Source organism: Lepidochelys kempii, chromosome 7, assembly GCF_965140265.1.
Source record: "Lepidochelys kempii isolate rLepKem1 chromosome 7, rLepKem1.hap2, whole genome shotgun sequence".
Lineage (NCBI taxonomy): Eukaryota > Metazoa > Chordata > Testudines > Cheloniidae > Lepidochelys > Lepidochelys kempii.
This window is the reverse complement of record NC_133262.1, coordinates 37,314,120-37,386,122: the sequence shown is the minus strand read 5'-3', so window position 1 is coordinate 37,386,122 and position 72,003 is coordinate 37,314,120. Positions and strand designations below refer to the sequence as shown.

At 43.0% G+C, this 72,003-nt stretch overlaps 1 protein-coding gene across 3 annotated transcripts; it reads right to left on the bottom strand.

Moving 5' to 3' along the window:
- Window positions 1-11,456: 11,456 nt before the first annotated feature.
- Window positions 11,457-39,998, bottom strand: RAB43 (RAB43, member RAS oncogene family). Of its 3 annotated transcripts, XR_012159865.1 has the most exons (4): window positions 39,673-39,998; window positions 24,482-24,665; window positions 22,091-23,314; window positions 15,781-15,841 (listed from the first exon to the last, which is right to left on the bottom strand). XR_012159865.1 is itself a non-coding variant. In XM_073352227.1 (3 exons), the coding sequence occupies exons 1-3, from the start codon at window positions 39,889-39,891 to the stop codon at window positions 23,061-23,063; spliced, it is 657 nt and encodes a 218-aa protein (XP_073208328.1). In that variant the 5' UTR covers window positions 39,892-39,998; the 3' UTR covers window positions 11,457-23,060. The 3 variants fall into 3 exon arrangements, 2 of the variants coding, with proteins under 2 accessions (XP_073208328.1, XP_073208329.1); XM_073352227.1 differs by having other exon boundaries at window positions 11,457-23,314; XM_073352228.1 differs by having other exon boundaries at window positions 11,457-23,314; window positions 24,482-24,659.
- Window positions 39,999-72,003: the final 32,005 nt, after the last annotated feature.

Here is a 72,003-nt window from a genome sequence, read left to right as displayed (position 1 = left end):
ACACTTTGCTGTGGGGAGCCCGGGCCATGCTGCTGGCTCAGCCCAGCTGACACTCACCTTGGGGACCTGCTGGCTGCTTCCCAGGAGCCGCCCCAGGTAAGCACTGCCAGGACCCACGCCTGCACTCCCTACCCCCACCTTCAGCTGAGGAGGAGAGCAGCGGGAAAGGTGGGGCCGGCCAGGAGCAATGGGGTACACTGGTCCGCCTGGCCCTGTGCTACCAGCATGCCCCGTCCTGTTGGGGGTGGGCCCATGCTGCGCCACACAGCTCCCCTGCCCAGCACCCACTGGATCCACTATGCCCTGCACCCCCTGAACTCACTATGCCCAGAGCCCCCCCACATTTCCACCACAAATGCACACTGCTGTGCACACCACCACCCCTGCCCAGTGTTCCCCCACACCACAGCTGCCCAGCACCCCACACAGAACCCCCCACTCGCTAGTTTCCCAATACACACAGATTTCTCCTCCCTCCCTCCCAGTGCCCTTCCCCACAACTAAACAATGCCCCACACAGATCTTCCCCACTGCCCAGCACCCCCCAACAGGTCCCCACTGCCTAGCACCCCAAAACACACAAACCTCCCCCACTGCCCAGCGCCCTCCACACCCTCACAGCCCAGCACCCCACACACACCTCCCAGACACTCACTCCATCATACCCTGCCCCCTTCCCTGGCCACACTCACCAGCCTTGCTGGGAGGTCTCTGGCTCCTAGGGTCAGAGCGGCGAGGGGGGTCTCCAGACTCTCCATGTGCTGCGCCTGCCACAAGTGCGAACTCTGTGGCTCCCATTGGCTGGGAAAAGGGCCAATGGGAGCTGCTGGAGCCGCAGAGCCCCCTACCCTAAGAGCCAGAGGGACCTGCCGGGGGGCGTGGTGGGGAGTCCTGGCGGTGCTTACCTGGGGCAGCTCCCAGGAAGCATCCGGCAGGTCCCTCTGGCTCCTAGGGTTGGGTCGGTGAGGGGGGTGGGTGGAAGGCTCTCTGCCCGCTGCTGGTGCCTGCAAGCCCCGCCCCCGCAACTCTGATTGGGCAGGAGGGAGCCAGTGCAGCACACGGAGACCCCCTCCACCTCTGTGCATAGGGGCCGCCCACACTGCAGGCCCCTGCTGGTGGGTGGGTGCTGGGAGCTGCCCCAGGAAGCGATGCCAGCCCTGGGACTTTGGTGCGCGCGGTGACTCATGGTGAGTAGTCCCCGATATTGGGACAAAGGGCGTCCCAACCGATGTGCGGTCGGGACATGGGACAAATGTTTTAAAATTATACCTGCATCTGGTCACCCTAGGTATTTACTTTTCTTTTTTAAAAGCACAAAACTGATCGTCAGAGTTGCAGAGATTAAGCAAACCTTTGTCAATAACTTGATGAGTTTAGAAACATACGACAAGTGTTGCTAAAGCTGAATACATCACATATTGTTGCCTAGGAGAGCTACCTCTCACTGGGCCAGAGAGTTTATTTAGCGTCTGTTTTGTATGGCACCAGACTTATTATCTACTAGGGGGCAATAGAGGAAAGCTATTGTCAATCCCTCCAGTGTGCTATTCTGGTGCTTTTTCTGGCCTGCCTTGCCTTGCAGAGGCATGGTTGGTTTGGCTTTTACAGTAGGATAATATACAGTACTGGATTTGGTTTTTTTGTTCCAATAGTAGAATATGGAAGGAGAATGAGCATCATGCTGGCTTGTGGGATAGTGAAGAGAGGGCCATAAACAAGTATGATGAGCAGATTTTCAGCGCAACAGACAGTGAGAGTTTGTTTTTGTAATTAAAAAAAGGGGCAGCGGACAAGGGAGAATGAATGAAAGTAGCAAAAAGGAAAATAATACAGACTTAAAGGTAAATGAGCTACATATAGAAAGGAAAATGGTCTTGCTTATCCTTAGAAAATGATTGGGTTTTTTTGGAACAAGCCCTAGACTTTAATTCATTATGGAGTCACTCTAGCAGCTCTGTAGTTAAGGTTGCATTTTTAATTTAAAACAGGGTCCTCTTAATTAAACATGAAAATGCCCCATCATTGTCAAACACTGACTATTTCAATATGAAAGGGTGATTGTTGTACAGATGAGGAGCTTCTGGCCGTAGCTGGGTATTAGAGTAAGCAGGTGCAAGGCATGTGTGATTGATGTGGATGTTAATTTTGCTTTAACTGGTAATTTTTTTGAATATATAGCATTTCGTTAATAGGAAATGCACTTGAGCAACCTTATCTCTAAAGGTAACAAACTTTTTTGTGCGAGTAGATGAAAGATGATCATTCTCTATTAAATTCTGCAGCTTTTTAGAATAATTTCTATAGTACCCTTTTGGTTTCATCTCGATGTAAGCAGTGTCAGGATGAGCTCCACCCTGACATCTGGTGGTGAGGTGTGGCAAGTTGTGGAAAAGAACTTCAGGGGCCGATCTCATTTGCATAGGCACACCCACCCCGCCTAGAATGAGGCCATAGCTGCCCAAATGGTCACTTTGGTTGCTGTGGGATCCCCAGTGTCTCTGTTACTGGGGCAGGAAGAATAAATTGTTGTTACACTGATTATGGGAACTGTGCTTGGAACTGTACTTGGCCTTTTGTTATGATGGAAGGACTCACCATCAACTAAGTAGCACTCGCTAGGCAAGGGTCATGGATTTTAAAACTCTGTGAAGGGAGAGAGGCTGGGGACAAGTATTAATACTTGGTGGCATGGGCCCTTTGGTGAGGGCCTTACATGCTAATTGCACTTCCTCCTCTCTCCACTGTGGAATATCAGAGCTAATTTTGATTCCATTAGGAGTCTAGTTACAGGCTGCTGAGCTCACTTTGGGCTAATAGTGCACCAGCACTGAGGCTCCCCTCCTACAAGCTGAATTCACCAAAGAGCTGAACTGACTAAGAGCTGAAATCACTGAGCGTTGTGTTAAGTAGTGGGGGAGCCTGAAGATATATTGTGGAGCAGTTTGCGGGATGGCTGGAGTGTCTTGTGGACAGGCTGGTGGAGCAGTTCGTAGGACGGCGGGAGCTGCTGGTGGGACGCGGAGCAGTTTGTGGACCGGCTGGTGGAGCAGTTCGTGGGACGGCGGAAGCTGCTTGTGGGCTGCGGAGCTGAGCGAAGGAATTCGTGGGGCGGCTGGCAGAGCGGAGTGGAGCGGAGGCCTATGGAGCTGTGGGGCGGTCAGCTTCAGATCATGTAAGGTGCCTTTTACCCCCGTCCCATCTCCACCCAGGTTGGGAGGTAAAGCTCCACAGATAAACTTTCCAACTCTGGGGCTGCCCTGACCAGGGACAGAGACTTTTGGGTCATTGGACTTTTGGGACTTTGGGTGATTTGGATGCTGGACTCAAGAACCAAAGGGAAAGGGGCATGCCCCAATTTGCTTGGGGTGGGTTTTTTGCTCATGGGTTGTGTTATGAATCCTGTTGGTGGTGTTTCCCCAACATAATGCCACATTGTTTCTCTCTGTTATTAAAAGGCTTTTTGCTACACTCAGACTAGGTGCTTGCGAGAGGGGAAGTATTGCCTCTTGGAGGCGCCCAGCGGGGGTGGTATATATTTGTCCCAGGTCACTGGGTGGGGGCTCGAGCCGGTTTGCATTGTGTTATTGGAATGGATCCCCTAGATATTGAACCCGGCCCTTGTTGCTGCCAACTCTGACGGGCAGAAGGGTTACATCTATGAAATCCAATAAGCCCTTTAAGAAAAGCAACCTTGGGGTTTTTTTGTTTTTTGTTTACCTTCTTCAGAACTAATCCAGAACTAATCTGCATTTAGAGCTAGACCCGCTTCTGATGCAATCTTAAATCTGATGATCTGCCCCCTAATTAACATAATTCCACTCCTGGGAAGGACCATTTTTAGAAAAGGTCTGTCCTCCATTTTGTATTTGCTTCAGACAAACTTTGTGCTTGAGAGAGAGAATGGCTGGTAGGAAGTAGATGTTAAACAAAATGAGAGAGTGAAGAGGGAAAAAGAAGTGAAAATGCTGTGATACAGAAGGCACATGTTTGCTCACTCTCTGATTGGATGGCAAAAGTATTAATATGCAAAACTTATACTCCATGCATTTCTTTGTGGTAGACAGCACTTCACACTTCTCTGCCTTAATGGGTTAAACTTCCAACCCTGGTAAATAATGTTAAGGATTAAAAAAAAACAAAAACCCAAAATCAAGAAATTGTTTTAAAAGGGTAATGGGGCTTCAACTACTATTTTTAGTCTCCTCTGTAAGTGTCCCATCTTTTCTTGGTTGAAATTCAAATAATGTTAAGTTGCTGATAGTACCTGGGAGTTTGTGGTTTGAATTTCTTTGTATTCTGTTTGTTTTTTAAGGAATGAGAAAACTTGCATTCAAGTACATGAGAGCTGAGCCAAAATTTTAATGGTGGTTTGAAGCCATTGCAGAATGTTAGGTAAATACACAGACTTTTAGATTTCAGAGTAGCGGCCGTGAACAGGAGTACTTGTGGCACCTTAGAGACTAACACATTTATTGGCGCATACAGCCCATGAAAGCGTATGCTCTAATAAATGTGTTAGACTTTTAGATGTGTTTACTTCCCACTTTTGAACGGGTTTGCTGTAGTTTGGGATAGACACATCTAGATGATGCCAGCTTGGTGCATGAGAGCTATTTAAAATTAAAAAAGGCCGAGAATTGTTCAGGTTTGTTGTGTCCTGAAAAATGAGCAGCTACGGTATGGAAATAATACTAGGAATGCTGCTGCTGTGCAGCATGGAAGAGACATGCTCTTGAAAAACCCTTATGCCTTTTTTTTCACCAGTCAAATGATCTGCAAAGAGCCTAGAATTGAGCTATACAGTTATTTCTTCCATAATGGATTTTTGGAGGTTGTATAAGTGATACTGTTGCTAATTTGTCAGGTAGGAACTTCTGAAAACTTGTGTTTCAAAGTGACACATGGTCTCTGGAAAATGAAAAACAATCATTCATAAAGGTGCTCTATTTAAATGAGACTTTAGTCTCGTAATGTAAATCCAACTCTTGTTCCACAAAGACTAACTGTACAGATGAGTTATTTAAAAAAAAAAAAAGGAACCCAAGGACTGTAGTGTATCCAATTCCAGTAAGCAGTATGTTTATATACAATGACTTCACGACCTCACAGACCAAACTTGTAGTAGCTAGCTTCCCTCTTGTGCATGCGTTTTTATTTCTGTGGCATGTGCAAATGACGTTTAAATTATAGTAATTAGACAGCAAATGTAGGCAAACACTTGTGGACAGAGCTTTGGCTCATGTGTAAGCTTGACCCTACATTCACCCTGTTTGTGGAAAGGGTTAACTAAGTTAGTGCTGACTCTCTGCTGTGGCTGGCTCCTTAACCCACCTGGCTTAAAGGAAGTGGAAGGCTTTGGGCAGATGGAGCTGGGCCAGTGGGAGGAGTCAGAGATGGGGTTAATGCAGAACTGTTTGGTCTGGAGGGCCCCAGAGCAGGATTAGCTTGTGGGCGGGGGAGGCCTGTCTGGAGTGTTTCCTGTGGAGTTGTGTGCTGAGAGTCCCCAAGCACCCTGAGGGGGTGTGACTTTGTTTGTGGGAAGTCACTTGGTGATCAGATCAGAACTGGTGGAGGCAGGGGTTGGCTGTGTTTGAGACTCTGGTATTTTGTGAATAAACAGACCCCAGGCAGAGTGACTTTGGTTAAGACATGAACTTGAAGGTGAGCTTGGAGTGAGTGGGTATATGATGGGATGTCCACCCCACACAGGCAGATCAGACTAAATCAGGGCAATTAACCTGATAGGCTGCATCTGGGGGACAGGCAGGGACTTAGGCGCCGACTTCTTCTGGCGCTGGTGGGTGCTCGACCCCTCTCCCCCGGTCCTGCCCCGACTCCACCCCTGCCCTGCCCCCTCCCGCCCCAACTCCACCCTCTCCCTGCCCCTATTCGACTCCTTCCCCAAATCCCTGCCCCGGTCCTGCCTCTTCCTCACCTCCTCCTCTGAGGGCGCCACGTTCCTGCTCCTACCCCCTCCCTCCCAGACCTTGCTACAGCTGTTTGGCAGCGGCAAGCACTGGGAGGGAGGGAGGAGCGGAGACCTGGCGAGCTCGGGAGGAGAAGGTGGTGAGGTGAGGCGGGAGGGGGCGGGGCGGGGAGCTTGGCTGCCGGTGGGTGCAGAGCACCCACTAATTTTTCCCTGTGGGTGCTCCAGCCCCAGAGCACCCACGGAGTTGGCGCCTATGGCCAAGGACTGAAAGGCTAGTGGATGATGAAATCCAGCTGGGTAGAAACAGGCTGAGCTTGTATAAAGCCAGCAAGCTGAGAACAGGAGAGGACTACAGGGGAAGTAGTCTGCAGTCTCCCCTATGAGAAAGGACTTTGAGCTGGTAAACCCGGGGCAGAGCAGAAGATAGAACAGAGAGGTAGGAAGGAGTCCAGAGAAATAACGTCAGGGTCTGGGTGCATGCAGACCATAGCTACTAGACGTAGGGCCCCTGGACTGGAAGCTGGAGTATGGGTGGGCCTGGGTTCCCCTACCGGCCATTGGGAAAGTGGCATAGGACCTGGCCTTGGATTGGAAGACTTGTCTGGAGCAGTATGAGGACAGCTGATTCAGTGGGACTTTGATATCCTTGAGGAGGAGAATTACATAGTGATCTGGATAGAGGGCGGAGTCATGAAAGGGAGAACTGTGAGTCCTGGAGAGCGAGAGGGGGCGTGATCTGAGCAACCTGTGGAAGGCAGGCATCAGACTTGAGTGGAGCTAATCCCCAGACATGGCCACAAGGAGGCGCCCCAGTGGTGAGTGAACCCTGTGACAGTAGGAAATGGGGCCTTAGTTACCCCATATACCAATGTCTTGTACCTGCAGTATTTAATTAAAAATACAGAAGAACCCCATTTATCCAATCTAATTGGGACCAGGGCCAGACTGGAGGTTTTGATTATCTTGATAAACCAGAGAATGGGGAAATGAGATGCTGCAGCACCGTCTAGTGACCACAGGAGGGATCCCCCACTTCAGGCTCTGGAGTCCTGATTGTTCGGTAAATGCGGAGAACCGATTAAGTAAGGGTTGGATAAACGGAGTTCTACTGTACAATGAACATAGCCTCCTAGTGTTATTGGTCTTTCCCTGATTCTTTAGCGGAATGGCTGAGGCTTACAATAGAAGGTTACACTTTCCGTTTCATGTCCCTTAATGTAGAGCTCAAAAGAGAGGGCAGAAGAAAAACTAGGCTGGCTGAATGACAGAAAACATTAGGGGAAAAGTGATCTCTTAGACAGGAGAATGGTCTCCCCAGGGAAGTAGGGGAAGCCTAAGTGCTTGAGGAATTTTGAACTTTAGGTGAAGTCTAGACAATATCTGGAGTATGGTGTGGTGAGTGGAGTGAGAATGGGCAAGAAAATCTACCAGACTCCCTCATTTCTATGTGGGGGGAAGCAAAGGGAGGCCACAAAGTTCTCTAAAGCCAATGATTCATATATAAAAGGAGCTTTTTGACTCATGTTCATGAAAGCCTCCTGTGGAAACTGCGAGAGAACTGATGGGGGGACAAAGCTCAGGGTGGCTGAATTCCCCAAAGTTACAGAAACAGCTTTTCGACCTACAAACTTTCATAGTTAAGTTCTGCTCTGGGGCTGCTAGTTGATAGAGCCCAGGACACATGAAATTTGATATTTTGCTTGCTAGATAAATGATCCAAGACAACATCATGGTCAGAGCTAAAGAAAATGAATTACCGAGACAACTTTAGAGGTTTCAGCTCTGGCACTTACCAACCACAAAAGCTGTTTAGTGCAGTTGTGTTAACTGTAAACATATTCAGCCACCCTTACCCATAAAACCAGTGTTCTGCCACCATTGAGACTATCCAGAAAGGCTGAGATGGATGAATAGTGATTTGGAGCTTTGAGAAGAGAGAACTGATCAAGAGCTGGTTTCTAACATGAATAACAAAAAGGAGGGATTTAGGAGCCAGGGTGTCTGTGCCAGGACTACTTACGTAGGCAGTGTTGGTGTGGATAACTTAATTAAAATATGTAATAAATGGAATGTTTCACTAATGTTTAGATGCTTTACTGATAGGAACTACAGATGAAATACTTTTACAGTGAAGGCGATGTGGCAAGACGCTTCTGTTGACTGTTGGTGGTATGGTTAGGCAAACTATTGAGGAATATGATGACTCCAGCCTATCAACATACCTGAGGTGGAGGTCAGATCTGTGCACATTTCTTGTGCATGCACCCCCTACCCCCAGTGCCTGATCTTTTTGCCTTTGTATCATCATATCTGTAAACAGTTTTGGAAATTCTAAACTTAAGTTAAGGAGTACTTGTGGCACCTTAGAGACTAACCAATTTATTTGAGGATAAGCTTTCGTGAGCTACAGCTTACTTCATCGGATGCATACTGTGGCATGCAGTTGATAGATTTCCACTCCATACGGCTAAATGCAGTGCCTTGCATAATGACAGGTTTCAGAGTAACAGCCGTGTTAGTCTGTATTCGCAAAAAGAAAAGGAGTACTTGTGGCACCTTAGAGACTAACCAATTTATTTGAGCATAAGCTTTTGTGAGCTACAGTGAAGCTACACTTCATCAAAGTGAGCTGTAGCTCATGAAAGCTTATGCTCAAATAAATTGGTTAGTCTCTAAGGTGCCACAAGTACTCCTTTTCTTTTTGCGAATACAGACTAACATGGCTGTTACTCTGAAACCTAAACTTAAGTTAGTGTCTTGGGAAAACCTACATGCCATGGGGTTGCTGCAGGAGAGGTGTAAGTCTTATTGCTTGCAATGTTGTTATAAACAACATGCATTTGAACAGTTCTTTCTTTTTAATCCTAAATTACACTTGTACAGTTTCAGTAGGCCGCCTTATTCAAGTTAGTCTCATGCAATGTGGAAGCATTGGGTAAACAGTGTGTGTGTGTGTGTGTGGCCGCCTTATTCAAGTTAGTCTCATGCAATGTGGAAGCATTGGGTAAACAGTGTGTGTGTGTGTGTGTGTGTGAAGGACACCAGGAAGCATGGAAGGAATTTTGATTATGTTTGTGTCTCCTCTTTTCCCAGGATTCCGTGAAGGACCCAAAAAGGCCAGTGTCTCAGGAGCAGGAATGTTATTGATTTAAATTTTCATGTTTGTGGGAAATGATGGGGGAGGGGGTCAGATAATGTGGGGATTAGACAATAATTATTCTGACAGTAGACGCTGAAGCTCTATAACCATTAAAATACACAGTCAAGTCACACGTCAAAATATACAAAGTAAATATCATTCAATCAAACTCTAAGTTCTCAAGCAGCATTTTTCTAGCTTTGCCTCTCTGCACATTTTGATTATTATCAATGGAAATATTTTTTGTTGGTTTGTGTGTGTGTGATGAAATCAATGTTTACTGACATTTACCGTTTAAAAAAAAAAAATCTAAACCTTCCAAGCCTATAGATAATGGTTCTAGTCTTTTCTGCTTGGATTTTCAAGGCTGCACAACATTTGTATGAAGTGCATTCTGTGAAAATCTGGCTAACCATCACATGCTGTATCAGCATCTGATGTCAGAGTCAGAGGATAGTAGTTGTTTTTCACATGCTGTCATACACTTTGAAATGTGTTTCCCAAAGAGATCTGGGAGGTAGGATGCCATACTAGCCCAGTTACACAGATGCAGGTGTCTCCTTCTACACAGAAGAACTACTAGGTCAGTGGTTCTCAAACTTCTGTACTGGTGACCCCTTTCACATAGCAAGCCTCTGAGTGCGACCCCCTCTTATAAATTTTAAAATATTTTTTTATATATGTAACACCATTATAAATGCTGAAGGCAAAGCGGGGTTTGGGGTGGAGGCTGACAGTTCGCGCCCCCCCATATAATAACCTCACGACCCCCGAGAGGTCCCAACCCCCCGTTTGAGAACTCCTGTACTAGATGCTGGTTTCAGTCTCTAAGGTGCCACAAGTACTCCTTTTCTTTTTGCAAATACAGACTAACACGGCTGTTACTCTGAAGCTTGACAGTCATGATACAAACTTGGTACAAATCTGACATACAGGCTTTTCCCTTGTTGGTGTGCTGTGAAATTGTAGAATTGCCTGTGAGGGTCAGCTAACATGGTTCTATAGCCAACCTAGAGAACTGACCTAGAGGTGTCAAGATTGTGTTACAAGAATTCCAGTCTTGCCTGTGTAGAGGTGAGACCTAATGGTGTTTTACCCATTACGGCCTCATATTACAGCTGTGGACTTCACAAGTTGTTGTTGAACATATGTATCCTCTGGTATTTATTTTGATTCTCTTACACATTTGCAGATACTACCTTGTAGGCTTGTAATCATAATATATTAAAACTTGATCAAATCTCTCAAAGGTTTGAAACACTTCACTGCTACGTGCCATAGTTATGTTACAGTTGCGTGTGGTATCAAAGAATTCTCCAGAGCATCATGCACACTAATGGCAAAGAATAAATAATTGCATCCAAACCACTGTTTAAAAAAAAAAAAAGGGTATGGTTGAAAAGTCAAGATGTCGCTTATAAGGAAGGAAGTCTGTTCAGGAAGCATTTGAAAGTGGGAGCTTGGCATCCATATTAAGGGTGGAAAACTAGAATGTGTTCAGACTTGGTTTCCTATCCCTATGGGAAGTTCCTATGGTCTTATAGTGCCCAGAAGGCAGTGTTGACGTTGACTTTGTAACTGTTGTCCTGATCCTGAGAGATGCTCAGTACCATACTGAAAAACAGAATTATTAGTGTATTTTACAATAGTCTCAAATACTGCAGCAGTAGCACTAGAAGAGACATTTTACTGTAGGATAATTGCAGTGCTCTCTTAAAAGGGCATGTGCTACTCCCACTGAAGTAATGGGGAAATGATTGTGCTAGGTGCCTCCCAGTATTAGCCTGCTAGTTTGCAAAGGTAGTATTAGTTGTTAAAACTGCTTTAGCTTTCTCCTAGTGCCAGTTGTGCTAAACTGTGCATCTGAGTCAGAGAGAGTGGGGGAAGGGACTTGCTCTAAATAATTTAATTAGCTGACTGAGCTGAGATCAGATTCTGTGTGGTGGTTCCTCCTCCACCACCCCCAAAGTCTCCTTCTGGAGAAAGTAAACTCCCAACTATGATCTTCAAAGTTCTAGCTAGCTAGGAGTATCAGTGCATTAACTGTAAACCTCAGAGAGGCACTCTACGAAGTACAAATTTCCAGTATGTAAGTGTCCACCTATAGTTTCTCATCTTGAGCCTCTAGGGATAATGGTCAGTAGGAACCCTCTATGTTAGCCATCTTCACTTGAATTCGGACAGAAGCACAAGTGAGTGTAGGGATGCAGTTAATACTTTCATGTGAAGTGTATGCAAATTCCATTCCTGCACAAATGGAAGATCATACACAGCATCAGCAAACAAGTGAAAGATAGTGTACATATTTTCTTAAATTACTGGATTTAAGCTTCCAAAAATTGTTACATTTGTGGTGGGGTGTGTATTAAATGACAACACAAATACTAATTCCCAAATGCATATTTTAATGAAATTTGTTTAACGATACACAGTACCATGTATCCACCATAGGAATTTACCCCAAAAAAGCAGGTTTCATATTTTTAAAAATAAACTTATTTTTATTATAAATTCATAAATAGATGAATGTAAAATATTAAAAATCACTATAGTATGCAAGCTTGCTCCCTTATCTCCACATTCCAAACAATCTGGTCAATATCATAAGAAAGCGTAAATGCAAAATTGTTATCAGAGAGAGAAATGTGAGGCTTGTATCTCTTCATGGAAACATAGACAACTAGCAAGCGATCTGTCATAGTAAATGAAGACTACTTTGTAACACTGGAGTTCTCCAAACCTTTAAGTAATTTTGGAATGCAGTGAGTGAATTCAATATGAATTAGAGCTTTTTGCCCCTAACCAAATGTGTAAGCCAGAGTCTTTTGAATGCTGTGGATCCTGGGCCACTGGATTTTCTAACCATCAGTCATCAAGTGAGACACTATTACAAAAGAGGGAAAAAGCACTGAGCACAATTAGGATCTCAAAAGTCTCAGCATTTATCAGTGTAGATTTACAAAATAACAATCTTCCTCTTCTTCAAATATTACAAATAAGCAATCCACCTTTTCTTCATTATAGGCTGAATTCACAACTTTGCTCCACCTCACCCATAAAATATGACAAGTGGGCCAGAGTCTGATCTCAGTTGCTGGAGTTATACTTGGTTTTTACACTGGTGTAATCACGAGTCATACAGGGCTTTGAATTGGCACATTTGTCATTCAATTTGTGATTTTCACTCTATTCCACTTACAATTTTACTGAGCAGTTATGATGTTCAATCCTCTAGGAAGGGGGTCTTAAACAACTGATGTTATTTTGTCAGCATTATTCTCCTCAGTGTATCAGTCCTTGCTGTTAAAGCAACAAATATTATTTTATCAAGTATGAACTGCCTCCCATATTTAAAATCTTTCCAATTTTTTAAAATATTCATTTACTTAGTAAAAAATACTTATTTATACACAAGGGGTTGAAATAAAAATGGGCTGGAAATGAATAATACAAAATACCAGACACCCTTGTCTTCTGAGCTCTGCTTTTCATCTTAAGATGCGCAATGTCTTTTAATAGAATCACGTTCTGTTAGTGCAAACCTTTCCTAACACAAGTCATTTTGTACTGAACTCTTAGGTCCAGACTTTTACATGCAGATAGGCACCTAGTGGAATTTTCAAAAGTGCTTAACAGCCTGACTCCTACTGAAAATCCCACTACATTCCTATTTCAGTTTTAGGCATCAGCACACCTTAAAAAGAAAACTGGCCTTTATAGCCTTACCTTAAAAAAAAAAAAAAAATCAATCAAAAATGGTCTTCAAATTGCAAGTACAAGTTTGCATGCCCCTGTTTTTCAATGCACAATTTTTTCACACCCATGTTCTTTCAACTTTGGATGCCCAAAATCGCACCCACTATGTCCTCAGAGGAATGCATACCATCTGAGAACATCAAGTGAATCTGAGAATCAAAGGGCAGAATTTCCTACTTAAAGCAAGAAAAGAAGCAACATCTCATGGCCTCTTAGTCTATTGCAGAAAAATGACACTGACCTTCACCTACTCAGGAGCAGACTGAAATTGCTGCTGTCTGATAATTTACTGTAAGGAGATTGGCTTTTTGGAGTGTAATTATTAATTATGGAAGTGATTCTTGTCTAAGTATTCCTGCATAAATACATGTTTGGGTGCATCAAACAGATGTAACTAAGGGGAGAAATACACACTTTTCTAACCTTAACTCTCATACATAGTTTTTCTCTGGGGACTTGGGGTTTTTTAAAACAGAAAGGGGAGGTGTTATTTTGCATTATCAATTGTCAGAACTGGCATTACATATGTATACACTTTTGCAATTTTGGGTGGGGTTGGGGTCTCCAGGGGCCATGGTCATTAAAGCAATAATTCACCAGGTAAAAGGGGGTGGATGGGTCTCTTCCCACACTACCACAACACTTGTTTATGGCCCACTGGACACAGCTTCCCACCATCGTGAGAGCTGTAGGATTTTGTCCTTTGATAGCTGAATGTGTGTAGTCTAATGTTGGAAATAACTTGACTGAGCTGCAATGCTTTAAAGGTGACTTGAAAAGACTTTTTTAAATAAAATGGATTGCACCCTTTGTTCCCTATAATATATAAAGGAAGCTTCAAAGACTGCCTTAAAATATTTTAATTTTTTATATCAGGAATATCAAGTCTGATCTCCCCTGGTTTTGCTGGAGCTTGTTTGGGGGAAGGGGCCTGTGGATATTAGGCTCTCTCACCTCATAACTGAAGGGGCTAGGGATGTTAAATATTTAACACTACATTTGGAGTTAAAGAGATGTCAACAAATGCCAAACTTCAAAACAGGCCCTTTCCTAATTATTCATTTTATAAGCTCTTGTCATATCCTAATTCCACTACTTCTCCAGCACTCCATGGAGTTCCAGGGTAGACAATGCCTGCATTTCTAATGTAAAAAAAAGCAAGCAGGAAAAAACAGTAACTGAATGTGTGAGGTGTTTAATCCTCAAGAAAAGAATTTTCCTCCAATTTTGTGTTTAAATCTGTTTAGATGTAGTTATTTAACAGTCCAAAGAAAAATCCCCTCGCATCTGAATGCTGTGATGTCATCATGCTGGTTTGCATTCCAGTGTCCACAAAAATCTAAGAGGAAAAACAAGGCAGCAGTTTTGGGCAAGGACTGTGTGTGTACATGTACATACACCACCTAGCATAAGGAGTGACAAATACAAATTATTTGAATTTCTAATGTACAAATTTCTGGAGGGTAGGGATAGGATACAGAGGGACCTAGACAAATTAATCTGATGAGGTTCAACAAGGACAAGTGCAGAGTCCTGCACTTAGGATGGAAGAATCCCATGCACCGCTACAGTCTAGGGACCGACCTGTTAGGCAGCAGTTCTACAGAAAAGGACCTGGGGGTTACAGTGGATGAGAAGCTGGATATGAGTCAACAGTGTGCCCTTGTTGGCAAGAAGGCCAATGGCATTTTGGGTGTATAAGTAGGGGCATTGCCAGCAGATCGAGGGACATGATCGTTCCCCTCTATTCAACATTGGTGAGGCCTCATCTGGAGTACTGTGTCCAGTTTGGGCCCCACACTACAAGAAGGATGTGGAAAAATTGGAAAATGGCCAGCGGAGGGCAACAAAAATGATTAAGGGACTGGAACACATGGCTTATGAGGAGAGACTGAGGGAACTGGGATTGTTGAGTCTGTGGAAGAGGAGAATGAGGGGGGATTTGATAGCTGCTTTCAACTACCTGAAAGGGGGTTCCAAAGAGGATAGATCGAGACTGTTCTCAGTGGTAGCAGATGACAGAACAAGGAGTAATGGTCTCAAGTTGCAGTGGGGGAGGTTTAGGTTGGATATTAGGAAAAACTTTTTCACTAGGAGGGTGGTGAAGCACTGGAATGGGTTACCTAGGGAGGTGGTGGAATCTCCTTCCTTAGAAGTTTTTAAGGTCAGGCTTGACAAAGTCCTGGCTGGGATGATTTAGTTGGGGATTGGTCCTGCTTTGAGCAGGGGGTTGGACTAGATGACCTCCTGAGGTCCCTTCCAACCCTGATATTCTATGAAAACAGAAATGTTCCCTTCTTAAAAAACAAAACCAACTTTGAAGAGGGCACAAACCTATTTTTACCCTTTGCTAGTCCCCTTAAAAGAAATAATCTCCTATCCTGATCCTAGTTCCCAAGTATGCACTGGTCATTCTCATTTTACCATTAAAGACAGCATTTATGTGGATATGAAGTTTCCTATCCATTTTTTTGTGTAGTTAATATTTTTGAGTAAATTCAAAAGAAAATCCATTGATCTGATAAACAGAGGGATCCAGTTCCAGGAAGAAGTTAAGGATTGGCTATCCTAAAGCAGTGCTTAATTTGTACTAGGGCTTGCCAGGGTTGGGCCCCGGCACCTCTAGGCCTGGCAGTTCATAGCTACAGCACCCCTGGGGTTGGTGTGTCAGGTATGAAAGTAAAAAAATTGCTTGAGCCCTGGCACCTCTTTCATTACAAATTAAGCACTCTCCTAAAATACTAATAGACCCTGTATCTGAATGCTTGAATCACTCTTTGCGTCTACCACCTCAAAGGATTCCAAAACTTATTCCAGCTTTGGTGTAAGCATGCAGGTGTAACATTATTACCCCAATAACAAATAAGAGCTAGGGTTGCCAATTTTAGTTGGACATATTCGTGGAGGTTTCATCACATGATGTGAGCTTCAATTAAAGATTAATCTTTAATTCCTGGAGACTCCAGGACAATCCTGACGGTTCATCTGAAAGCTGTTCCTCAACAGAATGGTCAGCACTAAAATGAAACACGGAAAAATCTAAAATTAGCTAAGGTTTCCAAAGGCCTACAAATCACTTGAGTGCATGGGAAAGAATTGTAAGGTCTGATTGGTCAATGACACACTTCAAGCCACCTTTTTCCTTCCAATTATTACATGTAGTGCCTGAATGTTTTCCCCTCTCTCTACTTCTAATGCGTGCCTGTGCACAGACCTGCCTGCTTTCAACTTTATCTCTGACATTATTTCAGTTATATAAAAATCTCCTTTTGACATAAAGGAAAAGATGCTTATGTCAGGAAGGACACAATGGAAGTAGGTTCAGTTTCAAACATTATTCTCTCCCGACCATTTCACCTCTAGACTTGGTGCAAAATGACCTGACTATACTGTCCTTCAGGGCATGCTGCAAGATCTCCCCCACCCCCATTTTTTTGGTCACATTTGGGGGTGGGGGTGGAATATACAGAGAACCGGGGAGTCCAGGATAAAATGGAGTATTTGTTTGCTCTTTGACTCTGGTAGGATTTTGTTAAGGGATGAGGACCGACCGGAGTCTGTATCAGTTCTGTTTTTTATTGAAACTAAATTAAATAAAATGGAGCCAGAATTCAAAAGCTCAATGGCTTTACATGGAGGGATCTGTAAGACTCAACTCCCAGTTATTTTGAGCAGATATTCAACCCTAGTCATTTACACCTGTGAAAAGTCAGTGTAAAATGCTACCTTTCTCTGACCTGATAGGGTCTTGTATTCACTTTGCACTGGTGCAAATGGCTGCATAAGATTTAGTTCTGCCAGGGAAGATCTTCAAAGGCACAAAGAGGAGTTTGGGGGCTTAACTGCTCTTTGTGATGTTGAAATCTGCCCTCAAAGTACATTACAAAGTGGTCAATTAAATCCTGGTGATGCTGTGACTGTGCAGGCCAAAGGGACTGCCCATGCACTCTGAACTGAATACAATACCAACAGGGGGAAATACTGGCCAGGGCAACACTTGTGCCAGTCCTGCAACAAACAAAGTGTCTTGGGATGGCTAGTGTGCAGCCAGCAAACACAGGATGGACCAAAGGGACCTATGTGTACTGTCTAATTTGAAAGATAGTGTGCCAAGATACATTAGCTAGAATCTTCCAGTAGCTTCATATTGTTACCAGTAAGTTTGTAAGGTTTTCTAGGGGAAAGATGCATGAGGGTAACCACAGGCTAAATATCTCCTTGCAACAGATAGCTGTCAATTTAGAGTGTGCACAGTACAATCGTACTTCACAAGGTCTGTAGGAAATGGACAGTAACAAACAATGTAAAACTGGTGCTGGAAAAGAAGCTTTACTTCCCTCCTGCCCCGCAACCTATTTACAGACAGCTGCTAATCAACTTCACAATGGCTTTCAATGTGCAGTGGTGAAACAATAGCCAAATCTCTCTTGCCTTTGTTACTCAGCCCTGGTCTACACTACAAACTTATATTGGTATAACTGTGTCGCTCAGGGGTGTGGAAAATCCACTCACCTGAGCGATGCAGTTATACCAACCTAAACCCCAGTGTAGACAGCGCTCAGGGAGGTGGCACATCTTCATTAAGCGCTACAACAGGCAGCTGCACTGATGTAGATGTGCCCACTGCAGTGCTCTAAGTGTAGACAAGGCCTCATGCCCCATAGAAGCAATGGCTTAGTCCCAGGGCTATGGTTGAGGAGTACCCAGAGCCAGCTCAGAACGGGGCTGGGCCTTTGTGCTCCCAAAGCTGAAACAGTTGTATGCTGGTCAGCCCTGCAGTGCATCTGAGCAGCCTAAAGGCCCAATCTAAGGACTAGTCAGGTCTGGAATAACTTAGAGCCCTGGAACATTGCCAGAGTGCATTATCACTTTTGCTCTGCCCCTTTCCCCACCTGTGCCTTCTACACTATGGCTGTGAGGGGAAGGTCCTCCACTATAGACTGCCTGTGTGACTTCGGGCAAGTCACTTAGGCCCTGTCTACACTACTACAACCTAAGTTACGCTACTCCAGCTACGTGAATAATGTAAGTGGAGTTGATGTAGCATAGGTCGATTTACTGCAGTATCAATGGAAAACGCTCTACCGTTGATTTACCTTACTCTTCTCGTTCCAGTGGAGTACCAGAGTTGACTGGAGAGCACTCTGTGGGCAATTTAGCAGGTCTTCAGTAGACCCGCTAAAACGACCCCCGCTGCATCGATCGCATCTATCCCCGGTAAGTGTAGACATAGCCTTAGTCTCTCTGTGCCTGTGAATTGGGATAACACCACCTCTCTACCTCACAGGGGTGTTGTGAGTATAAATCCATCGAAGACTGAGAGACATTGAGATGCTATGGTAATGGAAGCCATATAAGTACCTTAGATTTTCCATGAGAACTAAAAAAAAAATCATTTTAACTCTGTCTAGATTTGTCTACATCTGGTTTGTGTGTCTGTTTATCTACCTCAGTCTTGAGCCTTGTTAATGTCCTGAATGAGTCTACAGAGAACAGGACTAACAGGTGCTAAACTATACCTTCCAATCTTGGAAGATATCAGACAGTCACTTTCCCTTTTATTTTCCAGCTCTCAAAGAATGGTTTGTTCTCAATGAGTTTTCCTCCATTGTACAGGCTGATCTGTTAAAGTACACCTGAACTCTGGGAGGCACAGTGGTTGAAGCTAAATAACTTCAACTACTCAGTAATTTATTAGCCAATAAATGCTCTTTAAATTTTAGACTTACATTATGCAAATCTGCTTGTGTGTATTACCTTAATTTTACTTTAGACGTGTGTGTGTAGTTGAGAATACCACTACAGAGTCACTGGGAATCAATACCAGATGGCAAGAGACAATCAAATGGCCAGTCAGATACCATTTTCAACTATAACATTAAATAATGGAACAATACATGGTAGGAGATAATCAAAAACTGCTTTTCAATATTGTTTAAGAATAGTGCTGCTTGAACAATTTGTCAGCACTACACAACAATAAAACCTACTGTTTTAGTAAATCTGATCTTATGCAGTCTTGTTGATAGCATACCATTATAGAACTCCAGAGGCAATGAAAAAACTGAAGTAAAGCCAAAGCTCTTGTGAAACTCCATGAAGTGGAGGGTCAGCTGGGTCAGATCCTGTTTGAGGTTAACAAACACTGCAGAATGTGACATGACCTTGACTGTAGTAAAACTGATACCATAATTAGGGGATTTTTTTCTCCAGTGTTCAGTTTTTTAGTTTGTTTTACAAAACAAATTATTATCAGGGTTCTATGCTAATACACATTCATTTGAAAATGACACAATTATAAATATTTGCACAAATTCTGCCCATCAAAATGGACTGCATCAGCAACAGGAGGTGAATTTAAAAGTTAGTTCTATCCAAACCAAAACAGGGAAGAGCACCATTCACACAAAGAGAACAAAATTCTGTAAGAATTCTCATTTCACCGTTTGCCATTGAATTTCACCTTGTAAGCTGTTTGGGGCAAGGACCAATACCCCTTTTTTTACACTCTACTGTACTTAGCACACTTCGGGTACTGCCAAAAGCAAACGATAAATACTATAAAAGTAATGGTAGGCTAAGATGATCTGCCTAAAGCAATTAATGCACTACCCAACAGTGTAATGGCTATATATTGTTTTGCTAATGTTCAACTGCCAGCAAACAGGGCTCTTAGCAAATATTTATGCCTTAAACTGTGTTAGTATGCTACTGAGCCACTCATTTGATGTACATCATTGCAGGTTCCTAACCTGAGATTTCCAAGAAATAGTTTTGTGCCTATAAATGTAGGGCCAAATCCTGCTCACCCTCCTCTAGTGCAATTCTCCTTTTGGTTTCAATGGGATTACTGAAAATAAAGCAAGCAGGATTTAGCTCCTACTGCTTAGATTGCATAGCTATGGATATGACATCGATCAAAGGCTAGCTAAACAGTAAAGTTTATAAAAGGGATTATTGAAAAAGATATAAATTCTGTTTTCATGGTTAAATATATTTCAGTACAAAGAACCATGCATCTAGGAGGACTGTACCATTACTATCACACGCAGGTGATATGTATGGTATACGCTGCTGGGGTAGTTGAAACAGTGTATTATGAACCTAAATGCTGTACAGTTGACTGATATGTGGCAAACTGATTTGGATAAATGAGGTTCCTCTCTCCATTTCTTTATTCCCTGACATTTTGCTAGGTAGGACATGCAAACTTGTATTATGGGGGTGTTGTGTTTTTTTAAGTGAGAAGACATCGCTGCTCTAAAACTAAAGGACTATAGCTTTACAGGAAAATCTGAGAAGCTAAAGCATATCCTTCATTTGAAGGCCCAGTAAACAAACAACTGGTACTGTGTTTTATAGTAACTTCTGACTGAAACAGACTAAGCTCTGCAGGTGGATTCTTAAACTTCAACCCTGCAGTTGAAACAGCAGGTGAACTATGGCAAAGGATTAAGAAAAAAATAAAGTGCTTGATTTATTTCTATTCGGTTGCTAAACTTAGGTCAACATTAAAGAAACTCGCATGCTTATATTCTTTAACATGATGGGCTCAAATCTGCCTCCATTTATAGTGAGTGGCAAAACTTTCGCTGAATGCAATGGGAATAGGGTCCAGGTCCTTTCTGGCTCTTGAGATATATAGCTCATCCAGGCCTAGAATGCATTATCTAAGCTACAGAAGATTAGCTGTGATCTAAGTAGTTTCAATATTCTTGTTTTTACATGCACATGAATTTTTATTAGCATGGTTTTAAGAATGTAACTTGGCACCAGTCCTGCAAATAATGGGACTGTGGATTGATGTAAAGGTCCATGTGTTGGCACACCAAATTGTTGGATTTGGGCTTATAGATGTACACTAAAACTTATGATGACAAGACACAAGTATTCTCTGCTTTAAGACCTTGTCAGCTTTTCTACTGTAAGCACTTCAGAAATGGACAGAATAACTCTACCCAGCCTATTCAGGCTGATCAACAAACAGGAGAGGTTCTTAAATATATTTGCTATGGAACCGTTTCACTAGAAAAAAGATTTCAAGACTGAATTTTAGTTTTTAATCAGACCTCTTTTCTAGATTAAACTGACTTTTAACCCCTCTTTGGGGATGGAGTAGGGGGTTTGCTGTTTAGTAACCAATACTAAGTTAGTTGGCTAGAGTTTTGGAAAAACTTCATCTCCAGTGTTTAGTTACTTCTGGGCACTCAGTGCCTCTTATCTTTGGATGTAGGAGACCCTAGAGTATCCTGGAAAACTGCCCTATTTAAAACCAAAAACTATATTTGTGCCTCACCCTGCATTTCCATATAAAATAGAAATGTGAAAACTAAACTAACTAAATGTTTTAAGGCCCCTTTATTCTTACAACTATAAAATCTGAAGTCAAGTTTATCTTAAATTACAAGCAAACAGTCTACAAAACATACATCATTTTTTAGTCAACTACTTCAGTAGAAAATAGTTCAACATTTTCTGCAGGAAAATGATTTTTCTGATGAATCAACATTTAAAACAGGGTCAATGATATTAGCCCTTTCCTAGTTTCTTGGCTTTCATTCTATGTGTGGAATGGCCATAAACTGTATTCCTGGTAATAATAATCCAAATACACCCTATCCTTTTAGGTTAAGACTTTCAAAAACAACTACTGATTTATTTTTTTTTAAATAGGTGCAGCAACCTGAAACACCTTAAGGGGACCTGATTTTTGAGGACGTGTATTCTGAAAATCAGGCTCTTTTAAAATATCTTGAGTCAGGCACCCAAAATCACTATTCTGAAAACCTTGGTTTTAAACTGTAGATTTAAAAAATCCAGCTTCTGTTCCTTTTGTAAATCCCTGTTTGTAAGGTGCTTGAGAGGGTAAATCCAGGGATAGTTGATGGCATCAGCACTTTCTAACTGCAGACACAACATAAGCTCATAATAAAGAGCTACATCTTTAAGCCAACTACTTAGCTGGGTTATTAAAATCAATTTTAGTTAATATTGCAGACTTTTGGTCAACAGTAAAAAGATTTTTCTTGCTGAAGATCTGCAAGAAATGAAAAGCAACCGGCAACTTGTGATTGTGAGAGAGGGAATCAGAAAGATCTCAATATGTTCCTATAGCCAAGAAATCATGTTTCATACAATCCTCAGCTAATCTGAAGTTCATTGTCCCATCAAATGCCCAGGCTGTAGTTAAAGAATGGGACAGTCACAGTCACTTGTGCAATGAAACCTCTGGCAACAAAAATTAATCACATGTGATTGGAACTAACTTTGTATGTGACCAGTTAGACATACTACAGCATTCCAAAGTCAGTCATGGCTAGCGAAGTCTTTCAAGGCTTCTCCAGTTCTTATTTCCAGTGGTGCTGTTCTTGAGTTATGGAATGAAATGAATAAAGCTGAGGGTAAAAACTCCATGACACCAAGTAGGAAAAGGAACTATTCACTGTGCAAATAAGTAACAAAATAATCAAAGCCCTCCTTCTCCAAGAGTGAATTTAAGAAACATTAAATGTATTGACTCATCTTGCTAAACAAGCAGGCAATCGGTATTGCTCAGGCTTATTTCACTATTTGAATGATGATTTTTTAAAAATCAGTGAGACAGCCCACTTAAGCTTGTACCAACAGTATTTAGCGGTCCATGTGCCACATTTCATTTTCAAGGAGAGAGCTTCCATGGTGGTACAGTGTTCTTGGACAGAGGATTGCTGCTTGGTCCTGTGTTCAAAACATTCAAGTTTTTGATACTTGAAACACCTTTGCCAGTCACTGTCTAACCTGTCTGGTGTATGTGGTCATTGGTGGAATGCTGAGAATTTAAAAAGACCCTATCAAGGGACTGACCTACAGGCAGAAATAGTTACACCTTTGCCAGCTATCCCATACGGAAGGGTTTAGGACTTCAGGTATGTGGTGGTTTCTTTTGTAGTTACCTTCCCTGCCCTCCAACAAACAGATCCATGCTGCTTCCCTCAGATTCATAACTTACTGAGAAGGTTGCAGCAAAGAAAATAATGGGGGCAAATTCAGAGTAAATGTCAAGGAAGGTTGAATTTTCAGGTCTAAACCTCAAAGTCCCTTTTTAAAAGTAAAAGACAAAATCTTGATTGCATTGGTGTCTAACATCTACAAAAATGCTGGTCTCTCAGGAGGAGGATACAGCTACTGTGCTCCCCAGCCTGAGGGGGAAACATCCCTCTAAATTCCAGTACAGTCAGGGATACCACCTAGCTTGTATCAGCAACCGCATGGCCCCCAGCCTTCTACTATGTCTTTGCTGTCAAGTTTGATGCTGTCTGTGTTTTTCTCATTGAACATGGGGCCTCCATGCCTTATCATGAGCTCCGTTGCCATCTTCACAAAAGCTTCCTCCACATTGCTGGAGTCTTTCGCAGATGTTTCTATGGCACAAATGATATCGTAGTGTTCAGCCAGATTCTGAGCCTCCTCCAGCTGAACCTCTCGAAGGTCACTTAAGTCAGACTTGTTTCCTGGCAGAAGAAAGTGGAATTGTTTACAGATTAACTTTTTTATAATTACTGATGTCTGTGCAAATGTTCAGGAGGGGGCGTGAAGGAGAAGAGATAGTAGCAGGAACCATGGGAGTGGGGCAGGAGTTCAGCAGCAAGAGCCTTTGGTGAAGCAGGGAAAATGGGCTGGCGGTCAAAGCCAAAACCGTTGCAGGGGTGGGGATAGGGAAAGGAAGGTAAAGTGAGAGCGAGTGCAAGCTGTTGGTCAGCCTGCAGGAGCTGGATGCAGAACTGTGACCCATGTTATTATATAAAATTAAACTAACATTCACTCTTTGGACTCTCAGACTACAATTTAGTCTTCTGGTGCTTATATATATATAATTTCATTTCTCAAGGGCAATGACTGACTTTTCAAAAATCAGGGGTCAACTGTGTGCCTAACACTCAACTTGCACATACAACTGCGGTAACTGAATGTACAAATCAAGTGCACAACAGTGCATGCATTTTCACCCGTGCCTGACTTTGAAATTCAGATCTACAAGAACGACACTGAACAGTGAGTGAAATCAGAGAACGCAAGCTCTACCAGGGTTAATAAAAAGTGAAAAGCAAAGGAAACCTCCTATCTAACATAATATGAACTCAGTAAATTTTAAACTTCTAGGAACTGTCGTTTGGTGTGTCTGTACCTTGTCTAGCACAATGGGGTCCTGGTCCATGACTAGGGATACCAGATGGTATGTAATACAAGTAATAAATAATAACACAATGTGGTGTAAATGGTATATGCTGGACTGAAGCCATGACTGAAGAAGGGAAAATACTGATTCAAGTACACAATATACTCACCAGAAAGTAAAGTATTTAAAGGACAGAATGGTAGGCTGGCAGTCTCAAAACTAGCGCCTTAAAAGTTGGGAATAAACATGTTTGCTGAGGCAATGATTAACAAACAGGAACCCAGAAACCTCTTGAGTTAGAACCTTGTGTCTGACAGTGACTTCTCATAAACATATGATTGAACTTTATTCCATCCGTTCTGACTTCTGTAAAAGGAGGATAAAACTCTTACCTGCCTCACAGAGGTGGTCTGTGTGGTTAGTGTTTGCACAGTGCTTTGATGCTGTATAGTTTTATTTGAGTTCCTCACTCATCCAGAAAGGGATTAATTTCCAAACTCACCAATCAGTAACTGTACTATGTTGGAACCAGCATACTTCCTCACATCCTCAATCCAGCGAGGAATGGACTGGAAAGAGCCTCTCTTGCTGATGTCGTAGGCTAGGATTGCTCCATTGGCGCTTCGGTAGTAGCTCTGTGTGATGGTTCGGAATCTCTCCTGCCCTGCTGTGTCCCAGATCTGCAACTAAACAAAATAAAACATGCAGTGAGATACTGGCTATTCACATATAGGGAACTGGTCTTGCTTTTCAGGTTAAGTCCTTTCCTCCTGAATGAAATGTGACTGGGTCAGGATTTAAACACACACTGAGCTCTGCTGGTTAACAAGACAGGAGTTGGTTCAGTGACCTTATAGAAAATCTATGCACAAACGTGGTGCTTTTTAAAATTTCTCTTAAAAAAAATCCTGTGTCCCTTAGCTGAGATGAAAATTATGTACTCAGGGTAACATTTTCATAGTTGGCTGCCTAAAGTTAGCACCAAAATCCATAATTAGGCACCTATGCAAAAGTGACCTCATTTTTAGGAGTGCTAGTATTTCCAACTCCCTGTGAAGTCATAAGGAGCTCAGAATGCCTGGTAATTTGAAAAATCAGCCTAATTTTGCCTAGATATCTAAATATTTTACCTAAAAATCTTCCCTCCACACAACTAGGAAGATAAAGAGTGTCACAGAACTGAATGTCTGTCAGCCATCCTCTTCATTTAGGAGGCTGAATAGACATTATGCACAGGTAGTAATAGGCCTGTCTAAACTGTAATGCTCTTGCTTAAATCCAGTACCATAGGAACTGCCATCCCATATCAGATTGACGGTCCATCTAGACTAGTACGCAGTGTCTGAGTAGTCAGCCTGGGATGCATCAGAAGAAAGTACAATAAAACCGATGGTGAACAGTAGAGAATAACCTGCTCATGGAGGAAGTTTCTTCTTATCCTGTCATGTATTGGTGGTCTTATCTCCTGAAGCCTGAGAATTTATCCCATACAGCTTTTTAATTTAAAGTAACTGTGGATATTCTCATTCACCATATACATTTCTAATCCTTTTTGAATGCTATCAAGCTCAATATATAGTAGCAATGACTTCCACAGTATTTTCTTTTCAGTTTAAATCTGTTGCCTTTCAATTTCATTAAATGTTTCCTTTTCCTTGTATTCTGAGGGGGTAAATGGGAGTGTCTAGTTTACTTTCTTTGTACTATTCATTATATTATGTACCTCTGTCATGACTTCTCTTTTTTTTGTCCCCTCTCTAAGGTAAACAGTCTTAGCCTTTTCAATCTCCCCAGACATGGAAGTCTTTCCATTTCTGAGCCCTTCTATTTCTTTTATATTCTTTTTCAGATGACATGACCAGAACGTAACACAGAATCAGAATCCACAGAATCTGGATCAATATTATTTTCCATACCATTCCTTGTGCATCCTAACATTGTGGCTGCATTTTTTTGACCACTGCTGCATAACTGATCAGAAGTTTTGTTTTTGCTGTCTACAATGCCCTGATCTTTTATAGTTAAAATTAATCCTTCCAATTAACAGGTTATTAGAAATCTTGGTTAGAGAGCATTTTCAGAGGAGTGGAGAAGGGTAGAAGCTATATTAGAACACATCCAGGATGGAGAAGAACTCCAGGCAATGGTTGTCAATGATCTGGAAATGATGGATGCTATGTACGTGGGGCAGTAACTGGAGAGTTGTAGGTTATGTAGGTAGTTTGTGACAGTGCTGGGAACAGAACCTTAATCTCTGAGAAGGAAGACCCATACTTTTCCCACTAGAACACAATGCCTTTCATGGGTTCAAATCTCAGCACTTGGTCAGGCCAATTGTAAAATGAAGGTAATAATGCTAACCCAACGTTCTGGAGAGCTTTGAGATCTCCTGTACAGATGAAGAACCACTATATAACCATAAAGTGTGAATTATTAGCCACACTTATCAGATAACGTAATGAAGAGTGATTTACCTGTGATGTGACTTTCGGTATGTCTATACTGCAGCTGGGAGTGAACCTCCCAGGCTGGGCAGACAGATTTACACTAGCACCCTAAAAACAGAAGTGTGGATGTTGCTGCACTGGCAGAGGCTTGGGCTAGCCACCTGAGTCTGTCTACCTGGGCTGGGAGCCTTGCTCTTAGCTGCAGCGTAGACATCCCTTAGCAGGTTAGGCAATGGCTTTGCGGTCAGGCAACCTAGGTTTTAGTCCTGGGTCTCATTACTATGGGCCCAATCCTGCACACGCTTCTACATATGAGTGACTTTACTCACCCATGTAAGTGTTTGCAGGTTCAGGCTTCAGAATGGTCAGAGTTCCTATGCTATTCTCAACAGAGGATACAGACCCCAAGTTTGACTTCATTGGTAGCTCAAATAGTAACGCAACAGATCTTCTCCTAAGCCTCCTCCCTACGTTGGGTTGTTTCCTTCTAGAACCTCTTGGTCTTAGCTCCCTAAATCCCTCTACATTCCTATACAAGGACTTAGGTAGCCTCTTGCAGGACCCTTACATTGCTGACTTTTTACCAGTATTACAATGATTATAGGCTGTGCTGTGTGTGACTGATTTACCTTCCTTGGGATCTTGTATCTTGACAGCTATATACTGAATGAGGAAGGCTATTATTTTGACCAGCACAACTCACCTCTTTTAATTTAGGAAGGAAGGAAGGAAGGAAGATTAAGTAAAAACTCACCTTGGAAATTCTAAAAATCAAACAACTTCGTTTAAAAAAAGTTAAGGTTGCTAAGTGGCAACACTGTTTTGTTTAGACAGCATCACTAGAAAACCCAAGCACTTCAAATCAAGGAAATCAATCGTTGATCCAAACCAAATGCAGTTTTTTCCAATAGTCTCAAATACATACACATACAAAATCCTGTTGAAAAAGAAACACAAATACTCTCTATATGTACACATTAGTCAGCCTCAAATGCAAGTCATATATATAATTTTATGAGGAATCGACAGTTACACATTCTCCCATTAAATTACATATGCAACATCATTGGCAAGAAACAGCAATTACAATTTCTTTACCAAAAATTGTACTCTTAATAATGACTGTTTCTCATTTAAAAGCATCCTTGAAAAAAATGTAAACACTAAAATAAAAATAAATACATAAAGGAACTGTACGATCCAGGAATCATTGTTAAGGATGTGATAAAATATTTTTATATTTCATAACAATGTTGTGTTCACAATATTGTGTTCACAGTGTAAGAGATGAAGCTCTTAACTATTTCCTTGTAAAGTGCTTAGGTTCTGTAAATGTGATAAGAAGGTGCATTTGTCACTTAGCAACCTTAACTGTTGTTTAAACAATTTTTGTTTTTCTAATTACATTGGCAACAACTCACATTAAGACAATGAGATAGAGAAGTTGGGGAATAAATACATGGAGAAGGCCAAAACAGCTATATATTGAGAGACTGGCAGGACGTTTTTAAGCAATGATCAGCAGGAGCAAGTGGGTACAGGAGAGAGGATAAATACTCACTGTTCTCAGAAAGTGTGACAGGATATTCTTATTGAACAAAACAGAGGAGCTGCCCTTGTTACCCATCCTGTGATACTGAATGCCTATTTATTACATGAATTAGTTATTTTGGTCTGTTTTTCGCTTTGAATTTTGTGGACACCACAGGACTTAGCACTGGCTGGCACTGGGCTACACTGTGCTAAACAGAGTGTACTACTTTGACACACAACCACCTACTTGTACAGGAGCTACTCCTATTGCAAAAATAATGAGCATACTGCACACAAACAACAGACGTTTCTCCTATTCTTTATTGCTGCGTAAAGTTTAATGGCGTGAATGCTGAATAACTACCAGATAAACTGGGTAAAATGCACATCCAATGCTGTGCATGTACACAGGTATGTTACTTTGAACTATCCCACAGTGCTAAAGCAACAATGAAAGAGAGCTTTTAAAGACCAGTGGAGAACCTTCCCCCCTCAACCCCCTTTTTTTTTCCTTTAACATTTTGATAGCAGATGGATCAAAATGTTACAAAGAATTTTGCCAGCTGCAATTACAAACCACACAATCCAAAAGAAGATGGCACATCAGGTATCCCTCAGGGATCAATGTATTATCATTACTTAATATTACACAAGAAAACAGAAGTGATTGTAAAGAAAGCCTGGGATGGAAAAATACAAACAAATATATACCATACCATCCACATATTTCAATGTGGATTTAGCAATTCCATATACATTAGGAAAAGGGTTACCAATATTTTATGGAATCCATCAATACTCTTTTGTTCCCTACAGCAAACTCTCTATGTTCCAAGCAACAGGGCTGACCAAATTCTCAGGTCACAACCTCTCCCCAAAGTCCAAAGCCTGGTTCTTTTGTTTTCTTGAGGGAGGGAACAGAGCACAAATACCTAGGGTGTTCCCCCCCTCACTTTTATATTCCAGTCACCCTTTGAAAAGCATTTTCCTGGGGGTTACCCCTAGATAAAGTTCCTTCCCACTGTGAGGACAGAGAGACATGGAGTCTCGTGGTAAATGAGCTTCCCTGTTGTTTGTTAAAATGCAGATCGATCTGTTCCTGCCCCCTTTGATTGCCAAAAAATGATTACTTGACTGGTGATTGCCAGTCAACGTTGAAGCCACTTGGCTTGAGTCATTAGCTTGTTTTTTGTGCTCGAGAAACAGGTTTACCTCCTCCCCAGACTTGTCTGGTAAATACATTTCAGTCATAATTTTATCTTATGTTCATGTCACTGTCACTGTATGTCATGTCACTGCATACATTGCACCGTGATATTATTGACCAGTGAATTATTAGTTTTCAAATGATACCTCACAAGGCACATTTTGTATGAAGATTATTACAGTGCTGTATAGGGTGTGATTACATGGTGCACACATGATTACTGGTCACAGCTAGCCTCCAAGAAAGCTCTGATTCAACTAACTGAAAATGGACAAAGTTTACATAATCTTGTCATTGCAGAAAATGGTAAGTTTATCATTGGACTTAACAATACAGGATTAGGTCAACATATGTCGTGCAATGTACATTTAGAAGAGAATTTTATCTGTGAAATAAGATAGCAAAATAAGCATCTGGAATTTAGGCTTTTGCTAGATTTTAAAAGAGCAATTCCAAAAATTAAGCACCCAAAATAGCTTTCCTGTGGGTTCAGCTTAAAAGTTACAAGCAAACAAAAACATCTGGGGTGAGCACAGAGGAGTCCATTAGCCAAAAGAAATAAAGAGAAATAAACCTAATCACGTCTTTCTAAACATTCCTGATCCACTTACACATCTGGGAGTTCCAAGTAAGCAGTTCTAGGTATGATCTGATGATTTATCTGGCTTAAAGCTTCTCAAAGCATAACTGTTCCCCTCTTTCCCGGAGGAAAAACAACAGAGCAAAGGGGAAGTTTTTCACCATTTTAAAAAGTTCTAGCCTTCCCATTGGCTCTTTTGGTCAGATGCCCACTCCCTTTCCTTCACCTGGGGGACTTTTTTTTAACCCTGTACAGGTAAAGCAAGCAGAGAACAGCCACTAAGGGGGACTTTATAGCTAACTGGCTGGCTGGGTGTCCATAAAAGGGAGCTGCCCCACTCCCTTCATTTATCACAATTCCTAAAGAAGTTGGAGATAGTGGGGATGCATGTTCACTTTGTTTTTGCAACAGCATCAGTGATATTTCATCTCTAGGAAGTATTTAATCGTTTAGCACTACAAACACAGCGGGGGAGTTTGCATGTTATGAATCCTGCAGAGAGTAGAAACTTTCATATAATTTCTTTGGTAATGGATGCAAAGGGTGCTTCCTCCTAAATGATTCTAAGCCAGCTTACCATGTTTAAGCCCTTTCATATCAAATGGCAAACAACAGGATAGATTTCAGTACACCAGCAAATTCCTGTATGTACTTGGAAAAAGCTTTACCAAAACAATTTTTGTAACTTAATCTGTATGATCTTTCCCAACAAGAACAAAAGCAAGGTTTGATCAGGCAAGACTTCCTTTCCACTAACGCATTTCAATTTAAAATTCTATTAATATACAGAACAGCGAGGGGAAATAAATGAATGCTCATCCTGTCATGTGACATTCTAAAAGAAAAGAGGTGCCAGGCTGAATTCCAGTTTGCTGGGAATGTTGCACTCCTGTTTTCTCCAATACCAGGGCTGTCAATTTCATTGAGGAGAAGGCCAAATTCTACCTTTGTTTATGGTCTGTGGGCTGGGGTAAAAAGAGATCCGGGGAGAATATGGCCTATATATAGTAATTCAAGCTGAGATCCACAAAAGGACTTAGGTGCCTAAGATCAAAATTTAGGCACCACTGATACTCAAGACCCTGCTCAGCTGCTGCCTAACTCTGGAGGTGCCTAAAATCCTGCGGCACCTACATTTTTGGCATAAAAGTCCCCTAAGTTTCTGCTATTGGGCATGCACACAAGGTACGCAGGTGCCTAGCTCATGCTGAAGCCCCAACCCACCTCAGCATCCTCAAAGCAGGTGAAAACAAGCATTGCCTGGCCTACGTTACCTGCAGAGTTGGATCTGGTAGGCATCCTCAAGCACGCCTGACTACGCAAAATGGTCAGGGGTGAGAAAGAGGGCCTCCCTGATAACCTTTAGTTCAGTGCACTCATGCAGGAGATGGGAGACCCCAGTTCAATTCCCCCCTCTGCTTGAGGTGGAGAAGGAATTTGAACATGATTTCCCACCTCTCAGGTGAGTACCCTAACCACTGGACTCTACAGTTATGCTAACTTTTTCTCTGGCCCAATGGACAATTAATGTACTATGTGGAATGGCTTCGACAAGCGAGACTGAGAGAGCCCCACATCAGACTATCCCAGAGCTCAGGACATATGGGAGATCCCCCCGTAACCCTGCTTTTGTGTGGAGTTGGGTACGCTCTGCTGCCATTCTAATAAGAAACGGCTTAGGCGCCTGACTCCAGAAGAGGGTTCCTGGCTGTAGATCCCAAGCAGATATAAGTGCCTCCTTTCAGCTCAGATTTAGGCACCTAACTCTTTGAGGAGGTTCGGCTTAGGAAACACTCCTCTCCTCAGTATCTGGTTTGGTGGGTCCCCGCTGGCTTTTGCAGATCCCATTCTGAGGTGATATTTCTCCCCTGCATCGTAAAGGGAACCTAGGCACCTAACTTAGGGTCTGTGGAGGACATCTATTTCTTTCCGTGCTGCAAATCCCAAATCATAACACCTGTTATCTTCACTCACTCCCACTGTTCCAATTGATTAAATGACCGGCGATTAAATAATTCATGTTGCCACTGATGTGTGAACTCATTGGGCTTTAGAGCGGACACTCCAGATTGGGGTGAGGAAAATGTAATACTTAAGTCACGGTGTGATGAGGTTTACAGACCTCTCGCTGAGACTCAGGAAGTGATGGAGAAGTATTGGTCCAAGATGGCCCTGTTTCTCAGCAGCTGCAGAGCATGCTCCAAATGTTAAGACCTGCTTAAATGGGGACTCTAGCAATCAAGCTGGGGAAGAGTGAAGAAGGGGTTGTTTGCAAGAAGCAAGCCAGTTAGTAGCTTCTTAGACAGAAAACTTTACAGGGAAAGGCTCTGGACTGTGAGTAAGGCCTGACTGGGCAGCCAGGGGCCACCTGACCCCTCTTTCTCTTGTCTTCTTTCTGATAAGGGGGAATAAATGGACACTGAGAAGGGAGCTTGGAAGCTCCCATTGACTATCTGAATAGTTGAGACTGTCTGAGGCTGAGCAATCCTCTGCTGGGAGGGAAGCAGAGTGCTGTGACCACACCCCAAACAGAGGAGAGAAGAGAACAGGGGAGGCAAGAAGTGGCCTGGGGAGGCTGGCCTGCAGTATCAGCTAGAGGGGACTGACAGCCAGTGGAGAGGGAGGGCCTGGGTTCCCCTATCCTTCTCTCTGCCCTTTGTTTGACTGGGAGGACCCTGAGATTGCTGGGGGATGACAGATTTTCACTCAGCTGTGTGGCCCTCAGATTGCCCAACAAAGCCATCCTAGGACTTTGGGGACTGTTGAACTGCAGCCTGCCCACTAGGCATGCTGGTCCCTAAGTGATGTCCACAACACACAGTTTCAGGCTGTCTGCAGATTCAGGCAGATGTCACTGCATTAGTTGTGGTTTGTTCGCATTAGGAAGACTGTCACTGCAGCCACAAAAGCTGAAACTGTCAGCTTTCATTTAAAAAGAAAAAAGGAAATCAAAATATATGCCATGTGGGCCACACAGAAGCATCATGTAGGCAGAATCCAGTCCACGGGCCTATGTTTGACACCCCTGCTCTATACCCCGTGTGAGCTCCACAATTGTGACTACATTATGTAACACATACATAAACAGATGATGAAATTATTAATTAATTCTTAAATACTGATATGAGACAAAGCCCAATAACCAAAATGTTGAAGATTTGAATTTTTAAAGAATATTTATCAAACCAAGGAAACCCATGAAATCACGTCAAAAGGACTTGAAGGAAATCATCATACTGATTCCAGTCCTTTAGACTTCATTGAGACTATCTCCTTTAACTGAATCACACTCCCATTTTCCCTATCTCATTGACATAAGAGATTTTATCAGCTCTGTATTTTTTTTATTTTTTTTTATCATAAGCTCTTGGACAGAAACTGTGCCTCCTTCTATGTTTGGAAAATGACTCCCACATTCTGGGTGCCATTGAAAGTAATGAGTAATTTGAAAAAGCCACAGCAGTCTATCAAACCAAGGGAGCCTTTGTCATGGATCGATTCATACATTGTAACTCTGTTCTAAAAATCTTTAGCTATTTTGCAATTAAATAATCAGCCATTTGGTTATTTAACAGTGCCCTAAACTGGGTGATTAGGCAGAAATTTAAAAACTGTCAAATGAAGGACTGGGTAGCTCTGGGGAGACTTGATGGCTGGTTGATGGCTTTTTCAACATGTGAATTAATAAATCCAGTACTCCATAAAAAAGGATTCACATTACAAAAGCTATTTCCCTGATTTAAACAGAAAGCTTCTGTTGCTTTAAGAAAGACAAACAGGAGGAACTCACTACACAAAGGAAATAGTGATACTGACTACATACAAAGTGCTATCAAATGAACAAAGTAAGCAAATGGGGGAAGGGATTATTCACTAATCTTACAGGTATTACAATCTTAATTGTTACTTTTAACAACAGTTGATAAAGTTTTTAGAAGCGTGATTCATAAACTGTTGTCTCTTTAAGACAAGGACAGTTGTCAGTCTCACAGACTAATGCCCTGATCTCTCATTCAAATCTTTGCAGGCAGATTTCGTGAAGATAGATATCTAGGGGTATGCAAAGGTCAGCCTGCATAGATACAACAACAGAATTGGGGCCTCTGCTGTTTAGTGTAAACTTATTTTATAAATGAAAGCCTCAGAGCTTGTGTTGAATGGACAGTTACAGGCAAATGCACTTTGCCTGCTCATCTGAGGGCCACTACTTGTTCTGAACTACTGCCCTGCTATTGCTTTAATTTTGGCATTGACTGTTTAAATGAGAAGATTGAGAGGTTCTATTTAGGACACAACAACTTAAGGAAATCCAACAGGTGTTTATACAGAACTTTAAAATGTATATCAGCTGATATGTGCTTTTCTCACAAACCAGTAGGTGAGTGTAGTTTTTAAAATCGCCAGTCTAACAACTAATCCCAAAGATTAATGTCAGATTTAATTCATGTTTTTTTGTAAATTTCCAGCCAAAATAAGTCACTGTTAGGTAACCTAAGGGAACTTTCACCTGTGTAAGTGATAAGTAAACAAACAAAGGAAATTTTGCTACCATGCTAATAAGGATTTGCAGATTTGTATTTTGTTATCTGTCTCAAAAGTTTTCTATTGCTCCCTCAGAACAAACTACTGTTTTATTGATGGGAGTGTTACCATTTACTTCAATAGGGAGCAGTTAGACCAATGCTGAACACTCTTAAAATCCCACCATCTATCCTCATAAATTTTAATCTGGTTAGAGGGATACAGTTAGGTCTTGTATACTATAGTTGTATACTACAACTTTTAACTATACTGAATTGGGTTGCCTGGCACTGTTGTTGCTAGAGATCAGGCCTATGTTCTTCATCTTTAATAGAGCTGGTTGGAAAAAAATCAGATGAAATGTTTAGCAGAGACTGGTTTTTGACAAAAAGAAAAGGAGTACTTGTGGCACCTTAGAGACTAACCAATTTATTTAAGCATAAGCTTTCGTGAGCTACAGCTCACTTCATCGGATGCATACTGTGTAGAAGATCTTTTTATATACACACAAAGCATGAAAAAATACCTCCTCCCACCCCACTCTCCTGCTGGTAACAGCTTATCTAAAGTGATCACTCTCCTTACAATGTGTATGATAATCAAGTTGGCCATTTCCAGCACAAATCCAGGTTTTCTCCCCCCCCCACAAACCCACTCTCCTGCTGGTAATAGCTTATCTAAAGTGGCCACTCTCCTTACAATAAAAAAAGGAGTACTTGTGGCACCTTAGAGACTAACCAATTTATTTGAGAGTGAGCTTTCGTGAGCTACAGCTCACTTCATCGATGAAGTGAGCTGTAGCTCACGAAAGCTCATGCTCAAATAAATTGGTTAGTCTCTAAGGTGCCACAAGTACTCCTTTTCTTTTTGCAAAGACAGACTAACACGGCTGTTACTCTGAAACCTCTCCTTACAATGTGTATGATAATCAAGGTGGGCCATTTCCACCTTTCCTATCCCGCCCCCAGGTTTAACAAGAACGTCGGGGGGCGGGATAGGAAAAAACAAGGGGAAATAGGTTACCTTGCATAATGACTTAGCCACTCCCAGTCTTTATTCAAGCCTAAGTTAATTGTATCAAATTTGCAAATGAATTCCAATTCAACAGTTTCTCGCTGGAGTCTGGATTTGAAGTTTTTTTGTTGTAATATCACAACTTTCATGTCTGTAATCGCGTGACCAGAGAGATTGAAGTGTTCTCCGACTGGTTTATGAATGTTATAATTCTTGACATCTGATTACTCTGAAACCTGGTTTTTGACAAAGTTCCAATCAGGCAGGTTTCCTGCCACCTTGCCCACCTGGCCAGTGCTTCATTTGTAACGAAAGAGGTGCTGGGTCTCAACCAATTTTTTAAAATTTCATAACTGAAGTAGCAAGCCCAGAGGTGCTGGGGCTGAGCCTTGGCACAAATTAAGCACTGCGCCTGGCTACTTAGCAACCTGCCTATCTTGGAGCTGGCTGGAGAGACTTCAGGGTCTGCAGCAACCCACCAAGCGGACAGCCCCGGAGCTGAGACTCCATTCCCTTTCTGGAAGAATTTAGAAATTTTTGACTTTCATTCCAAATTCCAGTGAAACCAAAATTTGAAATATCAATATCCTCCGTAAAGTGGAATTACCTCTCTCCACCCAGCTCTAATCTTTAAATTGCAAGTTTAAATCCAGCCCAAGTCAGTAGTGAGCAAAAAGTGACTACTCTCAAATGGCTGGCTGCTGCAGTTCCCAGTGGACAGAGATCTACCTCACAGAAACACCACATGTGGCAGCCTTATTGACAGATCAAGCAGAGCAACCAAGGGGTGACTAGGCGGGAGTGGGGGGAGGTGTTAACTCTCACTCCTTGAAGATGGTAGGGTTGAGGCACACTGCGGAAGCTTGTACTGGGGCTGCCAGTGCTGTAACTGTTCTATTTCTAAAGAGAAATTTTCAGGGCTCTCAGTGCAGGACCATTCTCAAGCACTAAAGCCCCACAATGTCTCTCCTTTTCTATAAAGGCTGAGTAAACCTAAAAGGCAGTGTGTGTGTGTGTGGGGGGGAAGAGTGGCTAAAATATCATTCCAGATGCCTAAAGGGACATAAGGTTTGGGTCACAGAAAGAGCCTCATTTAAAAGTTTTTTTGCAGGAATAAAGTTGAGAATTCTGCAATATGTTCCTTTCTCCCCTGCCAACCCTGATCAGCAAAGGCCCAGCAGGAAGGGGCTACTTCTATAAAAGCCCGACCTGGAAATGTTTCTGGAAATCCTAAAAATTGTAATGAAGACATGTAATGTCCTAAACAGCATTTTTTTTTTTTACAACCTTTTTGTTTGAATCCCCATCCCAAAGACACATTAGCTTGCACTCCACTGTGTTTTGATACCACCACTGCCATGATGGAGAATGAAGCCAGGCCCTAGGGGGTCAGGTATATGGTATGAATCTTTAGTCCATGCTGTTGTTCTGAGAAGGACTTTTAAAGATGAGTTTATGTACCGAAGGTTATAACAACAAATTGTCAATACTTCTCATAACTGCACCATTTGCTAATAATAATAATTAATAATCTACCACGTACATGACCCCTATGGAGAAACTCCAATCACTAGCAGAACTCCCCAGTCACTGTGAAGTCAAAGCAGCACAGAAGTTATCCGGCATGAGCATCTGAATAGCCAAACAACAATTATTTCAATCATATGTAGTAAATGTCCTTTTGTTTTAAGACATTCTGTATACAGGCATACAATTGGCCTACCTTTTCAAAAACCTCTTTTAGCTCATCTTTTCAAAATGGAAAAACTGCCATGTCTTGCATGATCTCAATGGAAATGTGTTAACATGTGACATCTGTCAAAGCACATGTACAGGCTTGTATGCTCACAGGCTGTGAGACGCTGAGTTTATATAGTAAGAATAAGGAATCCTCCCTGCCCTTGCCAGAATCATCACAAACTGCACTGAAACCCAGTTTGTCAAGTATGTAAGGCCTATGAGTTTCATGAAGTCCCATTTAACTCCAAGTTGTAAATTTGGTTACAAAATTAAAATAAAATGCCTCCCTATTCTCAGCCTCCTGCAACATCCTGAACAAACCCTATTTAGATTAGATCCTCAAGAACTGAATACCTCTAGGTAAATTTCAAATCCAGAGATGGATCCAAATTTCACAGTCACTATCTCAATATGCCAAACAAAAGACCCACATCCAAACATTTTCAGAGTCTGGGCATGTTATGATCTCTTGTTCCATCTCTAATTCAGACCAAAACGTAGAGTCAACTAAGGTATGTCTACTAGCTGGATCTATTAGTAGACCGTACTAAATACATACTGTAGATTAATTTGCCTACAGTAATGCCTATTAGTGCTGAATTAGAGATTCTTTTTCTTATTGTCAGTACTTCTGCAATACCTAAGGAGTCTGGTTTAGACCCTGAGCTGGAGCTGCCTAATTTTCAGTGTCCCTAACAGAGATACCTGGCAAGAGAGACACATTTGTTACTTTGCGTGTGTCTGGCATTTAAATTGAGCCAAGTTTCAATCTTAGAGGGGAAAACCCCACTTCCTGTGCCTCCTAACTTGGTGAAAAGCAAGAAAGAGGAACTAATAGAAGATTAAAAAAAACCCAAAATGATATTTTTTGCAGGGTGACTTGAAACATGAACTGCTTACCCCAGCTGTTCAGACAGAACTGGAACCTGAAAGACAAAACACCTGCAAAGGAAGTAAATGCCCTTATCTTTGAGCTGCCCACAGAAACCATACTCCTTACTGTAAGCTCATCATTCCTCTCCTCCCAATAACTTTGATCATTCTTTTCTGCCACCTTTTTTCCTACTTGCTAGGATTGTTGCCCACTCTGCTCACCAAAGCCACTCTGAAGGAAGAAGCATTGATTAGAGGACCTGGCCCCCTACCTTGGCACACAGCTGTGAGACAGACCAAAATACAATTGTAATTACCATATTTATATAACTCTTTCATATTAAAGAGGCCCTAGCTCTACGCTGTGACCAAACTGAGCTCTGCTCAGCCCTTGTGGGAAAAGAAAGGAAATGAGCAAAGATGGCTGCATACTACCTAGATTCTGGAGGTAACTGGATGACTGGGCTAGTCCACAGAATAAATGAAGCAGCCCCAGGGTTTAGGCTGTTCAGCATCAAAGAATAAACAGTTGGAGTACAGTGTACTGCAGCCATGCTTTCCCTCTTCTGAACTGCCCCAAGAGATGGTCTGCCACTTCTATGCCATGGATACAAAGGGGCTATTTCCCAGTGGGTAGATATGCCAGTTTTCTTTGGCACCTGTATGCCCACATAGCTGATATACACAGAATGAGGAGAGGCTAGAATGAAAGCCACTGAGTCATTCTGTTTTGTAAAAAGGATCCTCCAAGTGGCTTTGTGTGTGGTTCCTTGTACACTGGGATCTCAAGGTGACAAAGTGCTTAGGAAAAAATCTTAGTTTTAAACTAACTACCAGCCCTGCAGCTTCAGGCTGGGATCTGAAATTCAAGCTGTGTTCTTTCTAGCTTGTGCATTACCACCAATAACCTGAACCAACTGAGATTCTGTATTTTACTCAGTTGTACCTGAACTGTCTTGAAGATTCTGCAGTTAGAACTTAACTAATGCTGCTGAGGTGTGAACAGAAGCAGTTCAGTTAATTGTGTCATAGTTGACTCCTAGGTGGTAAACACAGTGAAGGTAAACTTATTTTTGTCACACACATATGCAGCAGATCTTTAGAGTAAAAGAAAGGGATCCCAGCACAGAGCATTGAAATGCAGTCACCTCTCCAGGGAGAGGTGGCAGTTGTTTCATGGCAATGCGATAGCTAAGTTTAGGAAAAAGTATACAACTTGTTTGTAGGGCTCTCGCTGCAGAGGGAAAGATGGAGTGAACAGGTATGAGGCAGTAATACGCTAGTGCTGTGATGTTTGCTGCCAGCCAGGATATCCTCTTCCTCTGCCCATCCTCCAGTAACGGCACTGGTTTCTCTGGTCAGGGCAGCTCAGCATTTACGTGACAGCCACCCAACGGGCTCTAGTGCTCTCTCCACCGCTGCTCAGGTGACCACATGGTACCACCAGACAAAGGCCACTATATGAAATGCAGAATGATACTATTTTTTGACAGCTGTCTCCCTCCCTTCCCGTGCCCATGTTCAACTTATGGTAGAAACCCCCACCTCTAGGTGCCAGTTTTGACTGGAAACCAGGCTGCTAGGATCAAAGGCTGCTGAGTGCCCCTGGGCGGATATGGGTCCTGGCTTTTTAGGAACCACCTGAGGGGCATCCCTTCGGATACAGAACAGGGCTGGTCCCTCTCCAGAGCTGTCTCCTGTGCCCCCTAGGTTCCCTCCAATGCCTAGGGGGCTCTCTCCTGCCTGCAGCCCCACGGTTCCGGCTCTGCCCGGCCCACCTTGACTCGCTTGCCCTGGATCTCCAGGCTCTTCATGGTGAAGTCCACGCCGATGGTGCTGCCCTGGCGCTCGGCGAAGGCCCCGGTTTTGAAACGCTGCACCAGGCAGGTTTTGCCCACGCTGGCGTCCCCGATCAGCACCAGCTTGAAGAGGAAGTCGTAGCGCTCCTCCGGGTCCGGGCCGGGGCCTGCCGCCCCCAGCGCCGGGGGGCCGGGCATGGCCTGGCCGGGCTCGGCTCCTTCACCCTCCGCAGCGGGGAGCCGGGCTCTGCGCAGCGCCCGTCACTCCGGGCCTCAGCGCCCGGCCGTCAGCGCCCTCCCCCCGCCGGGCGGGGCCTCGCCTCGGACCAGCCTCTGCGCCCGCCCTCCCTAGCATGGCCCAGTCAGAGGGAGCGGCTGAGCGTGCTCGCCAGCGGGCGCCCTCCGCCCGCCTCCCGCTCCTGCCGCCCGCCAGCGGGGCAGGGGGAGCCGAGCCCGGGCTGCCGCTGGCGGGCCCCGCGGAGAGGGGGCGGCAGCCTCGCCCGATGCGTGGCGGAAGGGGAGCCGCCGCCGCCGCCTGTTAGGGCCCTGACCCAGCCACCGGCTCCTCCGGAGTTACCGGCTTCTAGGCGTAGTTTGGGATTTTAAAAGAAAAGCCCACGTGCCCCATGGCGTACAGAACAGAGGCATGAGGCTGGGGCAGCTGCCCACACCAGTCATCGGGGGGTAGCCGTGTTAGTCTGTATCCACAAAAACAACAAGGAGTCCGGTGGCACCTTAAAGACTAACGGATTTATTTGAGCATAAGCTTTCGTGGGTAAAACCTCCATTTCTTCGGATTCTGATTGGTATTATAGTAGCACCAACATGGACCAGGACTCCATGGTGCCCGGCCTTGTACAAACCCTGAAGGAAGAGAGCTGCCCCCTGGGAGCTTACAAGCTAAGTCATTAAAGTCACTCCATGGCCATCTGGTTGCTGGCTTTTGAAAGTATGGGCCAGATTCTCTGCTGGTAACCTAAAGATGATGCTGTGTCTGTTTACACCAGTGGACAACAGGGGCCTAGTTTTGTTGAGTAATTCAGAATCTCAAGTGGGATAGCAAAGGATAGAGCAGGAGGGAAAACATTATTTAATCTAGGATGCACATTACTTTTTGCCTGAATATCATTCCCGAACAATCTTGATAAATTACACCACATAGAGTATCTTTTTTTTACAGTATTCACAAGTGGGTCATAATTGGAATCATAGACATGTTCTAAAAATATAGCTTCATCCCAAAAAATTAAATTTGTATAACTTTAAAGGTAAACAGTAGTTCCTTCAGAAGGAAATAGTAATTCTTGACTGGTGAGATGACGCACCTGGCAAAAAGTGAACCCCCTTAGGACAAGTGCAGAGAAGAAGTGGGGAAAGCTGTTTGTATGTGACAGATGACAGAGAAGTGTACTCCTTTTCTTTTTGTGAATACAGACTAACACGGCTGCTACTTTGAAATGTGTCAGAAACTGTGTCCCCAGATTAGCATGAGCTCAGGTCCAGAGGATGCAATTTCTGAGGGAAGCCAGTGAAGCGTGTCAGAAACTGTATCCCTGGAATATAGTTGAAGATAAGATGCGGATTCATAAGAAACTATATCACTTCAACCAGGAGCTGAGAAAATAGGAAATCCAGGTGCGATTTATGACAGTGTTCCCTCTTTCAGAAATTGTAACCCCTGAATCAGGGCTGAGTAGGATGAATTTTTTGATGAGGGTGCACAAACAGATGCATAACCAGATGCAAAATCGGACTGAGGTGCTTATTCTGACATTGCACCTGGCCTCTGTCCTTGCCAACCCTGTCTTCCTGCAATTCTTGAGCACCCAACTCAGCAGCCCCTGCTTGGTCTTTACATTACTCTTGACCATTCTTCAGCTCTGTCTCCCCCACTGAGCCTCCAACCCAACACCCAAAGCTGGCTCCAGGCACCAGCAAAGGAAGCCAGTGCCTGGGGAGGCCAATAGAAAGGGGCAGCACGTCTGGGTCTTCGGCAGCAATTTGGTGGCAAGCCCTTCATTCCCTCCCTTCCTCTTCGGCGGCAGCTCAATCGGGTCTTTCTTTCTTTCTTTCTTTCTTTCTTTCTTTCTTTCTTTCTTTCTTTCTTTCTTTCTTTCTTTCTTTCTTTCTTTCTTCCTTCGCCACTTGGGGCAGCAAAAAAGCTGGAGCCGGCCCTGCCAACACCCCTTTACCTTAGGATTTTTGAAGGAAGAGTTTGGCAATAGCAATCTGCCCTTTCATTCCCACTCATCATTTGGTGGGGACCTGCCCCACATCTTTACCCTTCAGGTCTGCACAGTCCCTCGAATGTTATGAAGAATGAAAATTTTCTGAGAAGGGAAAATGCCCTTCTCATCTAGCATTGCAGGTACAGGGAACAACTACCTCCCCCCTCCAAGCATAGGCTCATCCTTTGTGGGAAAATTCCTATTCTATGTGGATAGACAGTCTCCTGCATTGTGGAAAAAAATCCCTCATTAATGGAGGGGCTTCTAGGGGCTTAGTGCTCAGCTATCCCTCCCAGTCTACAACTCAGACCAAACATCGCTGCCACTCCCCAACCCAGCATCCCTCCCTTTATCTCTCCCAGCCAATCCTTTCTTCCTGCTGCCAATTCCCACACATCAGCTACTCTTTCTGCCTAACAATCTTGAGCCATCTAACAAGATTTATGACCTAGGTGCTGGGCTCCTCAAGCACAAAGCTTTTTTTTGCTTTTTTTTTTTTGCTTTTTTTTCTCCTTTTCAAGCTTTGGGGATAGCTTTCCAGCTGGGCTGGTTTTATTCCTGCCTGCTTGGGGAATGGGTTACTCAGATTGTAGGATAGAAACTGTGGAACCTGACTCACACTAAAATATCCTGTTTGCATCAAGGTGCTTCCAGTGAACATAAAGAAAAAGGGTGGGTGACAGTGTTAGATGACGCACTTGTTTGGGGGAATTTCCCGTAGCCATCATACATGATGTACCACTGTAGTTAGTCAACTTTTTTCTCACTATATTTATAGGCTGAGGTCAAAAAGAAAAATAAACAGCCCATTTTTCATCCCATCCATTATGAGCAGTTCTTTATGTAGATAAAAAGCAAATTAAAGGATTTAAAGGGGGTTAATTATTAATCCTGTTTAATGAGACCTACATAAACAATGGCCAAGTCCAGCAATGAGCTAGCTGTGTGTGAAAGAATCTGCCCTGTAGGATCCAGGCTACTCTGGTATTTAAATATCCAAATACTGTACTGATAGTAGCATATATGATTAGGCAGGTGCAGTTACAATATTACCTGTCAGCTTCACTTACAATATGTTGGATTATCATGCTGGCCGTTGTTTTCATGGCTGCAAGTGGGGGTATGGCTTGTTTCCAGGCTGACATAATATTCAGTGCTATATTTTTGCACCCTGTGCAATGTGTTGTGCTGTCCAGACACATCTTTAAAAATAGTAACACTGTGTTGGGGCTAATTAAAAGGTAGCAGTCTTCAAGGCAGTTATTTGAGATAAATACGTCTCTTTAGCAATCTGAAAAATGTTTGCTTGTGTTTTTCTCTGCAAGTTAGATAGAGTTTCTATAAAATACAAAATATTGTTTTAATAGACATGCTTTTTTGTTTGGGAAATGTATGGCAGAAGTAATTGAGATGTGTTAATATCACTGGACATTGTTAATGAAGAACTTTGACAATACCTGTCCGAGAGTGTCTTTTTTATTTGTATCTAGTGTGTGTGCCAAACTGCAGCCTCTGTTACATCCATTAAACTCCACTGAGAAGGCCCCATAGTTGTAAATACAATTAGTAGAATTAAGAAGGTTGTAAGGTGAATGTGTTTAATGGCGTTATCCAAGAGGGCACAGGGTCAGGTTTGTCATCACCTAGTTGTGCCGGAGGAGGGCAGCTTTAATTTATGACTGAGACAGAGAAGACTGACCAGGCAAGGCTGCCTTGGACTGGTACTGAATCAACACGTTTCCTGGATTTCCTGGTTTATCCTTCTTAATGTGTCTCTACTTTTTTTGGTGCGGGTTCCACGAGCTGACTCCAGACTCCCAGCAGAGTGGAAGTTGTAGGCACCTTGTACTGTTATGACATCCCATCCCCCTCAAGGAAGACTTTCTGCTAGTGGAACCTGTAAATGTGGGTTAAAAAGTCAGTGTAACCATAAAATATTGGTCAGCCAGGGAAAAACATTTGTTAATAAGGAAATAAAATATTGCTATAATGTACAGTGTCCAATTAACTCATTTCCATTTTATATTGTGCTGTTGAAATGATCAATGTCTGAGTGTAAACTACATTAGAGAAATAGATTTCTTAGGAAAGAATGTCACATGGTCTGCCAATCTTTAAAAAATGTTGTAGCTTGATTGCAAAATTAGATGTATTACTTCTCTGCAAGTGGTTACAGAATTATACATTACATCTGCTCCAGGTGCAGCTTGCCTGGTGGAATTTACGGTTGCCAACTTTCTAATTGCACAAAACCCAACACTCTTGCCCTGCCCCTTCTTTGAGGCCCTGCCCTCACTCACTCCACCCCCCACCCCTCTGTCGCTCACTTTTCCCCACCCTCACTCACTTTCACCGGGCTGGGGCAAGGGTTTGGGGTGCGGGAGAGTGTGAGGGCTCTGGCAGGGGGTTTGGGTTCTGGGGTGGGGCTGGGGATGAGGGGTTAGGGATGCAGAGGGGTTGGGGTGCAGGAGAGGGTGTGGGATTGGGGCAGGGGGTTGGGGCGCAGGAGAGGGTGTGGGATCTGGCTGAGGGTGTGGGCTCTGGGGTGGGCCAGGGATGAGGGGTTTGGGTGCAGGAGGGGGCTCCAGGCTGGGGCTGAGGGGTTCGGAGTACAGGAGGGGGTTTGGACTCTGGCAGGGAGTTTGGGTGTGGGAGGGGGCTCAGGGCTGCAGCAGGGGGTTGGGGTGCGGGAGGGGGTTCGGAGTGCAGGCTCCCGTTGGATGGCGCTTATCTCAGGTGGCTCCTGGAAGTGACCGCCATGTCCGGCTCCTAGGCGGAGGGGCCAGAGGGCTCTGAGGACTGCCCGCACGCGCAGGCACTGGCCCCACAGCTCCCACTGGTGGTGGTTCCTGGCCAATGGGAGCTACAGAGCCGGACTCTGGGCGGAGGCAGTGAGTGGAGCTTTCCTGGCCACCCCTGTGCCCAGGAGCCACAGGGATATGCCATCCGCTTCCAGGACCCACGTGGAGTCAGGGTACTCAGGGAGCTTGCCTTAACCCCACTGTGCTGCTGACTGGACTTTTAACAGCCTGGTCAGCAGTGTCCCTTTTTGACCGGGCGTTCCGGTTGAAAATCAAATGCCTGGTAACCCTAGTAGAATTTGGCCTATGAAGCTGCCCTTGTTTTGAAGGTGCCTTCAGATTTAAAGTTGCAAGGTGGAGTAATTAAGTTCACACCTGTGATAGGGTGTCCACCCCCCCAAACAGGACTTGGAAGGGGTTAAGGGGACCAGGTAGGCCTATTAACTCCACATGCTACACCTGGAGGAAGTGGGGGGGTGTGGGGGGAATTGATTACGAGCAGGTTCAGCTGTGCAGGAATAGGCAGACCCTATAAAGCCAGGAAACTGGCAACCCTCAGGGGCTGTTAGAAAAGAACAGTCATTTGTGGGAGAAGGGCTTGGAGCTGGTACTCCCAGGAAAAGGTGTGAACTAAGTGTGGTGTAAAGTAGTCTAAGGAAGAAGTAGTGAGGGCTTAGAGAGTAAAGCTCAGAACTGCTGGGTTGAGGGTCTCTGGACTGGAACCTGGAGCAGAGGGTGGGCCTGGATTCCCTACCAGCCACTGAAAGAGTGGCATCTGAGGCAGTGAGTAGGAAGACTGCCTAGGACTGCTGAAGGAAAGACTGATATACCTCAGAAGGGGGGAACACTGAGTGACCTGGCTGGAGGGCTGAGTCATGAAGAGGATGCTGGGGTTTTTGGAGTCAGAGGGGCTACAGACCAGAAAAACTGACAGCATGCAACAGTGGGAAGGAGTGTTGACCTGCTTAGCTAATCATCAGAGTGGCTAGGAGGAGGTGCCCAATTAATGGTGTGTGGTGCACCCTGTCACAACATCTAATAAGATGTGGGGAATCATACACAAAATACTTCCCTCCTGTGGAAAAACATGTTGGTTTCTCAAAAGGTATTGTAGCCACATCCTTTGTTGTGCCTTTAGAAGGAGTGGCAATAGGACTTTTATTTATAGAAAAAAGCTAAGTCAATTCCATAACAATATGTAACTTCTGTAATAAGTTTATATAATCCAGTGCTATAAATATAGTAACCAGTGCTAATAGTTAATAACTTTCAATGTTATACATGTATATCAGTAGCCAAAGTGGTTAGTGAAAACCATGATTCAGATATATTTTTGGGCACTATGTTGGTATTCATTTTGTTCCAAGATAAATTTTGAAAAGTTCAGCCTCTTCTTACTCACCTGCTGTAACATGGAGGCACGTTTCCTTCTTGACTTGTTGAAACTCCTTAGGAAGTTAGACTCTGCTTAGGTTAAACTTTAGTTAACCCTGAACAGAGTTTTTGAATGCCGAGTGTAACTGTGTGTCTGTGCTTTGAGTATAATTTTATTAATATTGTAAGTGCTAGCATTATTATTAATATTTAAGAATCCATCACTTCAGCCATTATTATAATCAGCAGGTAAACTAAAGTGGCACAGGCACATGTTTTTATTCCCAGATGCCAGACCATATGTATTGGTTTATCTGGAAGGGGCATTTAGGCTCTGCTGGCTTTTTGCTTTTATTATTATTATTATTATTATTATTCCATAGGGAGGTTTAAAACATCTATGCTTAGGCTTTTGAATGAGTAATAACTTAGTCCTCAACATTATGCTCTGTTTTCTTTTAGAGAAATGTACTTGTAGTGGATATTAACCAGAAGAATTTTGTAATAATAAACTGTTTGCTTACTGAACTAAAAACTATGCCTATGTTAACTTGAATGACTAGAATGTCACTTTAACATTAGTGATTATAGATCTCTGCCAAATGAAATCTTGGAAGCACCTGAACAGAGAACTTTAAATGGTTGAGATCTAAAATATTCCTTTTATTCCACGGTTACAAGCAGCAATGGAGTTGCAAAATTATGAGGGGGGTAGCAGCAGACAAGAATGGAGGAAAAGAACACAGATTTGTAGATTTCAAACCTCTCCAGATTAAGCAGAGGTTTGGTGAGAAGCCTCTTATATCCCTTCTCTGGTAGATTTGCTGAGGAATAGTCTATTGCTGCTAATATGCTTGTTAGTCTTCTCCATGGATGCTTCTTAGCAGTAAGATAAGAAATTCTGATATGCAGTTCTTTTCAATAGTACCCTTCCCTGAAATTTACAACTCAATTACATGTGAAGCTGGGTGTCCCCCATGAAGAGTGTTGAATTCATTACCTGCTGAGTTATACGGCAAGGTGGCTACATGAATTTTAATTGCATTTGTGGTTCACTGTTACCAGTTTTTAATATTCTAAAGCAAAAGCCACTAGGCCTATTGTTGGATGTCCTAATTGTAGGTACTGGAGTGACTGCCACAGGAAAGGCCACTTGTATAATTCCTTTGTACGTTTATATGAACAAAATGCAAATACTCCTCCACTTAGTTTTTAAAGACTTCAATCAGCTACTCTCAGACCACATTTTTCCTTGGAAACTGTCTTCTGTATAGAATGCAAGCCAATCATTTGCATGGTTTTTTTTATCTTGAAGGCTGTAAAAGTAGACTAGGCACTTCAGAGAGGCCTATTCAAAGAGGGCCAATTCCCAACAACTTTCTCTAATGAAAATAGAATTGTTAAAGTGCAAGATCGGTGAGAATCTCTCTAAAATTCTAATTAGTGAAGAGATGCAGGTGAAACTAGAAGCTTGTATTCTTAAAGTTGGGTTGGTTGGCAAATCATCCTAGGTCAGTTACAATTTGTTTGCTTGGTGTGGTTCCTGGAGCTGTTTGCTCATCTGCATAATCTCTTTACTAGTGGCTGAAGATGCATCTTTGCTGTAGCTCTCGAAAGCTTATGCTCAAATAAATTTGTTAGCCTCTAAGGTGCCACAAGTACTCCTTATCTTTAGGAATATTGCCTATAGGAATAAGGTAGTATCCCTTTAGATAGTTTGAGCCCTCTAGTGGCCCTGTCTGCTATGTTCCCTAAGCTGCCAGAACGTTGTCAGAGCAGCCTTGTATATCTGTAGCTAGGGCTTGCATGTTGTAGATCACTATCAAACATGATTATTGGACCCCCACTGTGTCCACGTGTTTCCTTCATATTACATATGTTTTGTAAAGATCCAAGGACACAACAAGAAACAACCCCAAATCCTGCCTAATCCACTGCTCCACAGCTGTCAGTTTGACCCTTTATCCTTCTGAGGGATATAAACTCTGTGTGACACTAAATTAATCAGAGAATTTGAAACCTGAGCTCTGGCAAGCTCTTTGTGTATGTTTTAAGATCACTTGGTACTTTTCTTAAGAATAAAATTTAGTTTGATGGCCTGATGAAAACATTATACTTTGCAACAATAATCAGGAGGAAAGACTGTTCTGACTGGCTGCTGACCCTTCATTTAGGTGATGTTTGTAGAGTTTGAAGTTCTTTGAAAACCTTCAGGATGAAAGGCTTTCTATAAATAGAAACTAATTATTTAAAGTGATCCAGAGGTTCTGGTATAACTTACAGTATGCATTATCAACCTTTCATGAATGATTGCATTTTTGGCTCTTAAGAATTTGATCCTCTGAAAATTTTCAAAATTTTTAGCAAAGACATTGTTAATTTCTCCCCTTACCCTTTAAAACTCTTGGACGCTTCAGCCTAAAATCTAGCATATAGCGTCTCTTTGACATCTGATGTGTCCTGTCTGTGGGACTATACTCTGACCTAACTGCATTGAGGAATAAATTCTTGTCTAGTGCTTTTCCATCTCTGGCTACTCTTTGTGACTCAGGTTCCATATAAACATAGGAATTACCATACTGAATCAAACCCATGGTCCATCTAATCCAGTATCCTGTCATTGAAGTGGCCACTTACCAGATGCTTCAGAGAGGTGCAAGAAACCCAGCAGTAAATACTGTAGTTGTGGAACAACCTGTCTCTTGGGAAAGTTTCTTCCTAACCCCCAATAGTTAGAGGCTGGTTCATGCCCTGAAGCACAAGGATTTAAATCCCTTCCAAAATTCTTCATTTTCAGAAATATTTACAGTTCTAGCTCTTATTACCCATGTAAGGTCTAATCCTTTTTTGAATCCTGCTTAGCTGTTGATTTCAGTGATGTGGTAATGATTTCCACAGGCTAACTGTGAAGAAAAACATGTATTTCTATTGCTTTTGAAGTTGCTACCTTCCAATTTCATTAAATGCCCCCTCATTCTTACGTTATGAGAGCGTGACTAGAAGTTCCCAATCTACTTCATTATTTTGTATAGTTTTATCATGTCTCTTGTCTCCTCTCTAAAGTAAACAATCCCAATCTTTTCAGTCCCTCTTCATATGAAAGCTTATCTATATTTCTAATCATTCTCATTGGCCATTTCTGAACCTCCTCTAATTCTTCTTCCATCTTTTTGAGATGGTGTGACTAGTATTGAACACAGTGTTACAGGTAAGGGTGTAACTTTGATCTACAGAATAAGATCATAATATAATTCTCCATTCTTTATTTATCCTAACATTTTATGTCCTTTTTTGACTGATGTTGTAAACTGAGCAGAACTCTTCATGGTGCCCAGGTCTTTCTCCTCAGCTGATGAGGTTAATTCAGAAACCAGTAAGTTGTAAGTGTAATTCAAATTATTCTCTGGTATGCATTATTTTGCATTTTTTAGCATTGAAATTCCACTTCCTCTCTGTATAAGTGGGTGTTGGGAGGCATAATGAAATAAAGCTTATTAAGTACACTGGAATAACTGCATAGATACCTTGGTGCTGGTGGGACCATTTGAGTATCTAGATCTTTTGGCTGGAAGACCATATAAAAGCAGAGTGGGAAGAACAGTCTGTCTTGTCTGCAAAGTTCCCTGCACATCTGTAGTACTCTATAAATATCTGTGATCCCCTGATAAACTGATTCTCTTGTTAGTTAAATCATAGATCATTCCTCTGTGGTGCTTTCTGTAACACCTCTCCTCTCATACCAGCAATCCCTTTCCTCTCTGGCAGATCTTCACCTGTGAAGGCAGAAACAGAACAACCAACATGTGCTATTTCCTTATCCCTAGTCTGCAATTTTCCACACATTTCTTTGACTTACTTTTTTTTTTTTTTTTTTTTTTTTTTTTGCAACTAGTTGTAGTCTCTAAAAATGCTTGCATTTTGTAAAATGCAGATTCTCCTGTGGATTGATTGATACACTTTTCCAGGTCTCTACTTAAAACATGTTAACCTCTATTAGCTTTTGAATTGCGTAATTGGGATACGTTGCAACTGCAGACTTTCAATCTGTTTCTGCAGAGGATTTCCTATTTCTGCTAGAATTGCAGTAATACACAGGTTTCAGAGTAGCAGCTGTGTTAGTCTGTATCCACAAAAAGAAAAGGAGGACTTGTGGCACTTTAGAGACTCAAATAAATTTGTTAGACAGTAATACACAGAAATGCCAGGGGGAGGAGGAGGAGGACATGAAACACCCTCAAGTCACCTTCCAAAAGTGAAACATTCTTGTAAGTGCTACTAAGGGAAGCAAAACCCTAATGAGTATTTTAGCTCTATGGAGACTATGCAAACTAGGGGCTTTCAAAGTTCATCCTTGCCTATCACACTCTATCTCCTAGGACTTGGTTCTATCTTTGTGAAACATGAGAAAACAATCACTTGCTACATCTAGAAAATTGGGTCCAATTTGCAAAACTCAGCTTCAGATTTAAATGCCATTTCCCCCAAATTCAGATAAATGACTAATATGACATATTTGTGTGTGGATGATAAGGAGATAAGCTTAGGTTTAAACAAGTGTTAGAGCCCATGTCTGCACTATAGTGCAGACATACTCATGGAGACAGGTCCAAAAATCACTTTCTCCTCCTTTTGTGTTAGTACTTTTTCAATCTTTTAATTTTTTATTGCATACATTCTGCAATCTAACTTTTAAAAGCTTAGTAATGAGACCTTACTGTTACTATGGTCTGTTCTATTAAATCTCTGCTGAAAGATGTGATGAAGGGTATAATATTTTGGTATTTATAACATGTACAAGTTAATGAATTGTGGATAAATGAGATTCTACTAGAACACTAATCCTTGGCACTTGTCAAATAATTCATATTTTCCAGCATGAGTTTTTAAATTTAGAGTTGTAATATGGCAAGAAAGCTGGAGAAACTATTTAAAAGCATGCAGTATATAGGGGCTGGTAAGGAGAGCATTCCCTCCCACCTCACAGTTCAAGATCCCATTAAAATCCCCCTCAACAGTTCTAGAATTTATTGTGAATGTTAATTCTTGGGATCTCCTCAATGCCTTCCCATCCCCTCCCCTTAGATTTATGTGGCTGCAACTCTACTGCACTGTAGCTTAACTGCTAGACTGAACGAGGCTAGGCTGAGAATGCAGCGAATTCCAAAAACCTTTTGGGATGTGAAGGCAAAGTTGGGCTCATTCCATTTCATGCATCACCAGTAGGCCAAATTAGACCCAAGTTACATCTCTGCAGCCCTATTCCTTTGGACTTGTGTAGGTGTAACTGATTAAACTTGGGTCTTGTCCACATGGCGCATTAGCCCACACTAATGGGGTGTACATTGTAGTGCACACTACAATGTTGTGCATTAACTGGCCTTTGAGGACCTTGCTGGCGTGCACTAATAGTTCTCTACTGTGCCTTAATGTAGCACTGTTAGAAATGGGACTACATTACCACTCATTAGGGAACTTTTAGTGCACACCAGCAAGGTCCTCACAGGTAAGTGAATACACAGCATGCTAGTGTGCACTAGAATTTCTCCCCCTCCACTCAAGCACTGTGTTTAGAAGCTCTTAGTAAATAACTCTGTTGCCCAATAAGCAATGGAATCTGGGTTTTTGTCTGTCATGTTATCTCTGCAGCATTATTTTTGACTCTAAAGTAGGTAGATGTCCCTGCATACATAAAAGGGGAAATTCTGTTAGGAAAATACCACTTTTATTTACACTGTCACTTCATGGGGTACATTCAGTCTCCATTTCACAGACAGCATGTTCAACATTTATTATTTAAATCTTAAAGCAAGTAAATAAGAATGAAAGAAGGCCCAAGTTACTTTACTGTGAGACAACAGTATGAACTCAATAATCATGGCACCAGAAATACAATCTCAGGCTGTATGCATATTTTAAAATAAAGGTACCCTTTGGGTCTAAATCTAGACCGCAAATAAAAATACACTACAGTTGGACTATCATAGGCAAATATCTGTCTTTCCTATAGTTCTAGAATATGCTGTGAATTGACTTAAACTTTTGCACTACTGCTGTGGTCTTTGGAAGAGGATGTTATATGTCAAGCATTAATAATAGATGAAAGATCACATTTCTGATGTGAAACTGGATTTGCAGCTAGGTTCAGTAAATCTCTGCTTCAAATCTTTACAATGAGACTGAAAGGTCAAAGCAATTTTGAATTTGCTACAAGTGTACTCTATACATCTCTGCAGTTTACCTTCACGTAAACACTTCAAAATTCTTACTGAAGATCAACTTCTCATAGTTTCTATTAAACCGGCAGTCACCAGCAGGATGTAAATCTGCTGGCACCAGGGCCTTGGTTCTTGTTTGTTTTGGGTGCATGCTACTGTGTGCAAATGTAAATAGGTATAAGACTAGATAAGCATGTAGACATGTGGGGTGTGAATCCTTGAGAGACTGGATTTGTATGTACAGTAGTGTGCATGTAAAGCAAGTGTGCAGTTGCCTGTGAACATATGTTACAGAGCTGGCTACTAAAAATCAGGCCTCTGACAACCAGTGCAATCCCCTCCACTGGCTTATACTTGTTTTATGACTGTTCTCCTGTACTAAATCATATGTGCCAATCTTTATGAATTCAGCGGTGGTCTCCTGCTGATTTAAACACTGTGCTTTCTTCTGCACGTAATCTGATGTTTGTCCCTGATTCTTGAAGGTACTGATCCAGCAAAAGTCAATGGGACTATTTATGTGCTTATAGTTAAGCATGTGTTTGCATGCTTTGCTGGAACAGGGCCTAAGAGCTATTGAATTATATGTAACAATGCAAAATCCTTTTTATTTTTCCCCAGGATGACCTAATAAATCTTAGGTGGGCCTATGATGTTTTTATGCTTCCAGACTCTTTAAATGGAGTGCTGTTATAGACTGCTAAATCTAATAACTAAAATGTGTTCTAAGATGCTCTAATTAAGAGGTTTTATATATGTGCAAAGCAATATTTGGATTCCTACAAATCTACTAATGTTAATGTCTTTATCCTTGCAATGTACATTTAATAACTTTGAACTAACTAGTTTCTGGGTACAAAAACAATTCTTATCAGAATTTATTTCAACATTTTTTCCCCACAGCTCCCTACTGACCTCACTCTGATCAGGCAAAGTATGAGGCAGCTTTATTCAGTATAACTTAAAAACGGTTTGTTACCTTTATAATCCTTTAAAATAGGTCAATTCTTCACCATTTCCCACAAAGAGTGGTGAATTTCCCATTGGTCTTGGCTAAGAAAATGAAATATACACTTTCTGCCATGCTAACAAATATTATTTTTCAGTGTCCTATGAAATACCAAACACCTGTCTCGCCCCGGCTACTGTGTTTTAAGGAAACTGCAATTTGAAAGTTCGTACCAAGATAAATTACTTTTGCACTCTTTCCTTTAGAAAGAGCCACAAGTATACGAGTGAAGTATCCTTATATTGTAGCACAATGGGGTACTGGCCTATGACTAGGGTGCCTAGATGCTATATGATAATATTTAATAATAGTTCAGACAATGTAGAGCAGGATGCAGAGCTAGCTGGGGACAGCTTGCAATACAGCATTCCTACTAGCCAGTTAAGATGGGTAACATTGACTTATACCTGACCCAATTTTCCTGGCTTTGTCTTCATTGTTCAATTATTTGTATTCTGGTAAGGGACACTATGTTATAGGCACTGTCCAAACATACATAGATGAAGTCTCTGCCTGTGGGGACTTAGTCCATTTCACACATCTGCTCCTTTCAGAGTTCAATATCTCCATTTAGGGAGTTGAACAAAAATTATAACTCATGGAAAAATTAACTGGATCTACTAATACTCGGTTATAGGTAGGTCCTGAAGTTGTTAAATCTCTTAATTTATTTGTTTTTTTTAAAGTGTTCAATTGTAACCTTCTCTTCTGAAACCACTTCTTTAGTAACAGTTACAGTAACTTTCCTTCCCCTCCACATCATGATCTCAGGGCATATCTACAGGTACATTTACACAGCAAAAACAAACCGCGGCAGCAAGTCTCAAAGCCTGAGTCAGTTGACTTGGGCTTGTGCTGCAGGACTGAAAATGCAAGCATAGACCTTCAGGTTTGGGTTCTGCCTGGAGCCTGGGCTCCAAGACCCCCTTCCCTTGCTGGGTTTTAGAGACTCAGACTGGAGCCTAGGCTATGCTGCTTTTTTTTTTTTAGCCCTGTAGTGAGAGCTCTACAAGCCCAAGTCAGGTGATCTGGGGAATTAGTCTGTGGGGGTTGGTTTGTTTTTCTGTGTAGATGTGCCATGTCCTCTCCTGCCCTGCCCTGCCCTGCCCTGCCCTGCAGTTCAGACTACAGGATTGTGAATACTAGTGTGCATCAAAGTGCTGTGCTATAATGCCTCTGTGTGGACACTGATCCTAGTTCAAATTAAAGTAGTCCTGTTCACAGAGGGCTAGATTAATATGAACTTGGAACCTTTTACTTTATGCCTGTAGTTTCACAGGGGTGTTACACCACAACTCTCTAGTCCGAAGTTCAGGACTGTGTAGATATACCCCCTGTCTTATCTAAACTGTCAGCCAAGTTCTTCTCATTCATGCCCCAAACTTGCCCAGCCCCGGGAAAGATATGTGCCTACACTCTTCACAAGGGATGAGATGAAAATGAAAGCTGAGTGCCATCAGCATAATGAAAGCACTAATGGGAATGAAAACATAGGACTTTGACACCTCTCATGAGAGAGGCTGTGAGGCAGAATTTATCTGTCCAATTTTATCCTTGATGATCTCTCAGAAAGAAAGGAATGAAGCCACTGCAGGGAAGGGCCATCCAGTTCCTTCCAGCACTCCAGTCCCACCAACACCGATTCAAGAACCACAGTATCTACAGCAGCTGATGTATCTAGTTCATATTGGCATGAACAGGTCATTATCTAGTGGCAGGAGAATACCCCTAATGATCATTATAAATGTGGTCTCTGTGCTAGACGCAAGTTGGAATGTCAACGGACAAAGGGTCAAGGAAGTCTGCGCTATCCAAAAGACAGAGTTTTCTTGCTACAATCTTTGTTAAGAAACTTAATAGAAGTTTAGTTATTGATTTGTGTTGTCTGCATCAAAGAATTCCCCTACCCCACCCCCTAACATAGGCCAAACATGCTTCCTTTTAAGCAAATGCCTTCCTTTGGTGATGACAAGGTGCCATGGGTAATCCCTCCTGTCAAAGAACATAATACTTCTCTCTAGCTTTCACCAGTCAGGAGGGACAATGATCTAAAATATAGGGTGTGCCAGTAAGTACCCTCCCCTCCCCAACCCAGTTAGAAAGTCTGTAAGTTACAATGTCTGAAATCCAATCATAGACCCAATATTTCTCCCTCCAGACATTGCCCTGCATCCAAGGATGCAGACAAGTTAGTCCAATTCAAATACAATTTTTATCTGAAAAGTAACCAAATAATTCCTCCCCCTAGGAGGAATTTGTAATAGCAGCCAACTAGAGGCAATTCAGATTTACAAGGCTTTCTGTACTTGTATTCCTCTTCTGGGGTCCACCCACTCTAGGCTTCTAGCTCCCCAGCCATTGCCTCTCTGGGGTGGAGACATTTCTTTCCCTTCTGACAGAGGTAGTTCCGGACTGAACAGTTCCTTTCCTATACTGTGACATCCCCAGCAAAAGACAGGCTGCCTATGCAGACCTACTTTGCTTTTCTCCTCAGACAATACACACAGTAACTGCCACAGTTGAATTACCTCACAGCCCTTTATAAGAGAGCACAGTTCGTAAGGTGAAAGCATTACAAAGGGAACATATTAGAAACAATAAAAAACCTCAACAGATATCACACTGTTTCTCCAACAAGAGCTTGGGTTGGTGATAAGTCCTTCAAATCTCTCACAAGAGTGTCTCCTGGGGTCACAAGTTGAGCAGAGCTTCAGCTCAGAACCAGCGCGCTCATGGTTCTGAGACACTCTTTTAATCCATTTGAGTCCCTGAAGCCACACAGAATAGGTAGGCTGTTGGACAATGGGGTTTCTGCTTGAGGTGGAAGGCTCCAGCGGTGTGACACTTGCATTTCCCTTGTCCAATTATTTCCTAGGAATTTCCCTACTCTGTTTGTCTAGCACATGGTTTCAGAGTCCTTTGAAGTGCATAACACATCCTAGGGTTTACATTAGTCCTTAAAGAAGTTACATACAGTAACACATGCACACTTTCATTTTTAAAACAATGAACTCCTCAAATACTTGAGCTTAATTCAATACATTTAAATTTAATTCAGGGCAGGCCTACACTACCGCTTAAGTTGATATAATTTCTGTTGCTCAGGGGTGTGAAAAAGCCACCCCCCTGGGTGACCCAAGTTACAGTGACCTAAGCGCTGTCCACACTGGCGCTATATTGGTGGGAAATGTTCTCCTGTTGACACAGCTTCTGCCTCTCATGGAGGTGCAGTAATTATGCTGATGGGAGAGAGCTCTCCTGTTGGCAAAGAGAGTCTTCACCAAATGCAGTGCAGCTACATTGGTGCAGCTGTGCTGATGTACTGCTTCTAGTGTAGACTAGCCTTCAGTAAGGTTAAATGAGGATATTGTCATATCTATCACACCTACTGATTGGATTTGGCCATGTATCCTTTAGGGGTGCTTTACCGGTATGGAAATACCAGTACACTAGACAGCAAAGTGCTCGTTGTGTGGACTCAATTTATTCTGGCAAAGCTGTGCTTTTACTGGAGTGAAACAGGCTATCCTGTGAAAGTGCATTTTTGCTGCTATACCTCTGTCTGTGCTAGGGGCTTCTGCCCTCACAGCTGTATTTTGAAGAAGTGTGGTCCCTGAGTGACATAACTGTGCCAGCAAAGTGCATACACATGGTCTTAGTAAACGCTTTGGTGGAAGCAAGGAAAACAGCACAGCATAAGTATTTAAAAAGTCTGTTAATGCATATGATCAGCTTCAGCAATAGATTTCTGGAAGTCCTCAGGTTCTGTTAACCTCTGATGGTGGAACATCAAAACAGCTTCCACACCTCACCATGGTGGAACATCAAAACAGTTTCCACACCACACCAGGAGATTTGTGCCCTGACTTCAAACTACAAGGAGGCCTTTTAGAACAGGATGCTCATGAAACCTGAACTATGGGCATTACTCATTCTGACCATAACATGTAGGAAACCTTATTGAGGACATGCTGATCGAGATGAAACCATGCATGTTGGGATATGTAGTTTCCACAGGTCCATGGTTTTTATTTTTTTTTAATTTTATTACTGAAATTTTCCTCCCCATAAACAAGAGGAGAATAGAAGGGGGTGTGTGTGTGTGTGTGTGTGTGTGTGTGTGAGAGAGAGAGAGAGAGAGTGGGCAAGGGTGGCGTGGGGGTGGGGAATGAGACAAAGGAATAAAAGTAAAGGAGTCACAAGGGGAAGAGGAAAGAAGAGCAACATTTTGGTTTGTGTCTGCTAGGAACTATTCAAAGGCTTCTAAAAAGTTAGACCAAATCTATTCAAATTTGTATAAGGTCCCTCTTCTCTGAAATGCACTTCAACCCAATGTTTAACATGGGCCAGCCATGAACTTAATGATTAGAACTCTGGGTTTGATTTTGGATGGTGTAGGGGTTGGATTGCTGTATCTTGTACATTCATTGAAGTAGCTGGTTCTGTCTGTGTCTGGAGGATATCTTTTGAATGCAGTTCTTTGAGTGCCCTCTTAGGAGTCACTGACCAGGAATTGTTATAATCCTTTCTTGGAATGGCTAGCAAATATGCAGTTCTTAATATTGTGGGAAAGTTTAAGGGTTCCTGCTTAATGATCATAATTATTGGCTATTATCATGATGAATTTAATTACACTAGGATTGAATCTTTCCATTAAGAGAAACTAAATCTATGACATCTACAGTATTTTGGTTGAACAGTTTTTTCAAAGTGATATAATCTGATGAGTCACTTCAGTTTAGTTTAATAAATCATTTTAACTGTCTGTAAGGTTATTCTTGTAGGTCATGTTTTTGCTCTTCTTCAGTAAAGATTAAAAAGAAATGGGAATAGTTTAGGCTGTTTACAGGCAGTAAATTCAGGGCCAGAACTTTAATGAAAGTGTTTGCTCTGATGTATTTATTCATGCATCTGTCAGAGCCAGGCATATGCCTGTGGTTCTCTAAACCAAGTTGCTGATCTTCAATTGGCTCATATCAGAATGCTGGCACTAGAATTCAATAAAATGTTTTAGTCTGTTGCAGAATTCCATTTGGTGCTTGATTTTTTTTTTTTTTTTGTGGGGTGTCAGCATCTTAGCAGAGTGCTTCTAGCACTTGGTGGCTTTATAATGCAAAATTTACAGGATCCATTGAAGCCCATCCATAGTTTAATTGATAGGTTGGATGTCTATCTGGAAAATTAACCACGGTGCCAAACTGTAGGTAAGGCATATGAAAATGTAGGATGGAAATCAAGCCTGCTACAATTTCAGAAGACCATACTTTGGGGCAGGATATTTTTTCTAGCTGGGTAAGTTCTAGCCATAAATGAGTCACTAGTACATACATCAGAAGCCAGAATGCTTTTGCTTTCTCAAAAATTTCTAGTTTAGAGGCTGAAATATTTACAAAATTAAAGTATGAGATGTTTGAGGAACATACTGTTAGAACCAAAGAAATGTGGAATAAAGCTTGAGATCTTGTAATAGAGCACGGGAGCAGCAACATAGGCTCTGGGGCTAGGGTAGGGATAAAGATGAGATCTAAATTCACAACCTAAGCTGAAACCAGGGATTTCCTGTCTGAAATTGAATCAATACTGATTTTTAAAGATCAAGATCAGTGTACATTTTTGATCAACAGTATTAGAAAAGGCCAGAATGGAAAATGCTCATGGTTTACACGATCATTTGTCTAAATAAAGCAGAGGCTTTTTCTTGCCAACAGTTGTGGTACTGAGCCATTGGAAATGCAGCTTTGGCAGAGCTGGAAGGGGAGTATGCCAGTGTTAAAGAAAACAGTCTGTTAGATTAGCTCCCAACACAGCCAAATAAGTGTGTGTGAGCATGGAACCTTCTGTTGAAGGATGTTAAGGGCTTAAAGAAATCAGTCTAAATATTTTTGTCTTTATTTTTCCTCATGTCCTGTTCTTTAAAAATCTGCTAAAATATTAATTTGGGGCCTACCTGGTTATGCTAAAGAGTGTCTCAGAAAAATAGCTTCCATTTTTAGCTCAGCAACTTGAAGAAATATTCAAGGAGGGTGTATCTGCAATCTATGAATGAGTAATGAAAAGAAAAACACCCTCTGAAGATTAAGCAAAAGGATAGAATTACATCCCCATTTTTCTCTAACACATAACAGTGTGTGGTCTTGTCAACTAATAATCATGGGTTTCAGAGAAGCAGCCGTGTTGGTCTGTATTTGCAAAAAGAAAAGGAGTAGTTGTGGCACCTTAGAGACTAACCAATTTATTTGAGCATATGCTTTCGTGAGCTACATATAAATTTATTAGTCTCCAAGGTGCCACAAGTACTCCTTTTCTTTTTGCGAATAATCATGGTTCTTGTGCTTAAACGATGTCAGAGGAGAGTGTAGCATTGCCACAGCTAAAAGCAAGGGTCCCCATGTATGCCCCAACTCTGTGGCTATGGAATTTACCATCAGATCTAACCCTTGCTCCATTACTGTGGTCCAGAAATTAAGGCCAAGATTTTAAAAAATAGGTGCCAGAAATTAGGCTTCTAAATCTGTATTTAAGCACCTTAGAAAATCAGGCCATTTGTTTAAGTGCTGAGCAATCAGCAGCTCTGAGGCTTACCAACAAGCTCACGCATGTGTGTGTTTGTATTACTGTACTGGCTGGCAGCCCTAATCATGGAGCAGGACTCCATTGTACTAAAATCTGTACAAACAAAACACAAAAATCATTCAGTGATGTGTGTGTGAGACCTGCAACTTTCTTCTCACCCTCTGAAATTTTCCCATTATCCATTCTTTGCAGGATGGGTGGGATTCAGAAGGAGAGGCAGATAGAGCTGACTGCTTCAGTCAGCACTTCACTCAGGTGGACGAATGGGTATGCTGCTCTCTTCTCAGCTTCTGGCGGGAGGAGGGGAGGAATTGAGGACCAGAAGAAAAATGTTGATAAATAGGGTAGTGGGGAAGAAGCAAAAACCAAGGAAGGCTGGTAGGTGAGGTGTACGCGTGAGTGACAGACTCAGGGCCGGCTCCAGGCACCAGCGAACCAAGCAGCAAATGTAAAGGGGTGGAAGGATATTAGGCTGTGGGGCGGCAATCCGCCCTCGGCGGCAGCGGGAATTCGGCAGCCGCTCTGTCACAGCGCATTTTGCGCTCGGCGGCAATTCGGCAGCAGGGATGTGACTCTTCTTTGGTCACCGGTGGCAATTCGGCGGCCACACCATCACTCCACCTCCGTGTTCGGTGGCAAAAACGCTGGAGCCGGCCCTGGACAGACTGAAATTCAGTTTTCTCCTTACCTGGCCCTGTGAGAAGGTGAAATAGGATGAAGAATTTTTGAAGTAAGAATGGCTCAGAACCAAGAAAATACTGAAGGTGGAAACAGATTTGTGGGAGAGAAGGCCTAATAAGGAAAGTCTAAGAGAGAGAGAGAGAAGATTTTAGAGGAAAATACCACAAACGCTTAAAAGCTGAAGAATTCTAGAAAATAAGTCCAGTTAACTGTTCCCTCTTTTCTCCTTCCTTCCTTTGCCTTCTTTCATGCCTGCCCTACTCCCCAGTGCCTGAGAAGATCTGCCCACTACAGTGTGCCAGGTTCTCATGCTTCTATTTAAATCCTTCCTGAAATCTGCTGCTTCCATGAGCCTAGTGAACATTAAAATAACATCACTATGCCCATCTTTAACATATACAAAAAGACAAAATTCTGAGTTATCAGGATCTTCTCAGTCTCCTGATGTTTCCATGTTTGATCTGTCTAAGGCCTTGATACTACAATTTGGCCCACAAGGGTGTTGCTTTGTGCTAGTATGGAGCCCCACTGAAATCCATGGGACTCTGCTTGGTTGTAAGGATTTGCCTGTGTGGATCTGATTGTAGGATGGGGCCTTAGAGTTTAGGGCCCAGATCCTCAAACATATTTAGCCCTGGTCTACACTAGGACTTTAGGTTGAATTTAGCAGCGTTAAATCGATGTAAACCTGCACCCGTCCACACAATGAAGCCCTTTATTTCGACTTAAAGGGCTCTTAAAATCGATTTCCTTACTCCACCCCTGACAAGTGGATTAGCGCTTAAATTGACGTTGCCAGCTCAAATTTGGGGTACTGTGGACACAATTCGATGGTATTGGCCTCCGGGAGCTATCCCAGAGTGCTCCATTGTGACCGCTCTGGACAGCACTCTCAACTCAGATGCACTGGCCAGGTAGACAGGAAAAGAACCGCGAACTTTTGAATCTCATTTCCTGTTTGGCCAGCGTGGCAAGCTGCAGGTGACCATGCAGAGCTCATCAGCACAGGTGACCATGATGGAGTCCCAGAATCGCAAAAGAGCTCCAGCATGGACCAAACGGGAGGTACGGGATCTGATCGCTGTTTGGGGAGAGGAATCCGTGCTATCAGAACTCCGTTCCAGTTTTTGAAATGCCAAAACCTTTGTCAAAATCTCCCAGGGCATGAAGGACAGAGGCCATAACAGGGACCCGAAGCAGTGCCGCGTGAAACTGAGCTGAGGCAAGCCTACCAGAAAAGACAGAGAGGCGAACGGCCGCTCCGGGTCAGAGCCCCAAACATGCCGCTTCTATGATGAGCTGCATGCCATTTTAGGGGGTTCAGCCACCACTACCCCAGCCGTATTTTTTGACTCCTTCAATGGAGATGGAGGCAATACGGAAGCAGGTTTTGGGGACAAAGAAGATGATGATGAGGTTGTAGATAGCTCACAGCAAGCAAGCGGAGAAACCGGTTTTCCCGACAGCCAGGAACTGTTTCTCACCCTGGACCTGGAGCCAGTACCCCCCGAACCCACCCAAGGCTGCCTCCTGGACCCAGCAGGCGGAGAAGGGACCTCTGGTGAGTGTACCTTTTAAAATACTATACATGGTTTAAAAGCAAGCATGTGAAAGGATTACTTTGCCCTGGCATTCGCGGTTCTCCTAGATGTAGTCCTAAAGCCTTTGCAAAAGGTTTCTGGGGAAGGCAGCCTTATTGCATCCTTCATGGTAGGACACTTTACCACTCCAGGCCAGTAACACGTACTCGGGACTCATTGTACAACAAAGCATTGCAGTGTATGTTTGCTGGCATTTAAACAACATCCGTTCTTTATCTCTCTGTGTTATCCTCAGGAGAGTGAGATATAATTCATGGTCACCTGGTTGAAATAGAGTGCTTTTCTTCAGGGGACACTCAGAGGAGCCTGTTCCTGCTGGGCTGTTTGCCTGTGGCTAAACAGAAATGTTCCCTGCTGTTAGCCACAGGGAGGGGGTAAGGTTGAGGGGGTAATCACGCAGTGGGGGGAGGCAAAATGCGACCTTGTAACGAAAGCACATGTGCTATGTATGTAATGTTAACAGCAAGGTTTACCCTGAAAGAGTGTAGCCACTGTTTTATAAAATGTGTCTTTTTAAATACCGCTGTCCCTTTTTTTCTCCACCAGCTGCATGTGTTTCAATGATCACAGGATCTTCTCCTTCCCAGAGGCTAGTGAAGCTTAGAAAGAAAAAAAAAAAACGCACTCGCGATGAAATGTTCTCCGAGCTCATGCTGTCCTCCCACACTGACAGAGCACAGACGAATGCGTGGAGGCAAATAATGTCAGAGTGCAGGAAAGCACAAAATGACCGGGAGGAGAGGTGGCGGGCTGAAGAGCGTAAGTGGCGGGCTGAAGACAGGGCTGAAGCTCAAATGTGGCGGCAGCGTGATGAGAGGAGGCAGGATTCAATGCTGAGGCTGCTGCAGGACCAAACCAGTATGCTCCAGTGTATGGTTGAGCTGCAGCAAAGGCAGCTGGAGCACAGACTGCCACTGCAGCCCCTCTGTAACCAACCGCCCTCCTCCCCAAGTTCCATAGCCTCCACACCCAGATGCCCAAGAACGCGGTGGGGGGGCCTCCGGCCAACCAGCCACTCCACCACAGAGGATTGCCCAAAAAAAAGAAGGCTGTCATTCAATAAATTTTAAAGTTGTAAACTTTTAAAGTGCTGTGCTTAAAGTGCTGTGTGGCATTTTCCTTCCCTCCTCCACCACCCCTCCTGGGCTACCTTGGTAGTCATCCCCCTATTTGTGTGATGAATGAATAAAGAATGCATGAATGTGAAGCAACAATGATTTTATTGCCTCTGCAAGCGGTGATTGAAGGGAGGAGGGGCGGGTGGTTAGCTTACAGTGAAGTAGAATGAACCAAGGGGCGGGGGGTTTCATCAAGGAGAAACAAACAGAACTTTCACACCGTAGCCTGGCCAGTCATGAAACTGGTTTTCAAAGCTTCTCTGATGCGTACTGCGCCCTTCTGTGCTCTTCTAACCGCCCTGGTGTCTGGCTGCGCGTAACCAGCAACCAGGCGATTTGCCTCAACCTCCCACCCCGCCATAAACGTCTCCCCCTTACTCTCACGGATATTGTGGAGCACACAGCAAGCAGTAATAACAGTGGGAATATTGGTTTCGCTGAGGTCTAAGCGAGTCAGTAAACTGCGCCAGCGCGCCTTTAAATGTCCAAATGCACATTCTACCACCATTCTGCAGTTGCTCAGCCTGTAGTTGAACTGTCCAGGCTGCCTGTGTACGGCTTCATGAGCCATGGCATTAAGGGGTAGGTTGGGTCCCCAAGGATACATATAGGCATTTCAACATCCCCAACAGTTATTTTCTGATCTGGGAATAAAGTCCCTTCCTGCAGCTTTTGAAACAGACCAGAGTTCCTGAAGATGCGAGCGTCATGCACCTTTCGCGGCCATCCCACGTTGATGTTGGTGAAACATCCCTTGTGATCCACCAGAGCTTGCAGCACTATCGAAAAGTACCCCTTGCGGTTTATGTACTCGGCGGCTTGGTGCTCTGGTGCCAAGATAGGGATATGGGTTCCGTCTATGGCCCCACCACAGTTAGGGAATCCCATTGCAGCAAAGCCATCCACTATGACCTGCACATTTCCCAGGGTCACTACCCTTGATATCAGCAGATCTTTGATTGCGTGGGCTACTTGCATCACAGCAGCCCCCCCAGTAGATTTGCCCACTCCAAATTGATTCCCAACTGACCGGTAGCTGTCTGGCGTTGCAAGCTTCCACAGGGCTATTGCCACTCGCTTCTCAACTGTGAGGGCTGCTCTCATCTTGGTATTCATGCGCCTCAGGGCAGGGGAAAGCAAGTCACAAAGTTCCATGAAAGTGCCCTTACGCATGCGAAAGTTTCGCAGCCACTGGGAATCATCCCAGACCCGCAACACTATGCGGTCCCACCAGTCTGTGCTTGTTTCCCGAGCCCAGAATCGGCGTTCCACAGCATGAACCTGCCCCATTAGCACCATGATGCATGCATTGGCAGGGCCCATGCTTTCAGAGAAATCTGTGTCCATGTCCTGATCACTCACGTGACTGCGCTGACGTCGCCTCCTCGCCCGGTATCGCTTTGCCAGGTTCCGGTGCTGCATATACTGCTGGATAATGCGTGTGGTGGTTAATGTGCTCCTAATTGCCAAAGTGAGCTGAGCAGCCTCCATGCTTGCCTTGGTATGGCGTCCGCACAGAAAAAAGGCGCGGAACGATTGTCTGCCGTTGCTCTGACGGAGGGAGGGGCGACTGACGACATGGCTTACAGGGTTGGCTTCAGGGAGCTAAAATCAACAAAGGGGGTGTCTTTACATCAAGGAGTATTTCAGGCAGGACTTCACGGAGGGTTCCAATAAGAAATGGTTCACCTAAGTTATTGTTCTTATTGGAACAAGGAGGTTAGTCTGGCCTCTGATTGATACATGGCTAGATTTACCTCGCTGCACCTTCTCTGTGAGTGACTGCAGTGTGACCTAGAGGAATGAGTCCCCTAGACAGGGGAGGAGGCAAATGAGTACAAAACAAATCTGGTCTATTTCTTGTTTTGATCCACTCCATCTATCTTTTACATCTTTGGCTGGCAGCAGACGGTGTAGAAGGACTGCATGCCATCCACATCTCATGGCTGCTCGGCAGAAGATGGTACAGTACGACTGCTAGCCATCCTCATCTCTTGCTTGCCTGGCAGAAGATGGTACAGTACGACTGCTAGCAATCCGTATCGCCTGCCTGCTCACCATAAGACGGTTCAATAGGACTGACTGCAAGACTAAAGAGAATGACCTGGTCAAGTCACTCCAAATTTAGTCCCTGCGCCCATGTCTGTCCAGGCGCTCCCAGCCGACGTGGCCAGGAGCACCTCGGACATGACGATGACGGCTACCAGTCGTACTGTACCGTCTGCTGCCACAAGGCAAGGGGTTGCTGCTACTGTGTAGCAATGCCGTACCGCATCTGCCAGCACCCAGGAGTCATAGGGTGACGGTTACCTGAGCGGGCTCCATGCTTGCCGTGGTATGGCGTCTGCACAGGTAACTCAGGAAAAAAGGCGCGAAACGATTGTCTGCCCTTGCTTTCACGGAAGGAGGGAGGGAACGGGGGCCTGACAATATGTACCCAGAACCACCCGCGACAATGTTTTAGCCCCATCAGGCATTGGGATCTCAACCCAGAATTCCAATGGGCAGCGGAGACTGCGGGAACTGTGGGATAGCTACCCACAGTGCAACACTCCGGAAGTCGACGCTTGCCTCGGTACTGTGGAAGCGCTCCGCCGAGTTAATGCACTTAGAGCATTTTCTGTGGGGACACACACACTTGAATATATAAAACCAATTTCTAAAAAACCGACTTCTATAAATTCGACCTTATTCCGTAGTGTAGACATACCCTTACGCTCCTAACTTCCACTGAAATCAGTGGAAATTAGGAGCCTAAATATGTTTGAGGATCCTGGCCTAAGTGCATCAGCTTTGCATCATGTACAGCACCATGCACACTGTCAGTACCTTGATGATAAAGCTACATGAGATCCTTGGCCTTAAGTGGTTGTAAGCACCAGATATGGTTGCTTTTTGTTGCAATAATTTATTTAATATACTTCTACTCACAAATTTGTTTTTCCATGCTATTTGGTTCTAGAAAATACCCTGAGCTGCTGTCAACAAAATACTTAAAACAATTATAAACTAAAATTGTATCATGTTAAATTGTATGCAAGAAAACACTGAAACTTGCTGCTTCCCTCTCCTGGGATATACTGTCCTAGTGGAAGTTCACACTGTCCCTGTAGTTTTATGCAAAATGCAATACCCTTTTAACTTTCTTTAAATAAATAAAAACCTAGTGAAGTCAGTGGCAGTTTGCATGTACACAAATTAATGGTAGGGTAATGTCCTACGTGTGGAAATAATCATGTTTGAAAAGACTGATTATGGTAGTAAATGACCTGACCTAAAGATATCTTAGTAAGACACCTAACAACTTTCTCTTTGTTTCCTGATGAGGTGAACCGGGTCAGCAGGATTCTTTTTCTTAAACTTCTGTTTTTTGGGGGGGTTTTTTGTACTTTTTTGCTGTTTGAAGCAGTCCTTTATAAATAAGCTATGTCTCTTAGTTTTCAGTCCCTAAGGAGATATGATAGCAAGCACTGTACAAGGAGCTTTACTTTGTTTGCTTTTTATTTTAGTTGCTCAATTAAAAGACTAACTGTAGAACCTGTTGTAATCTGGTGATAGTAGGAAGACAGGAAACTAGAGAGAGTAATGAGATGCTAGATACAAGCAAAGTTCTTCACATAGTAGAAGCTCACAGCTGGAAGAGAATATACAGAGCTATTATGTAAAGGGACAAAGCAGAGATGGACCATATCTAAGCATCCTCAATAGTTCTAGTAGCATGAAATCTGAAAGATGGTCTCTAAAAGGAACAGAGATAGCAAGGAAAATAACCGCCCAAAAGAATAGTAATTTAAGTTCATGTCAACACACAACTGCTTACATAATGCAAAATCTGACGCACTTTGAGACAAAACTTCTATTAAAATACTATAAAGAACTAGCACTAAGTAACTGGCTGCCTGCTTGGAAAATATTTCTATCACATTCCACCAGTGATATCTTTGTGGGGGAATGGTGAGGGCCTTCAAGGAATTTCTCCCACTTTGGAGGATCTTAGTGGCCACTAGGTGACAATGTTGATCCAGTTTTAGAGCAGCCTTTTTTGTTGACAGAGCTTTCACTACAGTCAAAGAAAACACTTTAGGGTCTCTAAGGTTTAATTACCCATGATTTGTCTTCTGGGAATTCCAGCTGCCCTTTTTCTTCAAGTTCTTGCTGCTATTTTTGGTCCCAATCTTTCCAATAAATCAGCATTTTAGTGCTTTACAATTGGATGTTATTGACTGGCTGTGAGAGCTATGTTACTGGGAGCATTTTGAAAATGTTAGTGGAATTGAACATCAGCTACTACAATAACCAACCTCTTTGTAAGAGTGCAACATATGTAAGGTGTTGGTTATAACATTCTTATGAAATGCTTCTTGCTATAACTGCTACAGCATAACTAACAGGCATATCACTTCACAAGGAATTCCAAATCCTTTCTCCTACATTCACAGAAGTAAAACAACAAACCATTGCCAGAAATTAAGTTAATGGACATACAAGGGGCCAAAACCCATCAATATGAAAGAGACTAGAAATAATGGCAGATCAAGGACTCATACCTGAGACAAAGATACACAGAAAACCTGCACTCTGTCCCTATCACACCCCTAATGATTGCCCTGCCTTGTTTTGCTCTGCTTTACATCACCTTTGAGTCCTGGCTTCATGGACACCTTTTTCTTTTTTCCAGACAAGAATGAGTGCAGAATTCTTTCTACTTTATCAACTTTACCCCTTAATATCATTTGGGATGTGTGTGTAGGGGTGAGAAAAAGGCCAATGGCATTTTGGGATGTATAAGTAGGGGCATAGCGAGCAGATCGAGGGACGTGATCGTTCCCCTCTATTCGACATTGGTGAGGCCTCATCTGGAGTACTGTGTCCAGTTTTGGGCCCCACACTTCAAGAAGGATGTGGATAAATTGGAGAGAGTCCAGCGAAGGGCAACAAAAATGATTAGGGGACTGGAACACATGAGTTATGAGGAGAGGCTGAGGGAGCTGGGATTGTTTAGCCTGCAGAAGAGAAGAATGAGGGGGGATTTGATAGCTGCTTTCAACTACCTGAAAGGGGGTTCCAAAGAGGATGGCTCTAGGCTGTTCTCAATGGTAGCAGATGACAGAATGAGGAGTAATGGTCTCAAGTTGCAGTGGGGGAGGTTTAGATTGGATATTAGGAAAAACTTTTTCACTAAGAGGGTGGTGAAACACTGGAATGCGTTACCTAGGGAGGTGGTAGAATCTCCTTCCTTAGAGGTTTTTAAGGTCAGGCTTGACAAAGCCCTGGCTGGGATGATTTAACTGGGAATTGGTCCTGCTTTGAGGAGGGGGTTGCACTAGATGACCTCCTGAGGTCCCTTCCAACCCTGATATTCTATGATTCTATGATTCTATGAAACATATGTAAGGTGTTGGTTATAACATTCTTATGAAATGCTTCCCAGGGAGTGTTTGCATGTGTGAGAGAAGGCAGTTAAATATCTAACTGCAAGGCTGGAGTCTGAATTAAATTTGCTAACTTGGGGTGGGGATATAACCCTGATGTTCAGAGGTTTTTCTCTTCAGGTCCAGCATCTCCCACCTAGTTCACTCAGTTATGCTGGATTCCTTGGGAACCACATCCAACGTACCTTAGAACTCTGTGAAAGTATCAGTTGTAGCTAACCCGCCTGCAGGGTGGGATTGTGTGTGCTATGGTAAGCCAGGCCCCTAGAGATTTGGTAGCGTGGGGGCGTCCTGTGAGCTTGGAATTGAGTGCTGTAGGCACTGCATACACTTGGGTCTTCTGGCCCACTCTAGTCCTTGGTGGGTTCCCAAAACCACTCATAGACTCTGAATATATGTAAGATTACCACCTTTGAAATGCAAAAAATCCAGCACCCCCCCGCACAAGGCAAGCCACCACAATCCCAACCATCAGGCAGCTCTGCAACCCCCCCCCCTTCAACAGCCATTTACAATATCTAGATAACACACTGATAACATCACACGTCTCCTCACTCTCTCGTGCCGCAAACCCTCTCTTACACACATGCATGGTGCACTTGCATGTTGCTGGACAGACAGCTGCTGTATTTTCAGTGGTTTTGATTTGTTGTTAATCTGCGGAAGTGGGAGCACTGCAGCATCTTTAGCTGGCCACAGAAACTTTTATCATTAGATATCTCCATGTATTATGGTGATCATGCAAATCTTTAGATCCATGTTAAAAAAAAACCCGACAGATTACATTCATTTTTCTGGCAACTGGCAAATCCATAAAAAACCCGGCCTGGCTAGTCAAATGCTGGCCAGGTGGTAACCCTAAATACATGACAGGATTCCTTCAGTAGACCTGCCAGGAACACATGGTGCCAACAGCCTGGGCACGATTTCTGTAACAGTTCTAAGAGAACCCCATCGTTCCCAACCCAGCCCCACGGGTGGGAAGGAAAGAGTCCCACTGTAATCCTCCACACCAACCTGTAAACGGCAATGAGGTGTCCTCCTGCTATTGTTACCTTTGGCTCCTGCCAGCAACAGGGTGTGTCTCAGCCCAGCTCTCAGGCCCTCTGATCCCACCTCCCAGGCTGCCCGCTAATCAGCTTTCTCTCTGCACCTCCCAGGCTGCTTTCTCCAACCTGCTGCCTTGCTGTAATGCAGCTTACAGCTCCCCTCCTGAGTCCAATGCCCTCTGGTCCAGTAGATGGAAGGAATGCATAAACTCTTGGAGAGGAGAAGAGGTGCTTCATGGAAGACCCTGGCCATGGTGCATCACAAGAAATATATTCTGGCTGCGGAACCTGGGTTACCATGAAGTAACCAAGCTACAACTCCCTTGAGGCACTGGAACAGCACTTCCTATTCCAAATATTTTGCTTTTTGGCCTAACTTTTTTTGGTTTTGGGTATCTGGTTTTTGAATGACATTTTCAGTGGAAAATAAACACTTTTGTGAATGATTTTGTTTAATCAAAAACCCAACTTTTTGGTGAAAAATGGTTTTGAAGAAAAATTTTTGACCAGCCCTAGCCAGCAGGTTCATTATACTACTGTACACAGTATAAATGTGGCAAGAACTTTCTTATTGATCAGCTGTTTTTAACATCCCAAACTACAGATTATTATGTAAATAATACAGTAAGTAAATCACCTTCCAAATGTTCTCTGTATGTGATGAAGCTGCTTCCCTTAAACTCAGTAAAACAGAAAATTCTGGGTTCAATTTTCAAATGTTGGTGCCACAATTGAGTGTTCAGGCACCCATTTAAGGCACCGGACTTCTAATTTGAAGATATAAATGAGGAATTAGTTGCCCAAATTGGAAAATGAAGAAGGCCACTAAAGGAATTATATTCATAATAAATACTAGGATTTATATAGTGCTTTGGTAATTATTTTTTGTTGAATGCTTTGAAGATGCAATGACCTTAAACACTGTCACTAACAGAGCATGTAAATATTTTCCTCTTAGATGTTAGTTCCAATTAATTTTAGATTACAGTCAATCGTGGGGGTGTGACAACAAATTACTGTAGTTCCATATAAAGCCACACATTTGCTATTTATATTGAAATCTTTCCCCAAGGGCAACTTGTTCCATGATGTATCCTCTCAGAATGCTTTCTCCAATGGCAAAAGAGCCAAAAGACGGTCCATAAGAGAAATAACGACATATTAGAACACATGTAGCTACTGACCTTGGCAAAATGGACTTGAGACAGCAGTGGGGAGTTTTATTCAGGTTTCCGTTAGCTGAATGCATGTTAGAATGAACCTTTTGTTTATCTAAAGGTCAGAGGCCTGACCCTAAGCCTATTTAAACTCCATGGCAAAACTTTCATTGACTTTAATGGTGCAGGATCAAGCCCCATGTTTCCTAGTACTTCCAAGTACAACAGTGCTACAAATGTGCCCCTGCTGTCAGCCAGCATCACAAAATTTCCATTCTTCCCAGTGCCTCAGGGTGAAAATCTGTTGTTAATCATGACCATCCTGTGAAGCTAATATCTGAGCTTTTAACACACACTGCAAACCACAGATGCATTATGAATTTGCATCTTACTAAAATACATAAAAGGTTCTGTCCGGCGGAAAAGCTTCATTTGTCACAAATGTGGGGCATGCTGTTTTCATTAACAGTATTTTTCTCCCACCATATGGGGCCAGATGCTTGTAGCTATTAGAGGGACTACTCACAAACAAATGCTATACTTGAAGTATAACCTCTGGTATGATCAAAAGTATTTGATAGTAAAACTACTCTTGTTCTTGGGCTCACACAGTGGGCCAAAAGCTAGTTCCTAATGTAAATATTCATGAAACAGGTACACATAGACAGTGCAAAAGCAATTTTAGTGTGCAACCATGTCCTTGCTTGTAGTAGTCATCCTCCGTCCCCCCTCCACCCTCCCGTTTCCATGTTGATTATTCCCTCTAGGATTATTAACGATTACTCCATTCTAGCAAGGTGGTCCTTAGGATTTATGGGGCCCTACACAATATTTAACTGGTGCCCCTATGCCGGGGGTGGGGAGGGAATGGATGAGGCAGCAAAGGATAGCAAGACGCCCAGCCCGCCTCATGGTGGCAGAGAGTCATAGTTCCCTGCAGAGACCCCCGTACCCTTTCCCTTGCACAGAATGGACATGCAGAAGGTACCCAATTAAAAGCACTAAACTTGGGAATAAAAAATGTCAGTCACAGGTTTTTTGATATGCCCTGAAGTTTGTCAAAGATTTATTT

Bases quoted from the DNA above. Each gene is read 5' to 3' on its own strand.
- RAB43 (XM_073352227.1), bottom strand. From the start codon at position 39,891: ATGCCCGGCCCCCCGGCGCTGGGGGCGGCAGGCCCCGGCCCGGACCCG. The intron at 24,666-39,672 runs GTGGGCCGGGCA...TATTTTGTTTAG, and splicing joins TCCAGGGCAAGCGAGTCAAG to TTGCAGATCTGGGACACAGC. The intron at 23,315-24,481 runs GTGAGTTTGGAA...TTCTTCTGCCAG, and splicing joins CATAGTACAGTTACTGATTG to GAAACAAGTCTGACTTAAGT.